At 35.5% G+C, this 72,089-nt stretch overlaps 2 protein-coding genes and 1 pseudogene across 2 annotated transcripts; 2 read left to right on the forward strand and 1 right to left on the reverse strand.

Annotated features, from left to right (window-relative positions):
* Positions 1–17,164: 17,164 nt before the first annotated feature.
* LOC131621954 (uncharacterized) lies at positions 17,165–18,917 on the reverse strand. The gene is made up of 2 exons (XM_058893019.1): positions 18,770–18,917; positions 17,165–18,666 (listed from the first exon to the last, which is right to left on the reverse strand). The coding sequence occupies exons 1-2, from the start codon at positions 18,824–18,826 to the stop codon at positions 18,058–18,060; spliced, it is 666 nt and encodes a 221-aa protein (XP_058749002.1). The 5' UTR covers positions 18,827–18,917; the 3' UTR covers positions 17,165–18,057.
* A 2,018-nt stretch (positions 18,918–20,935) lies between these two features.
* Positions 20,936–22,031, forward strand: LOC131621948 (uncharacterized). Its single transcript, XM_058893016.1, has 2 exons — positions 20,936–21,784; positions 21,867–22,031. The coding sequence occupies exons 1-2, from the start codon at positions 20,936–20,938 to the stop codon at positions 22,029–22,031; spliced, it is 1,014 nt and encodes a 337-aa protein (XP_058748999.1).
* A 24,921-nt stretch (positions 22,032–46,952) lies between these two features.
* On the forward strand, positions 46,953–47,664 carry LOC131621950 (uncharacterized; annotated as a pseudogene).
* Positions 47,665–72,089: the final 24,425 nt, after the last annotated feature.

A 72,089-nucleotide genomic window follows, 5' to 3' on the forward strand; every position in this document is an offset into this window, starting at 1 on the left:
GATTACTTTTTGATATAATAGTATGTAAATAAATAAATTTATGTTTATTTTCTAAATTAAGTTAGTTTATTAACTCTTGTTATGTTTTCTTTAGGTTTTAACAACTTTTGGGCAAGATGGAATGAGAAGAATGATCAAAGCAAGCTTGCAATGAGGATGGAATGCAAAAAAAAGAATTTTTGTGCAAGGAGGTCCGCTCAGCGGAGTCCAAGCGGACCCAGGCAGGGATGCAGCAGTTTTTTTCATCAGCAAGTCCGCTCAGCGGAGCTGAAGCGGACGTGGGCAGTGAAGAGCAGAAAATTTACCTCCGCTCAGCGGACCTTGAAGACAAAACAGATATTTTTACTGTTCCGCTCAGCGGACCCCCTCCGCTCAGCGGACCTACTTTTTCAACTTTTGTTCTTAGCCACATAAAATTGATGATTAGGCATGGTTAGCTTGCTTCTTATCATAACACACATTTGGAGAGAAAGTTAGGGCAAGAGAAGAAGAGAAAAACCATTTGTTCTTAAGAGAAAATCAAGATTTCCAAACATCTTTCTTTGATCTTCTTGAGTTTGATGTCACTAAATCTTGGTTTGTTGCTTGTTGTTGAAGCTTCCATGGATATGGAGGGCTAAGTTTCATCTTGTGTCAAGATTAGAGGTAGTTAGTTTGTAAATATGTACTTTCTTTGATCTATTATGTATGAACTTGGTTAATGATTAATACATGGTGAATATCTTGTTATTTATGTTTCATTTGTTGTTTTGGATCACTATTGAGAGATATGTTTCAAAGCTAGAACTAAAAGATATTCATCTATCAATAAACAAACTCTAGAGATAGATTTGTGAGTTGATATTCACAAGTATCAAGCTTTTAAGATTATCATGTTGATTGTCGGCATGAGAGATCATCTGACGGTGAATATGATAATAATCACGATATTGCTTTAGAGATAAACAGTATCGAGAGGATACGTGATTGTATTAATCATGAATAGGTTCATATATATAATCTTTAGAGTACATATGAAGCAAACTAATGAACACTAATCTTGACACAGTTTTACCAAATCGTTTTTAAACCCGAATTTATTGTCTTTAATTTCTTTTAATGCTATTTATCTTTCATGATACTAAACACATCCAGAGCCTTAACTCAAAATACACTAAGCTGTAGAACGGCGATAATATCGCATCAATCCCTGAGGAGACGATACTAAAAATACTTATCCTATACTTTCTAACAAAATGGCGCCGTTGCCGGGGATTGGCGTTAAGATATTATAAGCATAGCAATAGTTTTTGTGTGTTTTGAGTATAAATATTATTATTATTACCTAGTCTTTGCTCACTTTTTGGTTAGTGTTTCAGCTCTGGTTTATGCGTGGGAGTGTCCCAGCAGATCAGCTTCTTTTTGATCCAGAAATTGAAAGAACTGCAAGGAGATTGAACAGTAAAACCAGAAGAAGAAGGAAACTAGCCAAAGAACGAAGATTAGCCCAAGAAGCAACTACTTCATCAACACCGCAAGTTATAGAAGAAGAGATGGCAGGGAATGGAGATCATGATCCACCACCACCACCACCTCCAAGAGCACCATGTGCTAACAGTCCAAGAAGAGCAGCCCAGTTTGCACGAAATGACAACAATGCAAGAAATTCTGAAATGAAGACTGGCATTCTTCAACTACTCTATGCTAGTCCCTTTGCAGGACTTGATCATGAGGACCCATATACACACTTGACAAAGTTCTATGAAATTGCCGGAGCAGTCGGAGCACCTGAAAGAGAGGAAGAGCAAGTGTTTAAAAGATTATTTCCTCACTCATTGATTGGTAAAGCAAAGGATTGGTACCTTGATCAACCTACTCAAACCATGACAAATTGGAATGAGTTAGAAGAAAAGTTTCTGGATAGGTTCTTTCCTCAGTCAAGGTTGCTTGAAGCAAAAACAGCAATTTCAGTGTTTTCTCAAGGTGTGAATGAAACTCTTAATGAAGCATGGGAAAGGTATAAGTCAATGTTGAGAAAATGTCCGAGTCATGGCTTTGATGAACTCACCCAGATTCATATTTTTCGTAATGGCTTACAACCTCAACCGAAGCTTCTTTTGGATGCTACTGCTGGAGGTTCTTTGATGGCTAAGACAGCAGAGGAGGCAATAGAGATAATTGAGAAAATGGCCAGGAATGATCATCAGGTGCAACATAACCGAGGAGTTGTTCAAAAGAAACCGGGACTTATTGAATTAGGAACCAATGATGTTATTCTTGCTCAGAACAAGCTTCTTTCTCAACAAGTGGAGGAGCTTACAAAACAAATGGCAAGGTTACCTCAACAACTCAAGGAATTACATGATCCTAACAAGAACAAACAAGTTGCTTCGTGTGAGCTTTGTAGTGGAGACCACCCTACCGGATATTGTCCACCGGTGAATGAAGTGAATTACATGGCGAATCAAAATCAAGGAGGCTATCAACAAAGACAAGCTCCTTACCAAAACCAAGGTGGATACCAACAAAGGCCTAATGCACCGCAATATGGTCAAGGGTGGAGACAAGATAATTATCAACAAAGACAAAGTCCTTATCAACAACAACAACCTTCTCAAGACAAGCCTTCAAAGTTGGAGGAGACTCTAAATCAATTTATGCAAGCATCAATGGCGAATCAAAAGAGTAATGAAGCGGCAATAAAGAATTTAGAGACTCAAGTCGGCCAACTTGCAAAACAATTAGCCGAGAAGCAACCCGGACCATCATTCACGGCAAACACTCAAACCAATCCTAAGGAGCATTGCAAAGCGATTGTAACTAGGAGTGGGAGGGTGCTTGAAAGTGAAGTGGAGAAGGAGGTCGAGGAGGAGGAAGTTAGGATAGAAAAGGAGAAAGAGATGGAAAGTGAAGTAGAACCAAAGAAAAATGAGGGAGTCTTAGTTGAAAATGAGAGTGAAGAAAAAAGTGAGGAAGAAGAAGAAAAAAATAGAGAGAAAAAGAGAAAGATTAAAGAGGGAAAGAAGAAAGTTACGAGTCCTCCCGTTCGTAATTTACCGTACCCTCGTGCGCCTTCGAAGAAAGATAATGAGAAGCAATATGCTCGTTTTCTTGACATATTTAGGCAATTGCAAATTAATATTCCTTTTGGAGAAGCTTTAGAGCAAATGCCAAAATATGCCAAGTTTATGAAGGACATTCTCACAAAGAAAAGAAGTTACACTGAGCCCGAAACGGTTGTCCTAGATGCTAAATGTAGTGCCATCATTCAAAGTACTTTACCAAGGAAGGAAAGAGATCCAGGAAGAGTTACTTTGCCGGTTACTATTGGTGACATTCATATTGGAAGAGGTTTGGTTGACACGGGTTCAAGTATCAATTTGATTCCTTTATCCATGGTCAAGAGGTTAGGCATTGTGGATATGAAAAATACAAGAATGACACTTCAATTAGCCGACAAGTCTACAACTATGCCTTTTGGGATAGCGGAAGATTTACTTGTGAAAGTTGACAAGTTCTTCTTTCCGGTTGATTTTGTTGTCATTGATATGGAGGAAGATGTTGATACCCCGTTGATTCTAGGAAGACCTTTTATGAAGACGGCAAGGATGATGATAGACATTGATGATGGTTTGATGAAATTGAGGTTCCAAGATGAGGAAGTGTGTTTTGATCTCTCGGAAGCAATGAAACATCCAAATGATACAAGTGATTGTTTTAGAATTGATGCTATGGAGGAAGTTATCATGCAAGTTGAAAGTAGAGCTCATGTGTTCAATCCTCTTGAGAAAACATTAACCAAAGCTCTTGATGTTCTCAATGAAGAAGAAGAAAAAGAGATTGAAGAGTGTTTGCGAGATCTTGATGTTTTTGAAGAGATAAGTCCTTTTGAAGCAAAGATGGAGGAGTTGAAAGATGAGCCAAAGGTGGAAGAAACCAAATTAGAATTGAAGATGTTACCGCCCCATTTGAAATATGTTTTTCTTGAAGAAGGTGGTAAGAAGCCGGTGATAATTAGTGGTTCATTGTCTAAAGAGGAGGAAGAGAAATTAATTCATGTGTTGAAAGCTAACAAGGAGGCAATAGGATGGGTTCTTTCCGATTTAAAAGGAATTAGTCCGGCCTATTGTATGCATAAAATTATGATGGAAGAGGATTTTAAACCGGTAGCTCAACCTCAACGCCGGTTGAATCCTACAATGAAAGAAGTTGTAAGAAAGGAAGTGGTGAAACTATTGGAAGCCGGAATGATTTATCCTATTTCCGATAGTGCATGGGTGAGTCTCGTCCAAGTGGTACCAAAGAAAGGAGGAATGACCGTGATCACAAATGAAAAGAATGAGTTGATTCCGACAAGAACCGTGACGGGTTGGAGGATGTGTATTGATTACCGAAAGCTTAACCAAGCTACTAGGAAAGATCACTTCCCTTTACCTTTCATGGACCGAATGTTGGAAAGGTTATCGGGTCAAGAGTTCTATTGTTTCTTGGATGGCTACTCCGGGTACAACCAAATTTCGGTCAATCCGGAAGATCAAGAGAAAACGGCGTTCACTTGTCCCTTTGGAATTTTTGCTTATAGGCGAATGCCGTTTGGATTGTGTAATGCACCGGCCACTTTCCAAAGATGTATGCAAGCTATCTTCTCGGACTTCATAGAAAAGACAATGGAAGTTTTCATGGATGACTTCTCCGTTTTTGGAGCCTCATTTGATCTTTGTTTGAAGAATTTGGATGCCGTGTTGAAAAGATGTGTTGAAACCAACTTGGTCCTCAATTGGGAAAAATGCAATTTCATGGTTACTGAAGGCATAGTTCTTGGTCACAAAGTTTCTTCCAAAGGAATTGAAGTCGACCGAGAAAAAGTGGAGGTTATTGAGAAGCTACCACCGCCAACGAATGTCAAAGGAATTCGAAGCTTCTTAGGCCATGCGGGATTCTATAGGAGATTCATCAAAGACTTCTCAAAGATTGCAAAGCCTTTGAGCAACTTGCTCAACAAAGATAAGTCTTTTGTTTTTGATAATGCATGCCTTTTAGCTTTTAATGAATTAAAACAAAGATTGACCACCGCACCCATAATCATAGCACCCGATTGGAAACTTGATTTTGAACTAATGTGTGATGCTAGTGATTATGCGGTAGGAGCGGTGTTGGGTCAAAGAAAAGGAAAAATTTTTCATGCTATACATTATGCTAGTAAGGTTCTTAATGAAGCACAAATTAATTATGCAACAACTGAAAAAGAACTACTAGCTATTGTATATGCATTAGAAAAATTTAGGTCCTATCTAATTGGTTCGAAAGTTGTTGTTTACACTGACCATGCAGCGATAAAGTATTTGCTTACCAAGCCGGATTCAAAGCAAAGGCTCATTAGGTGGATATTGTTGCTACAAGAATTCCACTTAGAGATTAGAGACAAGAAAGGAGCGGAAAACTTGGTGGCGGATCATTTATCAAGGTTGGTGAATGAAGAGGTAACAAATAAAGAAGAAGAGGTTTTGGAATCATTCCCGGATGAGAAGTTATTCATGGTGGAAGAAAGGCCGTGGTTTGCTGACATGGCTAATCATAAGGCATCGGGTTGGATGCCGGAAGATTGGAGTAAAAGTGCAATAAAGAAGTTTCTCCATGATGCCAAATTCTATGTGTGGGATGATCCATACTTGTTCAAAATTGGTGTGGATGGTGTGCTAAGAAGATGTGTGACGAGAGAAGAAGCAATGAGAATCTTGTGGCATTGTCATAATTCACCTTATGGTGGGCATTATGGTGGGCAAAGAACGGCGGCAAAAGTTCTTCAATCCGGGTTCTATTGGCCGACGTTGTTCAAAGATGCTTACTTGCATGCACAAAGTTGTGATACTTGTCAAAGAAGTGGTGGAGTGAGTAAAAGGAATGAAATGCCATTGACAAATATGTTAGAAGTGGAAGTGTTTGATTGTTGGGGAATAGACTTTGTAGGACCATTTCCTTCATCTTTTGGTTGTGAGTATATATTGGTTGCGGTTGATTATGTTTCAAAATGGGTGGAAGCGTTAGCGTGTCCAAAAGCGGATGGAAAGACCGTAATCAAATTCTTGAAGAAAAACATTTTTACAAGGTTTGGAACACCAAGGATTCTCATTAGTGATGGTGGCTCACATTTTTGCAACACACAGCTTGAAAAAGTCTTACAACAATATGGTGTGAAGCACAAAGTAACCACGGCCTATCATCCGCAAGCTAATGGTCAAGCCGAAGTTTCCAACCGAGAAATCAAAAGAATCTTGGAAAAAACAGTTTCGTCGTCAAGAAAGGATTGGTCACAAAAGTTGGATGATGCTTTATGGGCTTACCGTACGGCATACAAGGCACCGATTGGTTTTACTCCATTTCAAATGGTCTACGGGAAGAGTTGTCATTTACCTGTGGAGTTGGAGCATAAGGCATTTTGGGCCTTGAAGTTGCTTAACTTTGATCCGAAGGCAAGTGGTGAAATGAGAAGATTGCAATTGCTTGAGATGGAAGAATTGCGATTACAAGCCTATGAATCCAACAAAATTTACAAGGAGAAAGTGAAAGGATATCATGATAGAAAGATTGTGGAGAAGGATTTCAAAGAAGGCCAAATGGTTCTATTGTTCAATTCAAGGTTGAAGTTGTTTCCGGGCAAATTGAAATCCAAGTGGTCGGGTCCGTTCCGAATCAAAGAAGTAAAAGACTATGGAGCGGTTGTGCTTGAAAACCCGACAACAAATGAAAGTTGGACCGTCAATGGTCAAAGACTCAAGCCGTATCTTGGTGGTGAAGTCGATCGAAATTCGGAATCCGTTCCGATTTTTGATCCGTAAAGCCGCCTCGGACCGTCGAGCTCACCGACGTTAAACAAAGCGCTAGTTGGGAGGCACCCCAACATTGTAAGTATTCTCTGTTTTATGTACTTTGGGATGTTTGAAAAGTTGGTGGAAAAAAAAATCGGGTGGAACAGACTGCTGAAAAACCAGGAAAACCAGAATTTTACTGCTCCGCTGAGCGGACCCCCCTCCGCTGAGCGGACCTGCTAAAAACCAGAAAAAAAAAAGAGAGGCCCAATGGACCAAACCGGTCCAAAGGCCCAATTAAGAAAGGAATTTGTGGCTGAGCGGGTTCAGAACCCTAACTCACCACACTTTTGAAACATCTCCATCTCCATCTTGATTCCACTTGATTCCATCTCCACCATTTTCAAAGCTTCAAAGTCTTTTTCTCTTCAAATTTCAGATAAGGTATGTGCTCTTTTCTGTTGCAATCTTGTGTTTAAATTTTAGGGTTGTAGATTTATGTTTCTCTTAGGATTTAGTGTGTTTTGGTAGTAGAACTAAGGTTAGATTGTGTTTTAGGTTTGACTTTAGTAGTAGATTTTGTTTATGTTTTAGATTTAGGTTAGATTAGATTTTAAGTTTTAGGGTTTTATCAATTGTATGTGAATATCCTTCCTCTCATAGTTTGTTGTAGTATGTTTACTTGTGATTGAGAGGGGTTTGAAACCCCATGGCTGTTCTGGTGCAGACCTGTTTCTGCAGGTGTTTTTGAATTTCTGCGCAGGTCCGCTGAGCGGACCCCCTCCGCTGAGCGGACCCTGCTGAGTGCAGAATTTTAGTTCTGTTTTCTGAATGTTATGTAATGGTGTAGGGCCTGGTTTCACACTACTAATGGACATGTAAATTGCTATAAATGTTGATTTTGACGATGTGTGTTCGATGTTGTGTTGTTTTTTTGTAGATGTCGTCAAGAAGTGATCGGGGAAAGCGAGCTAGGCAATTGACAGGCTCGAGTTCAGGAGCTGCTCCGCAACCACCCTTCGATTCCCATAGGTTTCTAGGACCAGAGCAGCAGGAGAGGTTTGAGAAATTGGTTGGTCGGAAGATTTGGCCAGAAAAGGTGTTTGACCTCTCGCACAGAGGTAACTTTCATCAGTTTCTGGAAAATATCGCGGAACGCCATTGGGAAGCTCTGATTTCTCCAGATACTCAAATCAATGCGGACCTTGTGCGTGAGTTCTATGCAAATGCGATTCCGGTTGAGGGAAGGGTGTACACTTACACGTCCTATGTGAGAGGTAGGGGCATTTCTTTTTCAAGGGATGCAATTAACAATTTTTTGGGAAGACCGTCTCCTCGTGCTGCAGGTGAGAAGTGTGAGTATGCAAGAAAAAAGGCTGCAAAGACTTGGAACATGCAGGAGATTGCTGATCTGCTATCCTTTGAGCACCGAGGGTTCACTCTTAACCCTTCGGGTTATATTCAGAAGATGGACAGGAAGAACATGACTCAAATGGCACAGCTGTACACAGTGTTCCTCCTGAACAATGTCATGCCGAGAAGCCACACATCTGACCTAACCATTGACATGTCTTGTCTTTTGTTTTGGATTATGACAGGTGGAGAGGTGGATGTGGCTCAAATCATTTCTGAGGAGATTAGGATTGTGGCTTCAAGTGGTACCAAAAGAGGGACAAAGCCGTCTGCTCAGCTTGGTTTTCCAAGTTTGATTATGGGATTATGTAGGAATGCAGGTGTGGAGTTCCCTAATGTTGCAAGCATGAAATCCACTAGTGTTGTGGACGCAGGTTATGTGCATAGGCACTGCTCTCCCAAGCTAGGTGTCCAGCAGCATCCTCAGCCACAGAACATGGCTCCTCCTGCTGGTGGTAGGTATAATGAAGAATTAGCTTGCAGGTACAATTGGGCGTATTTTGATGCTAACAGAAGATCGCAGGCGATGATTCATGATTCTCTGTGCAAGCTCTATCGCCACCAAGTCAACCCGGCGGATGTTCCCTCTTTTCCTACTAATGAGGATTATGAGGCTCATTGTGCATGGCCTGCGGAGAGGCCATTTTTCAGAGAGGGGGATGGTGAAGAGGAAGAAGAGGAAGGAGATGGCATGGAGCAGGATGATGAGGAGGATTGAGGATTTTCAGTGATTTTTTTTTATTATTGTTGTTTATGTAGTTTATGTTTAGTTTTATAATACTCTGTTATTTACTTTTATGTTGTTGAACTAGTAGCATAATTTCTAGTACCTTTGTTAGTATTAGTAACTACTTTTGTGCCATCCATATGGGGATGAGGTTTGTTGTACTTTGGTGGCCGTGGGTGCCACCCGAACATATTTTGTAGGCAACTTATGCCTTTGTTGTTTAAGTATTTGGTTTAAGTAATGTGTGCTTGTGTGGGCAAGTTATGCCCTTGTTGTTATAATATTGTGTTTTAGTAGTAGAATAGTGTACATATATTATATGTTAAGGTGTATATAATTTTTTTGTGTTTGTCTTGGAATAGAAGTGATGCTCTAAAGAAGAAAAAGTGATAAGGTGTGTCAACATCAAAAATTTGGATGGTGATGATGATATTCTTGATGATGTTCATACCAAGGTAAGTATTTTGTTGCTTTGTAGATTATAAGGTGACTATGAATTAAGGACTTTACACAAAGTTTTGATCACATTGCATTTTAGAAATTTTGTTTGTGTTTGAATCAAAAATAGGACAAAACTAGATAAGTGAGTGGACTTCCATTGTGTACAAAAATAAGAGTGTTCTAGTGATTGATGTTAACTCAAATGATTCATGTTTAATCTTACTTTGTATGAGACATTAGAGCTTAGAAGGGATCGAGGCAAATTTTTTTTGAGTAGTATGAGAAAAACCACCTTAAACAAGGCTACCCGTGAGTGTGTGATCTTTTGTAACCAATTTTGAGCCTAAAATTTTTGTTTTGTCAAGTGACTCAAAGAAAAACACAATGAATTTTGATAAAGAGAAGTGATTCACTTGACAATTTCTTTGGTAAACACTTAACCCAATAGTACTTGAACCTTAAATGGAAAGCATTGATGTCTTTATAGATAGAAATGTTTAAAGTTGGGGAGAGATGTTTCTTAAAGATAAAGAAAAGAAAGAATATGGTGGTGCAATGCATTCTTTGAAAAAAAAAAAAGAGGAAAGACAATGATAAAAGAAAAGAAAAAAAAAATGTGTTAATGGTCTAAAGAAAAGGAAAGGATGCATTGTATGGTGAAAAACAAAAGGGTAACATATTAGTAGTGTTGTACATAAATAATGCTTTCCATGATCATTCACCCTTTTTGTTTCAATGGCCGTGTACATATAATATCACTTGTTTGGAACCCAGGCCAAGTTACAACCAAATGAAGTCCTCAGTGATCTTTGTCTCTATTGTCTCGTGTGCATAGTATAGATGAATATATGAATTGTTTTGGATGTGCATCATTACTAGGGAGTGTGAATTATCCTTTATGCTATCATGGCAATTGTCCTTCAATTATTTTTGTGAAGTGAAACATAGGTGATTCATTCATGAACATTATCTCTTTAATGCAATTGTGTTGAAAGTTTGTGTTCAGAAAGTGGTTCATAGTCATGTTAGAATCTTGTACAAGCAAGGAAGACTTATCTTGTAGGTATGTAACTCAAGTTTGAACCATTCAATTGATGTTGCTAACCTCATGTGATTCGATGATGTATGTTTTTGAGCTAGCTTTGTTCGAGGACAAACAAAGATCAAAGTTGGGGAGAGTTGTTAGAATCCCATTTGTGCATAGTTTGTATATATGTTTTGTGGTATTTCTGAAACTCTTGTGCCAAATTTGATTACTTTTTGATATAATAGTATGTAAATAAATAAATTTATGTTTATTTTCTAAATTAAGTTAGTTTATTAACTCTTGTTATGTTTTCTTTAGGTTTTAACAACTTTTGGGCAAGATGGAATGAGAAGAATGATCAAAGCAAGCTTGCAATGAGGATGGAATGCAAAAAAAAGAATTTTTGTGCAAGGAGGTCCGCTCAGCGGAGTCCAAGCGGACCCAGGCAGGGATGCAGCAGTTTTTTTCATCAGCAAGTCCGCTCAGCGGAGCTGAAGCGGACGTGGGCAGTGAAGAGCAGAAAATTTACCTCCGCTCAGCGGACCTTGAAGACAAAACAGATATTTTTACTGTTCCGCTCAGCGGACCCCCTCCGCTCAGCGGACCTACTTTTTCAACTTTTGTTCTTAGCCACATAAAATTGATGATTAGGCATGGTTAGCTTGCTTCTTATCATAACACACATTTGGAGAGAAAGTTAGGGCAAGAGAAGAAGAGAAAAACCATTTGTTCTTAAGAGAAAATCAAGATTTCCAAACATCTTTCTTTGATCTTCTTGAGTTTGATGTCACTAAATCTTGGTTTGTTGCTTGTTGTTGAAGCTTCCATGGATATGGAGGGCTAAGTTTCATCTTGTGTCAAGATTAGAGGTAGTTAGTTTGTAAATATGTACTTTCTTTGATCTATTATGTATGAACTTGGTTAATGATTAATACATGGTGAATATCTTGTTATTTATGTTTCATTTGTTGTTTTGGATCACTATTGAGAGATATGTTTCAAAGCTAGAACTAAAAGATATTCATCTATCAATAAACAAACTCTAGAGATAGATTTGTGAGTTGATATTCACAAGTATCAAGCTTTTAAGATTATCATGTTGATTGTCGGCATGAGAGATCATCTGACGGTGAATATGATAATAATCACGATATTGCTTTAGAGATAAACAGTATCGAGAGGATACGTGATTGTATTAATCATGAATAGGTTCATATATATAATCTTTAGAGTACATATGAAGCAAACTAATGAACACTAATCTTGACACAGTTTTACCAAATCGTTTTTAAACCCGAATTTATTGTCTTTAATTTCTTTTAATGCTATTTATCTTTCATGATACTAAACACATCCAGAGCCTTAACTCAAAATACACTAAGCTGTAGAACGGCGATAATATCGCATCAATCCTTGAGGAGACGATACTAAAAATACTTATCCTATACTTTCTAACAGTTACCTATCTTCATTCCCCCACACACACAACTAAATTTGAGGCAGAGTCAGGAATGAAAGATCAATGTAAGCTTCTGTTTCCTCACTACTGGTGGGCGAAGCACTTCCTCTTGGGGAATGGCTCATACATTCATGGAAAAAAGGAATTGTACGTTGAAGACTTTTTTCATAAAAAAGAGGTTGCTGGATTTCCTCTACCGCTTAGACTATATCAAGGGCATTGTCCCCTTGGATGATGCCGATAAAAATGCTTAAAACGCTTCATTGATGTCTCCTTGCTCATGGGATCTTGTTCTCGTGTTTCCTTCAGTAAGCTTGATATTTTTATGTTTTTCATTATTGTCTTTCCCCTTCTTTGTGTTCACATCGAGATGTCAATTATACTTCTGTGCAGATGTAATTGGAGACAAAGCAAAAATCTAATTCTTAAACATGGAATACAGCCACCTAGAATTATCGCGGGTCTTATTCTTCCCTTAGGACCTCCTCAAAATGTTGTTATCTTGGTTTTTCCTCAGGGTTTGCATGTAGATTCTGGCCCTCACCGCAAGTTATTCTTTAAGGATAAATGGGCATATTTTCTAATCTTGTAGGGTATGCCTTACAGGAGGTGTTGAACATCGTGGCTCGCTTTTCTAAGAAGACTTCTGTCGCGTTACCCCTAGCTGGGTTTGGCCCTGGGAACCTCTTTGGACAGACCGGGCACGTGAAAAAAGGAATCATCTAGAGAGAAGTATGAATAACTTAAATTTCCAACGGGATACCTATTTGAGGGAGCTGCAAAAAAATTATCCTTCTCTACATGAGGTACATAAAGATTTGGATTTGTTCATACTTTCTGGCATAAAATATGGTTAGGTACTGCATTTGATGATAAAGTTGGAGAAGAGGACCCATACTCTTGATTCTTCTCATAATAAGTTAGAGTTCCTGCACAATCAAAATGTTTTCCTGGCCCGTCAATTGAAAGAATATGCTTCTATGAGTCTTGGGGGTGGTTGTAGAGTCATTGGAGAATGTGTTGCAACAAGTGGAGCATTTCTAATATCAACTGGTGGTTTCGAGCAAGCTAATTTGTCTGCGTCAGGTTCTTCTAGATGGTTGGATTGTCTCTATTATTGAATTGGACTTCTGCCTTTGTTCGCCCCCATTTTTTAATGTGTATTTGTAATTGTACTAATTTCATACCATTAGTAAAGCTCTTCCTTGTTTAAAGCATATTCGTTGTGTTTTAAATATAGTTTCCTTTCGTGGTGTTGTGGGTCATTTGTACACATTTAATTTATAAAGGTTTTCTGCCACGATCGTTATTAGATTAAGAATATTAAAATTTAAATAACCTTGAATCGTGCCACTATTTTACTTCTAGGAGAATTGGATTAAGGTGTGTAAGCTTCACCCGTTAGGTGTGAATCTATTCAATACGACAGTGTTTGGGATCAAATGTTGGAGTAGGCATAGGAATTTTGTCCCTTCCATCTCGTCATCGCTGAATAGTTCGATATTAACTAGATTTGTCGGGCTCTTTATCCTGTTCTCCTTTATTTTTATTTTGTTTCTTTCGCATGCTTATGCTTTTTGGTTTTGTATTGTTATCTATTCAACCTTTGTTATCAGCTGGCTAGAACCCAAGGATAGATATGGCTTCTTATTTAACCCTGCAATTTTCATAATTTGTTTCATATAGACAACAGTAAATAATATTTTCTTTAAGCATAAATGACATTAAGTCTTTAGGGAAGCCATGTATGGCTGCTTCATTTAAGAGTGTTATGCATTAAGATGCACGCGTTGTCTTGGTGGAATGTCGAGTTAATACCATGAAACTCTAATTTGAATGTGCTTGCGCGGGGGAACTATTGGTAAATTTTGATGTGTCTATATGTTGAATCAAAACTGGTGAAATATAGGCCCGCCTTTGGGCATTTTATGCTCTCGATTTCACTTGTAAGTATCTCATAATGAACAAGTTAGACGTGGCTATTCCTTAATCATGTTCATATGGATAAGGCATGAGTCTAGTTGATTGAGGTTATGTTTCGAGCCATACATACAGACGAGGGGGAATGAAACTGGATAGATGCGACCATGATTTGAATTGCACTTCATGGCACAGAGGATCATTCCCCATCGAAGCATAGAGGATCCCTGTTTGTTTCCTTGAGTTGCTAACGCGGATTGTGGTAGACGTCTCCATGCTTCACTACTCACATCCTTTGGATTGGTTAGATACAAAGTGGGTGCTCCAGCTACGCGTAAATGCATGTATTTATTTGATAGTGGGTATTTCAATGTTATATTCGGACGCGCAAAGCGTCTTTGATAGCACCCTTGGGGGATTGGATGTTGTAGTCTGATGTGCAAACTATCTCCAATAACTCCCCAAAATTTAGAAGGTGCAAAAGGCTTTATATGGAATCGATTGCTACAGTCGGCCGTACAAAGCCTATCCAACAACATCCCGGAAGCTCGACGGCCGTGAGGCACTATGAGAAATTGATTATTATAATCGGGCATACAAAATGTATTCGACAACACACTTGAATTATGAAGGCCGGGCTACCTCGGTTTTGTCATTACTGTGAGTAATCAAAATGGAACACACAATTCAAAATTCAAGTGACTTCATTTATAACAAAGAACTGAGGAGTTTATATATGTGAGTATATATATGAGCATGATAAATACAATTCTACTAAATATAACCAAGCGGGTATTCCGCCGCTTATTTCTAATGATGGTATTCTATTTGTTCAGTTACGTTAGGGAGTGTGAATGTCTAAACTTTGGAGCTTCCAAATGCGGGAGATCATGTTGATCTCCATAGTTATTCCTGCCCCCTTGGTCCCATTGGAGTGCGTTGTGTATTTTTTGCCCGCTTCAAGATCGACTCACAATACACTCAGCTTTCTAAGAAGGTTATGGTACTTATGTGTTAAGTGCACAGGTGAGGATACGCCGTCCAATGCTGCAGTGATGGGCCTACCTAAATGCAATTATAAAGAATCGTACCCTAGATGGCTAGGAATTTGGTAGTGATTAACGAGTTGTCTTTGTCTTCTCTCACGAATAACATTAACTCTATATAACCCTACAAACGAGTGGTTGTCCCACTATATGGTTGTAAATTTGAGCTTTCATATGATATCAGGTTTCCTAGGTCTAAGTCCCTCCTCTCGAATACTGACGAATAGAGGGAATCACATGAACTTCCTCCGTCTATCAAAATTCGTGAGATGTCGAACCATCCCACAGTTGTTGGGATTACCAAAGGAAACAATTTGTTGGAAATTCCCCCAACCTTTTCAGAGTCCCGAAATCCCAACACGGGTCAATCGGGAATGATGGATGACGAGCTACCTCCACCCTTGTACACGGTCATCATCCTAGTGATATTCCTCTTGATCATTCCTTTGGAAGGGAGATTAACTCGAGTGGCTCCACTTGTGATGGCAGTGATGTATAGTTGTTTGTCCTTGCTAGTTTCTCTCTTTTAACTATTACAGATAACATATTTAACAAAAGTTATGAAGGAGATATAACCACGGTTGAGGGTCCGTGGTAAAGTAGCGTGTGGTTGTAAATGGGATACTTATAACCACGGTTTACTACCTTTGGTAATAAGCTTGAAAGTACGCTACATATCACTATGGTTGTAATAAACAACCATAGTGAAATGATCCGAGGTCATGGGTTCAATACCCAGCAACGCCATTTTGGGCATTTTTTAATCTGAATAACGAGCTTTCATATAACCACGGTTGAAACACCAGACTGTGGGGAAATGATTTGTTTTTTTAATATAATTTTTGAATTTTACAGAATTTCCAAATTTCCAACCTGTATTTTTTTTAATCGTAGATAGAGAAGAAAAAAAACAACACAAACCATTTGTAAACCACACTAATAGTTGGCAACTAAAATGACCCAAAAATTGTATTACATCAAAATCAAAAACTGCATTAAGAACCAAAAATTATATGTTACATCAAAACCAAAATGATACAAAACAACATAAAATTTACATATCAGTACATCAAGTAATATCTACAACATGAGGAACGTGCCTTGTCATTTGGTGTCTTGACTTTAAACACTTATAATTTAAAATAATGATACTTTATAAATAATTTTAGAAATTATAACATACAATAAATGATAAATAAACGATAAAAAATATTTACATTTTAATTTTCTCATATGCTTTATTATCATTATGAATAATATGCACGTCATTTCTATCAAATTCTTCATATGAAGTAGGCACTAGTATTATGTAAGAAGGAGTACAAGGAATAGCAAATCTTAAATCATGATTTTCATCACCGCGAGAAATGTGTTTTCCTGGGAGAATAATTGTCCATCTTTTGTCAGAAGGGTCGTCACATAAAACACTTGTTTTGCTTGAGTAGCTAGCCATGATAATTGGTTTGATAATATAAGTTGTCTCGCCAAGGTCCATCCATGTGAATCCTAACTCATCAATTTGTACAACAATGTTATTGTCAACCCACTTGCATTTAATTATAGGCACCTTAAATAAAGCATAATCAATCTCTCAAATTTCGTCAACGAGCCTCACACAAGTATTTTAGGGGAGATTGATGAAATTTGAAAAATTGATTATGCTTTATTCAAGATGGGGTTATGGTTGAGGTCGATCATGTATAATTATGTGACAAACAAGTATTTTAGGGGAGATATATTATTGAAGTACAAATTTGAGTGGTAGAATCGAATTGACTATATGAATAATGTGTAAAGGTTTTCTTAAGGCTGTTTCCGAATTGGACTTTGGAGGATTTTAGATTTTAGATGGGAGGTTTTTGGAGGATCACATTTATAATTTGATATATTTTTAATATTTTAAAAAACTTAAAATAAAACATTGTGATATTATATACTAATGTATAATGTTTTTTTTTTTTTTAATTTTAAATAAATATCAAATACATTTCAAATTATAGATGTGACCTTCCAAAAGATTTATCTCTATAAAGTAAACTTCCAAACATATTCTAAAGTTTTGTTTGAGAGTTTGGATGGGAGGAGAAGATTTCGTAAAATGAATTTTTTAAAAAATATTTGACATTTTTTGAAAAAATAATTTTGTATACAATAATAAAAGAGTGTTTATTATTTATGTAATTTTAATTTTCATAATACTATAGTCTATAACAACTTAAAAGATATTTGGATAATTTATATAAGCACTCCAAAATCCTTCTTCAAATAAAATTTTGAGTTCCCCAAATTATTGAATTTTTGGCGTTATGAACAAAAATAAACTCTCCAAAATCCTCTCAATCAAAATCTTTCGATTTTTTCAACTTAATTCTTCTTTTTTTTCCAAGCTCTATCATCTCTTCCTCTTCAAAAGGCTTTTAAAGTTTTAATTCGAGATTTTATTTCAATGTTTTTTTGTGATCCAGTTCTTATACCAGTGTGGCTCCCAGTAATGTCTTTCCATCATGCCAACCAGGAAGTTGCAAAAAGCCAAAAACAAAATATCTGTAGACAACACTTTATAGTATCACATGTTAGTATTGGCAGTAATTCACTAAACAATCAAGAAACATCAATCAGCTGTTGTTGGATGCTAATTATAATTTCCTTGAATATATTCAATCTGCAATGATAGGAGATTAACATATTGTACACTAATAATTTATTCAACTAGCATCATATCAAGGTTGTTTCTGTAATTGATGTGACAAAACCACATAACCATTGTTGGAACAAGGTACCATATTTTTTATTGGGCCTATGAACTTTTCATACAAAGAAAACAAGAACAATATAGTTTGAGCAAGAATTTATAATAATTGCATTTTTATCTCTCTGAATTTAGAACTTATATTTCTATAGTTTGCTTTGTACATTTAAAATAAGACTAACTCTTTGGTGCCTTACAATATAACCAAAATTTATAATTCTCTTTCCTCAAAAAATTAGATGGAGTACTGGTTCACTAAAAGAATATGGCTGCAAGATTTTCTTGTAATGGCTGATACTTTCAAGATTTGATTTCTCTGCATTAACGCGATTATCGATTTGAAGTATCGAATCAATATTGAACCACTTCTGTTCCAAAAAATACTTTGAACACTCGATTTAAATCATCAAAGTCGAAGCACGAGATGTCATGTTTTTATCCAATAGTTCAGATCTTGTAACTATGGAAATTTCTGATTCCATCGAATTTTCTAAATCACTCCTTGGGAAAGTCTAACTCTAAAAACATGTTCTTCCCCAGTACAATTATCAACCTTCACAATCCAACGACTTCGAACACTCTTATTCATTCCAGATCCATATTTATGACTAATAGCTTTGTTTTCTCCAAATCTTGTCACCAACAACCCTTCACCAATAGGAAGCAATTGAGTTTTGGATCCACATGTTCTCCAAGACCCTTTACAACCAAAAGCATTGCAACCAACGATAACTACACCCTTTTGCTTATTACCATCACCAATTTGTACTAATTTGACAATCTCTTCATGGTTCACAAGATTACAATCAATTACCACAAAATCAGCTGTGCTTAATACATCTAATTCTTCTGCTCCTTTTCCAATCATGAACTTCACTTTATTAGAATCTGCTCCTAGGAAATTCTTGGATGCAATTAGATCTTGATTATTAGGTACAACGCATATTACATTTCCATTAGTTTGATTAGCAGCAGCAATTAGTGCAAGTGTTGTTGAATCAGCTGCACCAGCACAAGCAACAACCATTAATTGTGCATTGTTTCCAGCTGCTAGTGCTGATATAAATTCGGCAACAGATGGTTCTTTAGCCTTTTCATCCTATCGAAATATAACCAAAAATCAGATCAGAAATTTTTTAAAGAATATAAAAAAATATTAATTGAAGAATCATATCAAGAAATTATACATGAATGCTACTCACCATTTTCAAAGTGCTGAGATAGGCTTTGATGGCATTTTCTGCAGACCAAGAAGCCATTGTTTTGATTTATGTGAATGCTTTTAATTCCTCTGAAAAATTTCTTTAATGCAAACGTTGTATGTCTTGAATATGATGGTGTGGAGGTTATATATTTATAGGAGAAAGAAAAAATGGAAGGTAGAACATGATACAAAAAGTTAAATAATATAATATTATAAAGAAATTTGATATAAAATTTAGGTAGAACTTGGGAAGGTTTTATCTAAAAGTGTAATTTACCTGGCTAGCTAGAGTCCAAAATATTCTTCTTTTGAAAAATTTCAGTTTAGAATACTTAACACGGAAGAAAATATAATTTCTTTTCTGTTTTAGAAAATGGAAAATGCAATGTATGACTTTTGGAAAATATAGTCTTTTTAAAGTATAAAATTTTATGGAAATAAAACTTTATTTATTTTCTTAAAGTTTATTTTTGACAATGATTTTTATTTATTTTTTGATAAAGTTACTTTTTTGTTTTTTATTTATTTTGACAATGATATATCCTATTAATATATACTAGTATTTTGACCCGTACGATGCACGGAAAATAATTGATCTTAATATAAAATTTTAATAATTTATATAATAATTAATTATATGTTTAAATAATTTTTCATATATATATATATATATATATATATATATATATATATATTCATTAATTAAAGAAATTAAGTTTATTTATAATCATAAAATATTTTGAATTCTATATATAATTTGTCAAAATAATTATGACATAATTTTTAAGAGAATGTTACATTAATCTTGAAAATAATAATAATAATAATAATAATAATAATAATAATAATAATAATAATAGTAATAAAAAATTATACTTAAAAAGTAAATATAAAAGAGGAAAACTTAACAATATGTATAAAAAATGTAGAAATAGTTAATAGTGGGAGTAGGTGGGAGAATTGAAGGTTATTACACTAAAAAAATTGTGTTAAATTTATTAAAATATGTTCATTAAAAATGAATTAACAAAAATAATATTTAAAATTAGTAAAATATTTTTATTTTTGATGTCAAATTTAGTATTTTTGATGTCAAATTAGAAAAAAAAACATGACAACAAACACAATTTTTTAACCATCTAGACGTGGGACATGCATCCATTTTTGATTTTTTTTTAATTTAATTAATAACACTATTATTTGACATGACATGAATCTATTTTTTTTAAAAAATTTAATTAATTAACACTATTATTTGACATTTTTAAGAAAGTAATGAGAATGTGGGTACTTAACGGATATTTGACCTTTTTACGTACGTGAGTACCTAGCGACTGGATTATTTTGTATTAATTATTAATTGCTTACAGACATGGTAAGAAATAAAGGAAATAAAATAATTGGATGGTTAACTTGAAAGTGTGGGTTAAAGAAACTTAAATATCAATAAAATCAATAAAAAAAGAAAAAAAATATGGATTAAAAATAAAAGAAATTAATTGTTAACTTAAAAATTGGATTAAAGAAAATAAAAAAGTTGGTTGAGTTAAAACAATATTTAATACATATTAATAAAATGTTCATGTACAATAGAAAAAAATAATAATAAATAATTAAATGAATAGTTATCTTTAGAGAACATGAGTTAAAGAAAAATAAAAACAAAGCAAATAAATAAAACCAAATAAATAATGATTTGAAAATAAAATAAGAGTTAAAAGGTAGTGCACTGACAGCGTAAAATAATTTTCCATAGTTATCCAATAGAAAGCTATCAATTAGCCATGTCATTAAATTATTTTTTAAATTAAAGAGTGGTTTAATTGGATATAACAAATAATAATTATGCTATACATTAATTCTGTTTCATTTTTCTCCGCATAACTAGCACATTACCGTTACTGCTTTTACCACTATATAATGTGGTTTTCACCCTTGTATAGTTTTCAAGTTGAATAATGAAATATTATTTGATGACATTTTATTTGGAATTATGCACATCTGATATGGTATCAGCCTCACAATACTTTCTCTCTCTCTCTCCACGTGATCTTATCAAGATCCACGATCTCAAAATCCTTTCTCTCTCTCTCTCTCCTAGCCTTTCTCCTCATCGTCATCTTCTCCTCAAAATTCTTCCCTCACAGAATACTAACCTTCTCCAATGGCAGAAATCCCCTTTTCTGATTTCGCCACCAATCCCTCAAACCCTTATTACCTTCACCCCAATGAAAACCCTTCCCTCACCCTCGTCACACCCCCTCTTGATCATAGCAATTACATTTCTTGGTCAAGATCGATGAGAGTTGCCCTAATTTCAAAGAACAAACTTCGTTTTATCGACGGAACCTTTGTTCAACCTGCTCAAGGTCACCTCTTGCACGATCCATGGCTCCGCTGCAACAACATGGTCCTCTCATGGCTTCAACGTTCTATATCAGAAAACATTGCTCAATCAATTCTCTGGATCGATCAAGCTCATGCTGTTTGGAAAAATTTGGAAACAAGATTTGCTCAAGGTGACATTTTCAAAGTTTCAGATCTGCAAGATGACCTCTCCAACCTCCATCAAGGAACCCTAGACGTTTCAACATATTTCACTAAACTCACCTCAATTTGGGAACAAATCGATTCGCTTCGTCCAACACGTGATTGCACTTGCGCCATCCCCTGCACATGTGGAGCTGCTACTGATCTTCGGAAATACAAAGACCAAGATCGTGTTCTCAAATTCCTCAAAGGCCTCACTGATTCTTTCGCAACGGTTCGTTCTCAAATATTTCTTCTAGAACCCATTCCCTCTTTGGAGAAAACCTTCTCCATGGTCTTAGGTCAAGAACGCAGATCTCATGTGCCTCTCTCTGACTCCACTGATATCTCTTCGATGGCGATGGCTTTTCACCCTACTACTGCCTTTGGGGGAGCTTCATCTCGTGGTCGTGGCAGAACATCCCCAGGTCGTGGCAATTTTCCCCCACGCACTTGTACTCACTGCGGTCGTCACAATCACACTGTGGATACATGTTTCATGAAACATGGTTATCCCCCAGGTTACCACTACAAAAGTCCTAAGCCTTCTATCAATCATGCTGCAGAATCCAGCTCCAGCGATCACACTATCACCTCTCCTCCAGAACAATCTTTGGCTTCCATTCAACACCAATACAACCAAATACTTCAGCTCCTACAACAACATCAAATCTCTCCTGCTCCTATCCCTGATGGATGCCCTCAAGATGGTGCTACCCTCCCTAATGTGAACTCTATTACTACTTCAAAAGATGGTAAGCCACCTGTATACTGGGTAATCGATACAGGTGCTACTCATCACATCACACCTAATTTACACAATTTTCAATTTCACTCTGTAGTTCCTACTATTTATCTTAAACTTCCTAATGGAACCACTGTCTCAACTAACATTGCAGGCACTGTACACCTCTCAAATTCCTTAATTTTATATGATGTTTATTACATTCCCACGTTTCATGTCAACTTAATTTCTGCTACTAAACTTATAGATTCTTCTACTTGTACCTTGACTTTCACTAATAAAGACTGTTTCATTTTGCAGAAAAACTCAACGAGAACGATTGGTTTAGCTGAGCGATATGGAGACTTATATGTGCTTCAAGCTCAGGCCACTCCTACTCACCCTTTACCCTCCTTTAGTAGCAATAATGTTTCTGATTCTACTTCTATTCTATGGCATAGACGATTAGGACACCCTTCCCCTTCTGTTCATAAAATTCTTGCTAAACAATGTTCTGATATCTCTTACAATTTCAATAAAGAATTGCCTTGTCATTTTTGTCATCTATCTAAGCAAAAACGTTTACCGTATAATGATAGCACTAGTAATTCTTCTAGACCTTTTGATATTCTGCATGCTGACATTTGGGGGCCATACTCAACACCTTCCATCCACAACCATCGTTTTTTCTTAACCCTTGTGGATGACTATACGCGTTTTACTTGGGTTATCTTAATGACTCAAAAGAGCGAAACTAGAAAACATTTAACCAATTTTATTTCATTTATCAAAAATCAGTTTTCCACTACCCTTAAATGCTTACGTAGTGACAATGGCCAGGAATTTCTAATGCATGATTTTTATAAAACCAACGGAATCTTGCATCAAAGGACTTGTGTTGAATGCCCTCAACAAAATGGTATTGTTGAGAGGAAGCATCAACATATCCTAAACGTTGCAAGATCCCTTCTATTCCAAGCCAATCTACCTAAATCTTTTTGGCATTTCTCTGTCACTCATGCCACCCACTTAATTAACCGTTTACCGTCACCTCTTTTAAACAATACAACACCTTATTTTTTACTTTATAACAAACAACCGGATTACTCAACTTTCAAAAGTTTTGGTTGCCTCGCTTACACCTCAACCCTTTTACAGAATAGGACTAAATTTGACTATAGATCTCACAACTCTGTTTTTCTAGGGTATCGAGACGGCACCAAAGGTTACTTTTTATATGATCTCGTGACTAACAAATTTCTTGTTTCCAGGAATGTCACCTTCTATGAACTCATTTACCCTTTTTCCAAGACTCATGACCATCGACCCTTGCCCCCTATCTCCACCTTAAATCCTACTGATACTGACCTTGAACCTCTTCACAATCAACTACCCCAAACTCCTCCCAATACACCCCCTTCCCCTATTACTAATCCCAGCCCCAATCACCCTCCTCCAGCCCCTAATACCAGCCCCAATATCCCTCTTACAGACCCTAATCCCAACACAAATATCCCTCCTACAACCGCTAATCCCCCACCTGCACCACAAAGAAAATCCACAAGGATAACCAAGCAACCCTCTTACTTAAATGACTATCACTGCAACATCATAAACAACACTACTACCTTCCCTAAAATCAGTCCCAAGTTCCCTCTTTCCTCGGTCCTCAACTACAACAATTGCAACAAGAACTTCAAAAACTTTTGCCTTTCCATCTCTTCTGCCACCGAACCAACCACATACAACCAAGCTTGCAAACATGAATGTTGGCTGACAGCTATGCAATCAGAATTACAAGCTCTAGAACAAACAAAAACTTGGACAATTGTTGACCTCCCTCCAAACAAATCCCCAATTGGTTGTAAATGGGTCTACCGTATCAAATATCTCGCTGATGGTAGTATTGACAGGTACAAAGCACGTCTTGTGGCAAAGGGATACACCCAACAAGAAGGCATTGACTACTTCGATACTTTCTCCCCCGTAGCTAAGTTAACCACTGTAAGAACACTTCTATCCTTGGCCTCTATAAAGCATTGGCATCTCGAGCAACTCGATGTCAATAACGCCTTTCTCCATGGAGATTTAAATGAGGAAGTTTACATGACAATTCCTCAAGGTTACAAACTTACTCACTCATCTCCACATACCAAAGTCTGCAAACTTAACAAAAGTTTATATGGCCTCAAACAGGCCAGCAGACAATGGTACTCTAAATTATCTGATGTTTTACTATCTTTAGGCTATTCTCACTCTCATGCTGACTATTCACTTTTCATTAAACATGATTCTTCCACTTTAACTGCCTTACTTGTATACGTAGATGATATTGTGTTAGCAGGTGACAACTTCAATGAAATCACACATGTCAAAGCTATTCTCAATCACAAGTTTCGTATCAAGGACTTAGGTCCCTTACGATACTTTCTTGGTCTTGAAGTAGCTCGCTCCTCTTCAGGTATTTTATTAAATCAACGAAATTACACTCTCGATCTTCTAAACAACACAGGTATGTTAGCTTCAAAACCTTCCCCTACTCCATACAATCTTTCCATTAAACTGTCTGCTGCTGCTTCCGAAATTTATCATGACCCTACCCAATATCGACGAATAATAGGGCAATTAATTTATTTAACAACCACACGTCCTGACATTTCATTTGCAGTTCAACAATTGAGTCAGTTTGTGGCTAGCCCCACTGACACTCACTTCCAAGCTGCACGTCGTATTCTCCAATATTTAAAATCCAATCCTGCACAAGGATTGTTTTACCCGACATCTTCTAATTTTACACTTTCTGGTTTTGCAGATAGTGATTGGGCAACTTGTCCAACCACAAGACGTTCTACTACGGGTTTCGCAGTCTTTCTAGGCAAATCACTCATTTCCTGGAAATCCAAAAAGCAAACTACAGTGTCCAGATCCAGTTCTGAAGCTGAGTACCGCGCTCTCGCTGCTCTCACATGTGAAATCCAATGGCTACATTATCTGTTCAAAGACCTTGGCATTCAATTTGAGAAACCAACTTCAATCTATTGCGACAACCGTTCCGCTGTCTATCTCGCACACAATCCAACCTTCCATGAAAGATCAAAGCACATTGAAATTGACTGCCACCTCATCCGTGAAAAACTGGAAAATGGCATCATCAAACTCTTCCCTATTCCATCTTCTGCCCAGCTAGCTGATGTCCTAACTAAACCTCTTTCGGGCCCGACTTTTTCATCATTTCTTAGCAAGCTAGGACTTCTTTCCATCCATAGTCCTGCTTGTGGGGGAGTAACAAATAATAATTATGCTATACATTAATTCTGTTTCATTTTTCTCCGCATAACTAGCACATTACCGTTACTGCTTTTACCACTATATAATGTGGTTTTCACCCTTGTATAGTTTTCAAGTTGAATAATGAAATATTATTTGATGACATTTTATTTGGAATTATGCACATCTGATAGGATACATGGTGGTGATTGGTTGACAGTGTAAAAATATTTTACACCGTCAGTGCATCACCCCTTTTCTCATAAAATAAATGGAATAGTTAAATAATCGAAATAAATTGTAAAATAAAAAGTTTAATTACATAATTGAAAAATATCTTAATTTCATGTACAAATCCTTCATTGATTGATGACATGTTAATTCCTTTTAGTTTTATTTGTTTATTTTTCACTCTCTTGTTACCTAAAATAATCTTTATGCCTTAATAATTTAAAGTAACAACTAAAATTGAAAAATTAAAATGGAATGAAATGAAGAAGTGAGTATTTCTTCTTGCTACCTAATATGATCATTGACGGTAAAAGAAAAATTGCAATATAATTATTCATAATAGGAAGAGGAGAGGGTTGGTTTGTTTTTTATTTGATGAATGGATGTAAAATTTAATAAAAAATGTAGCTGAAACAATAAAGAAACAATTTATTTATAATATAAAATTAAAATATGAGAAAGAGAAGAAATCAACAATAACTTGTATATGTTAATTTGGATTAAGATAAACTTTAATCAAATGAAATAGAAAACATTTCTAAAGAAATGGTTCAAAAATTTAAACTTCTTTTTAATGTTTATAAATTTATAATAGAGAGAGAGAAGAGACTTGACAAATATTGGAGCATCAAATGCATTGAAAATGTAGAAAAAATAGTAGTATTGAAAATTTCTTCTTAATGCTTATAAATTTATAATAGCGAGAGAAGAAACTTATAGTTCAAAAATTTAAACTTCTTACGGATGCTTATAAATTTATACTAATATAGAGAGAAGAGACTTGAGAAAAGCAGTAAATGCACTGAAAATGTAAAAGTAGGAATGCTAGTGGTATTGAAAACTTCTTCTTAATGCTTATAAATTTATAATAAAGAGAGAAAGAAAAGACTTTGTGAAATAGTTGGATGGTTCTTTCAACATATAGACTAAACCTTATTTATTATAACTTCCCACTAAATCCATTCACTTAAACTTCCATTAAATCCACCACTTTATTATTTTAATTAATAATACTTTATATTAATAGTATTTTCGATAAATATTAGAATTAGTAAGCCTAAACCAAGTTTTTTATTTTATTTTGGAATGTAGTCGTGGGTTATGTTAATTAATTATATAAATATACAAATTATAAATATATAAATTACAAATATATAAATATAATGAATTATGAGGTTAAGAGATTATTCAAAATTTTAGAGGAAAAATTGTTAAGTGACTTAACAACTTTAATATATAAAATAGAAAATTTTATTAAATAATATAAATAATTAAAATTTGAGGTTCTTAAGTTTGTAGTTTGTAAAATTTAGTTTTTTAAATTTATTTAATTAATTATTAATTTTATTTGAATAGCCAAGATAAATAATAAATAAATAAATAAATATAAAAATAGTTAGTGGTTAAATTAAAAAATATAGTAGATGATTATCAAATAAATAATTTATTTATAATTATTAATGTTATTAGAATAGCCATGATAAATAATAAATAAATAAATAACTATAAAAACAGTTAGTGGTTAAATTAGAAAAGATAATAGATGTTTATCAAATAAATATAACTTTATTATTTAAAAAATTGAAAAATGAATAGAATATATAATAAATAAATATAAAAATAAAAAATGACAATGTTATCCTCAATTTTGGCTTCAAAAGTTACTAAGTGATTTAACAACTTTAATTAATAAGATAAGAACTAAGCCTAAATAAAAATATATTTTAAATATTGTTTTTAAATAAGTATTCTCATTTATAATTTAAATTTAAAGTATTTAAGATGGTATTTAAAAAATAATTTTATTTGACTTCTCATTCAATTTTTTCTTATAATAATACTTTTAACTAAATGTTTATGATTAGATTAACTCACATGATCATTCCTTAAATCAGTCTATATTTTATTTATATAATCGGATATTATAATTAATTCATTCAAATGATTTTGTTATTATAAAATTGGTTATAAAACTAGTTATATCTATAATCATTAATTGGGTTTTAAAGTTCATATTTGATTTTAAATTGGATTCTTATTAATATTTAGATTCTCATTCTTCTCCTTTTCAAGATCATCATCTTCTTCCTCCTCCTCCTCCTCATCCTCAGATTTTGTCGTTTTGGGTTGATCAGTTCCCTCTTCAGCGTTTTTGAGCATGTCTTATGAAGATACACATGCATCATGAAAAGAAACATTTTTCTCAACATTTCTCGGATAAGATCAATCAAATGTAACATGTACGAAATATTCAACAATAAGTAACCTCTGATTATAAAATCTAAAAGCTTTTCTTGATTGGGGGTATCTAAGGAAGACACCTTTATCATCTTTCGCATCAAACTTTCCAAAGTTGTTTTACCATTGTTTAAAACAAAACACTTGCACCCGAAGACATGAAGATGTGATAAATTTGATTTTCTACCTTTAAGAAGTTCATAAAGAATTTTGTTTAAATACGACGTATAAGTATTCCTATTTAAAACATAACAATTTGTGCCAATCACACCGGCCCAAAAATATTTTGGTAGACCACCTTCATGATCATAGTTCTTGCCAACTCTTCAAAAATATGGTTTTTCCGCTCCACAAAACCATTTTGTTGTGGAGTTCTAGGAGCGAAAAAATTATGTTCAATGCCATGTTTATCACAATAATCCTTAAAGAGGTGGTTTTCAAATTCATCTTATTTTGGGACAATTTTGCAAAACTAGAGAAAGCCAAAAAGGTTTCATCTTGCTACGCAAAAAGATGGTTCAAGAAAATGTAGGATTATCGTATACAATAACAAAACTATAGTAATTACCACCCAGGCTTTTAGTCCTTGAGGGGCCAAAAAGATCCATATGGAGAAGCTCAAGAGGCCTAGATGTTGAAATTATGGTTTTGGATTTAAAAGAGACCCTTGTATGCTTTCCCATTTGTCATCCATCAAATATGTGATCTTTTGAAAAATTAATTTTTGGTAGACTAATGACTAGATCCTTTGAGACCACTTTGTTTAGGATACTAAACACTTAGTGCTAGTCAAGGATACATCATCCAAGTTAAGCATATAAATATTGTTTACCCTCAAGCCCTTAAACGATTGACCTTTCTTTTCATTATGTTCAATTATTCAACATTAATTTGGGAAAGTTATTTTATATCCTTTGTCGCATAGTTGACTAATGCTCAGTAGATTAATTTTAAGGCCTTCAACAAGCATAACACCATTGATAGTAGTAGAAGAGTGATTACCTACACTATCTTTTCCAAGTATAACACCATTTTCTGTAAGTATCAGATATGCCTAAGAGGGGGGTGAATTAGGTTTTCAAAAATAATCGGTTTTATGAGAATGTCTTTACTAAATTTTTGGTTAAGTGTTTGAAGGCTTTTGATGATTTTTATCTTTTTCTTGGTAATGGTAATGAAAGCGGTAAAAGCGAAAAGATAAAGAACACAACGATATATACTGGTTCCCCTCACAATCCGAGAGTACTCCAGTCCCCTTTCAAACACGAAAGAGATTTCACTATAGTTAGAATTATTGTACAAGCCTATGCCTACTATCTAACCTATAGGGTGATCAAAGGTTCTTAACACCTTTAAGATCAAAAACAACACTAAGGTGAGTGAAGAACAATCATCTTCAAACACAACACTTACTTCCAACAATCCTGGATAGTAAGGAGAAATAATTTTTGAATGATACAAGAATTTATGAAGATGAATAATATATCAATCTTGGATTGATCTTCCCTTTCAAGCATACAATTCTTTTTAATGATAAACAAGTGTTGAATGAATGTATGATATGAAACTTTGGTATTTGAGTGAAAGTTGTATGAACAAAGTTTCAAATAAAAATGAAGTATGGACACTTGAATGATTTTTGTAAAAGATATGAACACTTGAATTGTTTGAATTATTTGAATGAAAGAGGTAAAAAATAAAATCTGAAAAATCTGAAATATATAGCCTCTAAGACACCTTTACAAATGGTTATTTTGTATGGAAGGATGCAAGAGTAAAAGATGAAGAGGTACCTTTTGAAGAATGAAAGGAAATCTGAATTTTTGAAAAAAAATCACGTGGGAACCGGTTCCCTTAAAACAGAACCCGGGTTCCCTATATGTAACGTTACTAAAATTTGAAAATTTGAACTGGGGAACCGGTTCCCAGAAAGTGGAACTCGGTTCCTGGACTTGATGAACTAAAATATGCTGGGCAGAGGGAACTGGGAACCGGTTCCTCCAAACTGGAACTCGGTTCCCACATGCAAAAAACACTAAAAACATATTTTTAAAAGCTTGAATGATTTTCTAATGTTTTGCAAGTATTATGGATCATGTATGAATGTTTGAGAACACTTGTTTATGCATCAAGAGAGTTGTATACCATATACCTTAATATTTTTGATCAATGAAGTTTAATCTCTCTTGAAATACTTGAATCTTTATGCTTTCATATGAATTGATCCATTCCTTTTGCAATTGAAATCTTGTCTTCATCAAAACCAAGTTGTAGAAAGATTGTCTTCACATTCTCCCCCTTTTTGATGATGACAAATTACTTGAAATTGGTAGGATGGTGATGTTTCTTTAAAATTTGAATCTCCTCCCCCTAAGACAAAGCTCCCCCTTAATATGATAATTGATGCTTTGCTTGAGTCCATTCTTTTATTGAAGATTTGCATATGATAATTGATGCTTTGCTTGAGTCCATTTTTTATTGAAGATTTGCTTGCTACAAATTGTTAGAGAAACATACAAACATACATGTGCATATATATATAAGCTATATATAATTCTTCTCCCACTTTGTCATTAGCAAAAAGGAATGGGAAAGAAGATGAAAGATAGAAGATATCATGTATGATAATATAAATAAAAGTTAACACATAGAAATAATGATAAAGATAACATACCATAAGTCTTACAATATAGGAAATGAAACTTAATGAAACATAACATAGAAATTAAACCATAGTACAAACTAGAAATGCATAAACGAAATAGTACATTAAACAGAAAGTTCATGTAAATTGAAAGGAAACAAATGAAACACATAATGCTCATTCATCATCCATGCCATCAATCCCTTCATCATCTTGGCCTTGGTCACCATTATCCTCTTTATTGGGTTGGTTATGGTATTGGAGGATTTGAGCAAATTGTTGGCGAAAGAAGGCATTTTCCGCTTGTTGTTCTTGATAGTGATTAGCAATGGTGGTTTCAATAGAGCACAATTTGTTGAAGACTATATCCAAAGTAGCTCCTCCTTCCGGAATGGATGGTGGAACATCATCATCCTTGTAAACAAAAGTTCCGTCCAAAGCTAAGACAATACCGGTATTCTTGAGAGCGGTTTTGTCATTGATTTCACATTCCCTTGGAGTCATAGGTAAAGAAGGTTGATTCTTAAGGTTCACACCGGCAACTTTCATGATATGTGTAATGGGTCTACTATAAGGTAAACCACCATTCAAGTGTTGAAGCCTATGCATGTGAAGCAACATTGTGACAGCCCAATTGATATGAATGTTATTCTTGACACCATAAAGCACTTGAAGTTCCAACTCATTAACACGAGAGTGATTAGAATGTTTTGGGAGCAAAACATAAGCAATGATGAAATGGAGCATTCTCTCATTAACCGGAAAGTTTGATCCAAACATGTTAAACTTTGTTGGGAGAGGGTTTTGTTGAGTTACGGTGGCGGTTTGGGATGGTCGGATCATATCTAAGAAGCTTTGTGTTTTGCTAAAGCCTTCCCACTCGGGTGTATATCCGGCAACCAAAACTTGGCCGGTAGTAGGGAGTCCTAAACAATTACCAAAAGAAGTAACATCCATCCTAATAGTTTTGTTACGAACCGAATAGGTGAGCTTAATTTCTTCTAGGTTAGATAGATCATTACCAAACACAATAGTCAAATTATCATAGAACTCCTTAACCAAATCCGGATATATTTTTCCATAATCACTAACAAAATCATAAACCCCTTGATATCTTAGTTTTTCCGGAAATATAAAACTATGAGAAGGAAAGGATTCAAGGTTACCATATTTTGAAATCAAGAGAGGCCTATTCCGAATGTTAAGCTTTGGATTCTTTGGAAGAGGTTGCTCATCAAAATCATTCCTAGCCTTTTTCTTTCCCTTTGATGCTCTTGATGAAGACGCCATGGATGAAGCTTTTTGAAAGTTAGGGTTTAAGAAGGGGATTTTCGGATTTGATGTTGTGGAGAGTTTTGTGATATGAGTTTTGGATGTGTGAGAGTATATATAAGGGTTTGGATGAGTGGGTTTTAATTTTGGTGGAACAAAAGCTTGATTTAGTGGAGTTTTAATGGTAGTGGATGAAGGTTTAAGAGGATGAATATTGTAGTCAAGAAAGAGTTGAATGAGTTGGTCAAAGTTGTTGGAGAGAGGTTGAATGAAATGAATGAGAATGAGTTATGAGATGGAGTGAATAAATTCAAATAAAAGACAAGTTATGACATATAGAGAAAAGAGAAGGGAACATAATAGTAGAGTTATGACATATAGAAAAGAGAGAAAATATCACATGTTTGAACAATGTAACATAAAAGAGGAAACAAAAAAATAATCACATGTTTGAATAAAACAAAAATAATAAATAAATAAAAAATAAAGGAAGTGAGGACGTTGCGCAGGAACCGGTTCCTCCTTTTGGGAACCCGGGTTCCATCCCTTTAGCAAGCGTAATAAACAGGGAGACTAGACTAGGAACCGGTTCCCTCTTTTGGGAACCCGGGTTCCTTAACCAAAAAATGAAAAAATACTTATAATGCAAGCATTTTTTACACATAGAAACATGATTATAACAAATATATTTCTAGAAATGTATGAGATATATGTGTACCTTTATTTTACCAAATGAAGAATCATATATCTTTTTCATCTAAAATTCCAAGTTCTCACCGAATTTTGTAAAAAGGTTCTTTTGCGAGTGGCTTGGTGAAGATATCCGCAAGTTGGTTATGAGTATCCACAAATGTTACTTCGACATCTCCTTGAAGAACATGGTCTCGGAGAAAATGATGTCGAATGTCTATGTGTTTGGTTCTAGAATGCATGACCGGATTTTTTGTAATATTAATTGCACTGGTGTTGTCGCATCGAAGAGGAATGCATCCGAGATCAAGTCCATAGTCACGAAGTTGTTGCTTAAGCCAAAGAATTTGTGCACAACAACTACCCGCTGCTATGTATTCCGCTTCGGCCGTGCTAAGAGCAACACATGCTTGCTTTTTACAAGCCCATGATACTAATGCATTTCCAAGAATGTGACAGGTACCACTTGTGCTTTTACGATCAGTTTTACAACCTGCATAATCCGCGTCAGAATAACCAATTAAATTGCAAATACTATCTTTAGGATACCATAGGCCAACGTTGGTCGTTCCTTTGAGATACTTCATGATCCTTTTAACCGTCATAAGATGTGATTCCTTTAGATTTGCTTGACAGCGAGCACAAAGACAAACACTAAACATTATGTCAGGACGGCTTGCCGTCAAATACAATAAAGAACCAATCATACCTCGATACTTAGTAATATCAATTGGAGTACCGGATTCATCTTGATCAACATATGTACCGGATCCCATTGGAGTATTCATTGCTTTACAATTGTCCATATCAAACTTCTTCAATAGTTCTTTACAATATTTGGATTGATTGATAAAGATTCCATCTTTGAGTTGCTTAATTTGTAGTCCAAGAAAGTAGTTCATCTTTCCCATCATAGACATCTCGAATTCTCCTTGCATCATCAATGAGAATTCCTCACACATTTCTTTGTTAGTCGATCCAAAAATGATATCATCAACATAGACTTGAACCAATAAAGTTACTCTTGATTTTCTTAATGAACAAAGTTTTATCAACCTTACCCTTTTCGAAACCCTTTTCACACAAAAAATTGCTAAGTCTATCATACCATGCTCTAGGTGCTTGCTTTAAGCCATAAAGAGCCTTTCTCAACTTAAAGACATGTGTAGGATTCTTGAAGTCTTCAAATCCCGGGGGTTGTTTGACATAGACTTCTTCATTGATGTAGCCATTCAAGAATGCGCTCTTGACGTCCATTTGATAAAGCTGAAAATTTAATGAACATGCATAAGCAAGTAAAAGACGAATAGCTTCTAACCTTGCAACCGGAGCAAATGTTTCTTCAAAGTCGATTCCTTCTTCTTGATTGTAACCTTGGGCCACCAATCTTGCTTTGTTTCGAACAATTATACCATTCTCATCAAGTTTGTTCTTAAACACCCATCGAGTACCTATGATGTGTTTATTATTTGGTCTAGGGACAAGTTCCCAAACTTGATTTCTCTCAAATTGATTTAATTCTTCTTGCATCGCATTTATCCATTGATCATCTCCTAAGGCTTCATCAACTTTGGAAGGTTCAATTTGAGAAACAAAAGCCATGTGTAAGCAAGCATCTTTGAGATTTAATCTTGTTGCAACTCCTTGGCTAATATCACCAATAACTTTATCAATAGGATGATCTCTATGAGTTCTCCATTATTTTGGTAGATCATTGGTGTTCGATTCTTGTTGTACACTTTCTTGTTGAACTTCCGGTACCTTCACAATTGTATCATTTGAAAGTTCTTCCGAGGGTAAATCTAAAGGATCATCATCATCACAAACAACTATTTCCTCTTTGGAGGTGTTAGTCTCATCAAAAGATACATGCATGGATTCTTCAATAGTTAAAGTTCTTTTATTATAAATTCTATATGCTTTACTAGAAAGAGAATAACCAAGAAATATACCTTCGTCGGATTTCTCATCAAACTTACCAAGGTTGTCTTTGTCATTGTTGAGAACAAAGCATTTGCATCCAAAAATGTGAAAGTGAGCAATGTTTGGCTTTCTTCCTTTGAAGAGTTCATATGGAGTCTTCTTTAAGATAGGTCTAATGATTACTCGATTTCCAACATAACATGCCGTACTAACCGCATCCGCCCAAAAGTATTTAGGAAGATTTGCATCACTAAGCATTGTTCTTGCAAGTTCTACTAGAAACCTATTTTTCCTTTCAACTACTCCATTTTGTTGTGGAGTTCTTGATGCTGAAAAATTATGAGAGATACCATGTTCTTCATAAAATTCTTCAAATGATGCATTTTGAAACTCTCCACCATGATCATTTCTTATGGATACAATCTTTAATGATTTTTCATTTTGGATTTGTTTTGCATACTTCTTAAAGGCTTTAAAAGCATCACTTTTCTGCACAAGAAACAAAGTCCAAGAATATCTAGAATAATCATCAACAATAACTAAGGCGTATACATTACCTCCGAAGCTTCTTGTCCTTGATGGACCAAATAAATCCATATGCAACAATTGAAGTGGTCTTGTTGTAGTCACCACATTCTTTGGTTTAAAAGATGATTTGGTTTGCTTTCCCTTTTGACATGCGTCACATAATTTATCTTTGACAAACTTTATCTTAGGTAAGCCAATAACAAGATCATGTTTGGTTAACTTATTAAATGATCCATATGAATATGGGCTGCTCTTTTATGCCATAACCATGAATCATTATTGTTATTTACCAAAAGACATTTTACTTTCAAAGATAAATCATTTAAAGAAATCATAAAAATGTTATTAATTCTTGTACCTTTGAGTTTTACCTCATTGGTGACTTCATCGATGATCAAGCATTCCTCCTTAGTGAATTTGATCTTGAAGCCTTTGTCACAAAGTTGGCTAATGCTTAGCAGATTATGCTTTAGTCCTTCAACATAAAGAACATCTTCAATGGATGTGAAAGGTGGTGCACCAACTTTGCCTTTGCCAAGAATTCTTCCCTTATTGTTGTCTCCATAAGTGACAAAACCCTTGGCCTTTAACCTTAGATCTGAAAATTGGTTTAGGTCTCCCGTCATATGCCTTGAACAACCACTATCTAGATACCATAGGTTTGAGGTGGTCTTCAAGCATGCCTACAAAACAAATTAAGTTTTGTTAGGTACCCAAATGGCTTTGGGTCCATCATAGTTAGTTCCTTTCTTCACCCATACATAATGTCCACTAGGAACACTAAAGTTCCTTACATAACAAGCATTGGGTGTGTGACCAATAATACCACAATAAAAACAAGTAGGTTCAAAGTTACTTCTATATCTAGGAGGATAAGATTTCTTCTTAACAAAGTTCTTCCTTTTAGGATAATGTTGCATTACTTTAGGCTTGATCACTTTCTCTTGAATTGGTTGGTTACTAGCCTTGACAAAGATAGTCTTGTTGGATCTTGGTTTATCAAATTTAGAGAAACCAAGCCCGCTCTTATCATTGGAGTATCTTTGTGTGCTAAGAACATTTTCCAATCCAATTTGCCCTTTTTCATATCTTTCTAAAACACGTTTTAATTGGACAATTTGGAAGGAAAGTGATTCACAATTCTTGCATGCAACATTATCTTCTTGAACACTAATCACTTTTTCTTTGTCATCTTTATGTTCTACTTCAATTATCTTAACCTTCTCTTCTAAAGATGATATTATTTTCTTTTGAGATGAGATAGTTTTATAGAGAATTTTGCATTCTTTTAATAATTCATCTATTGCACCTTGTGCACCATTATCAAAAAGAGAATCATCATAACTAACCTCGCCTTCTTCATCGTCGAAGTGGTGTGATGCCATTAGTGCTAGGTTTGCACTTTCGTCACTATCGGAGTCCGATGAGGAACTTACTTCATTATCTTCCCATGCTATGTAGGCCTTTTTATTTTTGAACTCCCTTTTTCCTTTGAATCCATTCTTCTTCGAAAGCTTTGGACATTCTGGCTTTATGTGTCCTTGTTTCCCACATTCATAGCATGTAACTTCTTGTGATGAAGTGGATGCTTCCTTATCTTTATGCTTTGAGAATTTCTTTCTTTTGACATAGTTAGTATTATCAATATTATTTTTATTAAAAAATTTGCCTAAACTTTTTACAAGAAGCAAGAAGTTTTCATCTTCATCCGACGCATCTTTCAATTTGCTTTCTTTTGAATCTACCTTTAATGCAATGCCTTTGGATTTCTTCTCTAAGTTCTCATGCTTTTCCAATCTTCCAAGTTCCGTCTCATATTCTTGAAGTTTTCCAAATAGTGTTGCGGAAGTAAATTTTGATAAATTTTTCTTTTCGGATATCGCCGTCACCTTTGGTTGCCACTCCCTTGTCAAAGATCTGAGCACTTTAAGATTAAGTTCTTCGGTAGTAAGAGTCTTACCAAGTGCCTTCAAGTGATTTGTCAAATGTACGAATCGTTTTTGCAAATCGAGAATTGTTTCACCGGGCTTCATTCTAAACAGTTCGTACTCTTGGCTTAAGGTATTCAATCTTGATCTTTTAACTTCAGTGGTACCTTCATGAGTTTCTACAAGAGTATCCCAAATTTCCTTTGATGTTGTACATGCCGATACTCGGAAAAATTCATCCATACTAAGAGCACCTTGAAGAAGATTGACCGCCTTTTTGTCAGCAAGAACCCTTTTTCTATCATTATCATCCCATGACGCTTTAGGTTTCTCCGATCCAACACCATTAACGACCGTTGTAGGGACATGAGGACCTTGTAGGACAGCCTCCCAAACTTCTTCTCCTTGTGCTTCTAGATGAGCCTTCATTCGGATTTTCCAAAAGTCAAAATATTCACCACAAAACAATGGAGGCTTGTTGTTAGAACCACCATCTTTGAAAACCAGATTTTGATTTGCGGAAGCCATTCTGGATCTTTAGGAACAAGTTACCTATAACTTGCTCTGATGCCAAATGTAAGTATCAGATATGCCTAAGAGGGGGGGTGAATTAGGTTTTCAAAAATAATCGGTTTTATGAGAATGTCTTTACTAAATTTTTGGTTAAGTGTTTGAAGGCTTTTGATGATTTTTATCTTTTTCTTGGTAATGGTAATGAAAGCGGTAAAAGCGAAAAGATAAAGAACACAACGATATATACTGGTTCCCCTCACAATCCGAGAGTACTCCAGTCCCCTTTCAAACACGAAAGAGATTTCACTATAGTTAGAATTATTGAACATGCCTATGCCTACTATCTAACCTATAGGGTGATCAAAGGTTCTTAACACCTTTAAGATAAAAAACAACACTAATGTGAGTGAAGAACAATCCTCTTCAAACACAACACTTACTTCCAACAATCCTGGATAGTAAGGAGAAATAATTTTTGAATGATACAAGAATTTATGAAGATGAATAATATATCAATCTTGGATTGATCTTCCCTTTCAAGCATACAATTCTTTTTAATGATAAACAAGTGTTGAATGGATGTATGATATGAAACTTTGGTATTTGAGTGAAAGTTGTATGAACAAAGCTTCAAATAAAAATGAAGTATGGACACTTGAATGATTTTTGTAAAAGATATGAACACTTGAATTGTTTGAATTATTTGAATGGAAGAGGTAAAAAATAAAATCTGAAAAATCTGAAATATATAGCCTCTAAGACACCTTTACAAATGGTTATTTTGTATGGAGGGATGCAAGAGTAAAAGATGAAGAGGTACCTTTTGAAGAATGAAAGGAAATCTGAATTTTTGAAAAAAAATCACGTGGGAACCGGTTCCCTTAAAACAGAACCCGGGTTCCCTATATGTAACGTTACTAAAATTTGAAAATTTGAACTGGGGAACCGGTTCCCAGAAAGTGGAACTCGGTTCCTGGACTTGATGAACTAAAATATGCTGGGCAGAGGGAACTGGGAACCGGTTCCTCCAAACTGGAACTCGGTTCCCACATGCAAAAAACACTAAAAACATATTTTTAAAAGCTTGAATGATTTTCTAATGTTTTGCAAGTATTATGGATCATGTATGAATGTTTGAGAACACTTGTTTATGCATCAAGAGAGTTGTATACCATATACCTTAATATTTTTGATCAATGAAGTTTAAGCTCTCTTGAAATACTTGAATCTTTATGCTTTCATATGAATTGATCCATTCCTTTTGCAATTGAAATCTTGTCTTCATCAAAACCAAGTTGTAGAAAGATTGTCTTCACATTTTCATTGTCTCCATAAGTTACATACCCCTTCTTCTTTGCCACAAAGTCAATGAATAAGGAGATGTCACCCGTCACGTGCCTTGATCATCTACTATCAACAAACAAAGTTTTCTCCATGGAGCCAAGACATTCAACCTACAATATTAAACAAGGGTGGTAGGTACAGAATTTTTATTGGATCCTTGAGAGTAGTAGAAATTATGTTTCACTTAGGAAACTATTGAAAAACACCTTTAGGAATAATAAATCTCCTAACTTTGTATTTTGCATTGTTATGACCTTTATTCACCATATAGATAATCATTTTGTAAATTAAAATAAGACATTTCATCAACAGGTTCAAGTTTAGAATGACTTACACTTTTCTTCTTCTTTTGATGTGCAATGAGGAAAAGGTTTGTTGTTTCATCATTATCACTTGATCTATCTTTATTTGAGGATTCACTATCACTTTCTCAAGCAATATATTTTATTCTAGGCTTGCTAAACTTCTTGTATTGACCATTTCCTTTGTCTTTCTTAAGCAATGGACAATGCGGTTTATACTGACCGAACTTTCCATAATTATAGCATGAACCTTTAAATATTTCTTTCTTATACTCATCTTATCTTAAGGAACTTGATTTGATTTTATAGTTGATGAAACATTTGTCAAAATAATTCATTACAATCTTCTTGAGATATCTATTGTATCTTCTAACAAACAGACTCATTTCTTCCTCATCCGAACAATCATCATCACTAGGTTCACTCTCATCTTGCTCGTTATCTAAGGACTTAGAACTAGAAGTCATAAGAGAAATGACTTCTTGTCTATCTCCTTATCCTTGTTCTTTTATTTCTTAATCTTCTTCTCATGGTTCTCTAAGAAAATGAGCTCTTTCTCATGCTCTTCAAGCTTGCCAAATAAAGTAGTGACTGAAGGTGTGAAAAATACTAGAAAGGGAGGAGGGGGGCTGAATAGGGATTTAAAAACAATGTTTCCCTAAGATTGATCATTGTGGCATTCAATTTTGATTGGTTGGGGAGGATTTCACGCAGATCACAATTGTTTCATGTGGATTATTGTTGGCAATGTCTTGACCATTGTTAAATTATAAATTAACGGAAAATATTCATTACTTAATTTTTTGCATCAAATTAGAAGAAAACAATTTCCTCTCGGTTGCTGGCTCAACCATGGTATTAAGTTTATTTTCTCTCGATTGCCAACTGAATCGAGTTAATAGGTCTTAGATAAGAATAAAATAAAATTAAAATTAAAAGGTGCTAAAATACAGTTATTGAAATTCAAATGTGTGTCTCCTAAATACTTTTCCTCTTAGTTGTTAGCTCAACCGAGGTAAAAGTCATAAACAAAAATAAAAATAAAATAAAAAAGATACTAAAATGTACTAGATCGGATTTAAAGACATGTCCTTCTGAATATATTTTCCCTCAATTGCAAATTCAACCAAGGTAATAGGTCATAAAAAATATAAAAATATTAAAAGTTGCTAAAATACAGTTGTTTATATAATGCATTTCCCTTGATTACTTTTTCCCTCGATCGCTAGCTCAATCGAGACAATATGTAGTATTTTTAAAGTATAAAATGTGGTGCGCCTATAGTTTAGGCCTCAGTTGTTTGTTAGTTGAGGTGAAAACTTTATTATAGAATATATTATTTGTAGTAGTGAGTTTTTCAATATTTTCATTTAAGACAAGCAACAAATCATTAGATTATTTTCTAGGATGACAATATTGAAAAATTAATCCTAAAAAAAACAACTAAATCAATACAACCACAACGAAATAAAATTTTATCTTAAGTAAAAACATAGATACTTAAATTAAAAATGAAATTTGGAAGAAGAAAGATGAGTTAGATTTAGAACAAGGGTGGAACAGCATGGTGCTTTATACATAAAACCGTGATACCTTTTTTTCATTGGTGTTATCAAATAAATGAGGGAAGAAATTATTTATTTTTAATTTTAAATAAAAAATAATGTGTTATTTTAAATTATAAATAAAAACATGAGAAAGGTGGAAAATTGTTGTTGGCTTTGAAGGACTTTGGTGTGGCTAAAAGTAGTGATGTAAGTAGGAGGGTGTTCAATCATAACGAGGAATTGGTGAAGGAGGATTCTTGCATAGGAGTAGTGGGGAAGGAGAAAGCTAATATTTCATGATGATTGTCGGTTCTCTAAACATAAGAGGGGAGGAAATGCGTTAAAAAGAAAAAGAATAAAGAATTTAATTAAAAAAGGAGGGGCATATGTCTTTATGATTCAAGAGACGAAGATGACTAATATGCAAGAATATTGGGCGAGGAGTTTGTGGAGGAATGCAGACTTTGGCTATTCGTTTTCTAATTCTAATGGAATGTCGGGTGGTCTTATAACATTATGGAAGGAAGGAGGTATGGAGGTGGTGTTTAGTTTTAAAGGGGATGGTTACTTGGGGATAAAAATATTGTCGAAGAGTTTCTTTTACTATATGGTGAATGTTTACTCGCCGTGTTGTTTGAGGAAGAAGAAACTTCTTTGGGAGAATTTGTTGGAGTTAAAGGAGAAGTTTCCAGATGGTGAATGGTTGTTAGGAGGTGATTTCAATGCGATTAAACATTGTAGTGAAAGAACAGGGAGGGGCACACAAGCGAATGATAGTGAGGTTTCTTTATTCGCAGACTTTATAGGGGAAAGTGGATTGGTGGATGTCCCTTATAAAGGAAAGAAATTTTCTTGGTATAGTGGCGATGGTAGATCGATGAGCCGGATTGACCGTTTTCTCTTGTCGGACGTGATTGTGAATAGATGGAATGTTATTGGTCAATTGATCAAAAATAGAGACATCTCAGATCATTGTCCTATATGGCTTGTGGTGGATAGTAACAATTGGGGTCCTGAACCATTTAAGTTCAACAATGAGTGGTTTTCTTTCAATTGTTTTATTCCGTTTGTGGAGAAGGAGTGGAGTGAGATGGCGGTGGAAGGGAGAGGAGATTTTGTCCTAAAAGAAAAGCTTAGAATCTTAAAAGAGAGGTTAAGATGGTGGAACAAAGAGGTGTTTGGTAGAGTAGATTTGGAAGTGGAGGATAAAGCGAGACAAATAAATGAAGCCGACGAGTGCTTGGAGCAAGATAATTTGTCTTTTGACCCTAATATTATTTTCAATCGTAAAGAGGCAACGAGGGGATTTTGGAGGTCTTTGAGAATTAAGGAGGGAATGTTTGCCCAAAAATCCAAAGTTAGGTGGCTTAATGAAGGGGATTGTAATAGTAGATATTTTCATAATGCCATGAAGGAAAATAGAAGAATGAATCACATCGGCCCCTTTTTTTCTCCCTCGGGTAGCTTACTTGATTCGGTGGATGGGGTTAAGGAGGAAGTGTGGAGACATTTTTCTAACAAGTTTGTTGGAGCCGAAAGGGAGAGGTGGGTGGTGGAGGGATTACACTTTGAAAGTCTTAGTACGGAGGAGAAGAATTTTCTTGAGGAACCTTTTCACGAGGAGGAGATCAAAGAAGCGGTTTGGGGTTGTGGGAGTTCTAAGAGTTTAGGTCCCGACGGCTTTTCTTTCTTATTTATTAAGAAATGTTGGTATTTCCTCAAAGAAGATTTTATTCGGTTCTTTGATAGTTTTCATGCTTGTGAAGGTTTATCAAAGGCGGTAACGTCTTCTTTCTTGTCCTTGGTTCCTAAAACTCTCAACCCGATGTCTCTTGATGATTATCGTCCTATTTGTCTAGTGGGGTGTCTTTACAAAGCTCTTGCTAAACTTTTGGCGGGTAGATTGAAAAGAGTCATCGCCGCTTTGGTCTCTCTGTGTCAAAGTGCCTTTGTACCGGGGAGACAATTTCTCGATGTTGTTTTGGTGGCTAATGAGGTGGTAGATTTTGCGAAGAAGGAGGGGAGTAATTGCTTACTTTTCAAAGTCGACTTTGAAAAAGCTTATAATAACGTCGATTGGAATTTTCTTAGATATCTTTTGGAGCGGATGGGTTTTGGCACGAAGTGGCGGAGATGGATGGAGCTTTTAATTTTCCAAAGTAAGATGTCCGTTTTGGTGAACGGGAGCCCTTCCAAAGAGTTTGTGGTGGGTAAAGGTTTGAGACAAGGGGATCCGCTATCTCCATTTCTTTTTGTTTTGGTGACGGAGGGGTTGGCAAGGTTAGTGAAGAAATCAATTAGTAATGGGGAGTACGGTGGTTTTGCGTTTAATGCAAGTTGCAAGGTGGATATTCTTCAATTTGTGGATGATACTCTATTGGTCGGTGAAGCATCTTGGAAGCAAGTTTGGGAAATAAATGCGGTGTTGAAAGCTTTTGAATTGATACCGGGCCTTGGTATAAATTGTCATAAGAGTAAGTTGATTGGTATTAATGCTAATACTCATTTTGTGGAAGTCGCGGCTTATGTTCTCTCTTGTAAGATTGAAGATAGTAAGTTCTATTTCCTTGGAATTTCGATGGGTTATAATCCGAGAAAATATTCTACTTGGACTCCTCTTTTGAACAAAGTAAAGAAACGTCTTTTGGGGTGGAAGAATCGTTTTCTCAATCTTGGTGGAGGAATCACCCTTTTGAAGTCTATCCTTGGTGCTTTAGCTATTTTTACCATGTCTTTTTATAAGATGCCTTCGAGGGTGGTCAAAGAGTTAACGAGCATGCAAGGAAAATTTTTATGGGCGGTTTGGAGGGTAAGAGGAAAATTCATTGGTTGAGTTGGAAGAAAGTTTGTCTCTCTCAGGAGAATGGAGGTTTGGGAATAAAAAATATCGAAGATTTTAATCTTGCCCTTCTTAATAAGTGGAGATGGAAAATTCTAAAAGGTTCGGATTGCTTATGGTATGGCGTGTTGAAAGCTCGGTATGGGGATGTTTCTATGAGAATTTTTCAAGAAAGTAAGGGGGTTAAATCTTCTTTTTCATCTTCTTATTCTTCTTGGTGGAAAGACATTCTCAAAGTTGGAACTCTTTCTTTAATAGATCCTATGGTGGTTCTTTGTAATTTTGTTGTTGGTAATGGGTTTAACACTCCTTTTTGGGAAGCGAAATGGGCGGATGAAGTTCCGTTGAGGGAGAAATATCCGGATTTATTTTCTTTGTCTAGTTTGAAACTTGTTTCGGTAGCCGGTATGGGAGGATGGAGGGCTGGTGTTTGGAAGTGGGGGGATTTAGGTGTGAATCTTCCATCTTTGTCTTTGGAACATAGGATGAATTTCAATGCTTTGGAGGAGTTATTAGGAGGGATGGTGGTGGGAGGGGAGGATCGCGATAAAGTTGAGTGGAAAGGTGATGCGGGTGGAGAATATACGGTAGCTTCTTGTTATGGCCATTATGCTTCTTTTCGTATTCCATATGGCCCTCCAAATAGGTGTGATGGTTCCTTGGAGAAAATTTGGAAGATGGAGGTTCCTTACAAGATAAGGACATTCGGATGGAGACTTTGTGTAAATAGGCTCCCAATGAAGGACTTATTGAAGGTTAGAGGTATAGAGTGTCCTTTGATTTCATTAAATTGTGCCTTTTGTGGTGTTGAGTTGGAGGATAGGAAACATTATTTTTTCATGTACAAAATAGTGAAGTATATTTGGAAAGAAATAGCGTTTTGGGTGGACAAACCGTACGTTTCGGAGGAGGAGTGCCTTTCATGTTTTTGGGATTGGTATTCTTTTTGTAAAGGGAAGAATTTAAGGGAGAAAAAGAGAGGAGTCATTTGGCTTGCAACAACTTGGACCATTTGGCTATATCGGAATGGGGTGTGCTTCCGAAACGACGAGTGGAATGTCAATGACATGGTTTGGAGTATTAAATTTTTGGTGTGGAAATGGAATTGTATAGGTGAAATTACTTATCCTAATTCTAGCTTTTACGACTTTAGTAAAGATCCTTTACTATTTATGTCGTAATATTAGGTTTGTAATTGGTATGTAATTTCCTCTTTTCTTTTTGGCGGGTCTTTGTCCCGTTTTATCGTGTAAAAGTTCGGGAACCCTTTATTCTCGCATTAATGGAATTCCTTGATTAAAATAAATAAATAAATAAAAACATGATATTGTTGGCGTCAGTGAGGGACTTTTTCCCCTCGGTTTCTTTGAGTAAATATGTGATATATTTTATAATTATAAAATTAAAATTAAAAAAAAAGAATCACAATAGATTTTACCTCCATTATTTAGTTAATCGATTTATCTTTTTGTCAAGAAATATACTATTAATTGAAGTATAAAGCATTGTTAATTGAACAAAGCCTCTAAGATGCCCAATTTAAAATTAAATCTGGAAGTAAAATAGTAAACCATACAAATTTATCTTTAGTTAAATATCTGGGAAAATATTTTGTTTCAAATATTCATGATTTGCCAATTTCATATTTTGCTATATCTTCCCATGTTTATTCAGCTGCCTTCCAACTAATTTTTTGAACTACTGGACTTTACATATTTAACTACAAATACGAACTTTATAGCTAGATTTCATTAGCTTTAGATACAATTATTAGAGAAACACACATGCAAATACTTACACTCTATCGAATTGGTAGACCCAACAAACATGCCAACACCAATTTAATTTAGACACTAGATTCAAATAATATTTGCATAATTATTATAATTCGAAAATGAAAATATTAGCTGGCCATGCTACATTAATTAAAAATTACTTTATGATTCTTTCTGCTCTACAAAAAACTGAAAATATGCCTAAATCACATTAAGTTGCTTTTCTATCAAACACATTGATAACAAAGAAACCCCATTATTTAATTTTTGGTCTAGTATGTCTCTGATAAATTAATTAATTAATTTGTGTTATAAGATAATACTCAGTTGTCTGATTTTTCTGGTGAAGCTGCAAGCAATTAATAGGTGGACCACGTTCTTTTTCATTATATTTTTTTTAAATACGTTATATAGAAAACTATATTCCATGATTTTTCCTTGTTAGCTTCAATATCAATTACAAGAATCTAATAATAAGCGGACAGGAAAAATAAAATAAAATGTGAACGTGCGGATCGTACAGATCTAAACTAGGCGATTTAACAAATAAAAAGTGTTCAACAGAATTCCATGATTATTATAGATTTTGGATCTTTAGAGATTCTTCGGTTGATGCTATTTGGTCACATCATGTTAGGAAACTATGCATAATTTCTCCCAGTCAAAACAATGAAATACGGCTATAAGGTGATATTTGTTTGACTTGTGAGATTTTTTACGGTTTTGTCATTTAGAAGAGGCTCTTCAATGAATTGAGATGTTTAAGTGTTATACATAAACTATTTTTAGTCTCAATTCTCAAACAATACGAGACTATTTTGTTCAGTAAAAAACAGATATAGTTCATAATGCATCATTTGAGTCTTGCTCTATAAGCCTTTTCAGATATCGTGATTGAGATATACTTATCTTTAAGGCAAGTCTTTGTGATATTACAAATTAGTATATTATAAGTATTTTGAAGATTGGGATGGAGATAAAGGATTTGTTCAAAGAAGAAGAGACAATCATAGAAGATTTCCATGTCAATGGTTGTCACTAGAGGAGCCCGTGCATATTAAATTTTCTTTCAATTTGTACCAGACCATCCCAAAAAAACAAGGTATCGTGTGAAAACGATTAAATCCTTAAATTTTATTTTGAGGACTAAAAGGTGAAAGTCTAACTATATCTCGTAAATATTATAATTTTAATGGAATAATTAATTATTTGATGATGTTTTCAAATTCAAGGACTAATAATTTGTTTTGTAAATTTTAATGATTAAATTATTATTTCATAATTTTATGGGTTTTTTTCTTAACAAACTTATAAAGAATTATATCACAATATTTGTCAAAAATATAAAATATTTAAAAGAATCCATTAAATTACAAACATCAAAATGTGTCCTTGTCTTTTTGTAATTATAAATATTTTAGTTGTTTTAACAATTTTGTATTTTTTTTTTAATTGTATTTTCCAAAATCAATATATTGTATTTTCTTTTTCTTTTATAAAATAAATGAAATTGTCATTTCTTCCAAGTTAAGTATTCTATGTTGAAAATTGGAAAATAAATATATTTTTGGACAGTAGCTAATTAATTAAAATAACACTTTTACCAATACCTTGAACCTAAAATTAACTTTTATGTTGTTTTACGTTAAATGTTAAACTTCCAATATAACATAATATAATACTATTTTATATCTTCTGCCAGTTGGAATAACACATTGGCAACATAAGTCAAGCATACTAAGTTCTTTGTCTGTACTCCTATATAAACTCAGCAATCATATTCAACATACAACGTTTGCATCAAAGTTTTAAGATCCTCATTCCAATTTCCAATTTCATATAAGAAAATTTTCTGGGGAGTCACAAACATCGATATAAATCAAAACAATGGCTTGTTGGTATGCAGAAAATGCCACAAAAGCTTATCTCAGCACTTTGAAAATGGTCAGTAGTATTCCTCAATATTTTCAAGCCATAATTCTTCAATTATTTTAATAGTATTTTACAATTTTTTCTGATCTAATTTTTTGTTATTTTTAATAGGATTCAAAGGTTAAAGAACCACCAATTTCTGAATTTATATCAGCATAACATTAGCAGCCGGAAACAATGCACAACTAATGGTAGTAGCTTGTGCTCAGGGCCGGCCCAAGGGTCAAGGCACTAAGGCTAGGACTTTTGGTTTCAAAAGTTTGGGCTTTAAAAAGACCACAAAAATTTTTTTATTTAATTTTAAAAATATATAATGACACATTAGCCACATATAATTTTAGGCCTGTAAACGGGTAGGGCCGACCTTGGTGCTGCTGCAACTGATTTAACAACATTTGCACTAATTGCTGCAGCGAATCAAACTAATCGCAATGTAATATGCATTGTACCAAACAATAAAGATCTACTTGCTTCAAAATATTTCTTAGGAGCGCATATTCTATTAAAGTGAAGTTTATTATTGGAAAAGTACAAGAATTAGATGTATTAAACCAACCTGATTTTGTGGTAATTGATGCTTTTAGTTGTTATCGGTTACAATGCTTTTAGTTGTAAAGGGTCATGGGGATCAAGTATATCAAAAACACAATTGTTTCCTATTAGTTAGGGGTGGGAATAGGCCAGACCGACCTACAGAGGCCTATAGCCTAGCCTACTTAAGGTCAGGGCAGGCCAGACCTATTTGATAAAAAGGTCAGACTTGGACTTTTTTAAAAATCTATTTAATAAAATAGGTCAGGCCTAGGCTATTAAAAAAAGCCTATAAAGCCTTGTAGGTCAGCCTATAATTTTATATATATTAAATTTAGTCTAAATAGATTGGATTATATATGCATATATATTAGAAAAAGTTGAAGGGTAGAAAAACACTTAGAAAGGGGGGGTTTGAATAAGTGTAGTTTCAAAACTTGTAAGATAAAAACAACTTGCACAATTATTTTTATCCTGGTTCGTTGTTAACTAAACTACTCCAATCCACCCTTGACAAGGTGATTTACCTCAACTGAGGATTTAATCCACTAATCACACGAGATTACAATGGTTTTTCACTTAGATAACTTCTAAGTCTTCTAGAGTATTCTGATCACAACCTGATCACTCTAGGAACAACCTGCTTAGATACCCTCTAAGACTTTCTAGAGTATCCTGATCACAACTTGATCACTCTAGTGAATGTAAACAATTTCTAAGAGTATTACAATGCTTCTTAAAAGCTATAATCACAACTGTGATATTTCTCTTAAAGTTTAAGCTTAATCTCACTAAAATATTACAACCGCAATAAGTGAGGTTGAAGATGAAGTTATGAGAGCTTTAGATTTGAACAGCGTTTCTGTAAGTTTGCGCAAGAGTTGTGTTGAGCTTCTCATCGGAACTTCTATATATAGGCGTTTGAGAAGATGACCGTTGGGAGCATTTAATGCTTTGCGTATTCCGTACAGCATTGCATTTAATGTTTCACTCTTTTGTCAACTACCTCGAGCCTTGCTTTTGTTGTGACTACTAACGTTGCCGTTAATAGCTTCTAACGTTCCTTTTGTCAGTCAGCGTAACCTGCCATCTTGTACTTGATTCTGATTTGATCTTTTGTAGATACAACGTTTGAATCTTCAGAGTCAATACAGCTTGGTGCAGAGCATCTTCTTGTCTTCTGACCTAGAAGTGCTTCTTAGCGTGATACCATGAAACTTCAGTGCTTCTGCTTCTGAACTCATGTTCTTATGATGCTTCAAATGACCATGTTCTGATTCTGCTTGACCATCTTCTGATGTCTTGCGAGAGCATGTTCTTATGTTGCATTCTGAACTTCTTGAGTCAAAGCTTTTGAGCGCTGATTTGTGCATACTCTATATATATTTCCTGAAAAAGGAAATTGCATAGGATTAGAGTACCACATTATCTTAAGCAAAATTCATATACATTGTTATCATCAAAATTAAGAATATTGATCAGAACAAATCTTGTTCTAACAATCTCCCCCTTTTTGATGATGACAAAAATATATATAATTGATATGAATTTGCAATCAGAATATCAGACGGCTAAAGACAATTACACAATTATAGCATAAGCATATAATCATTCAGTGTGAATGTGTCTCCCCCTGAGATTAACAATCTCCCCCTGAAATAAATACTGGAAGAAATTTAGAGATTAAGAACTTCCCTGAGTATTTTCCATTTCAGTTGAGACATTCACATAAGCTTAACTTTAGAATATTCAGAGCTTCTGCTTCTTGCTTCCATAGGACAGCTTCAGAGCTTTGAATTTCTTCTTGAGTCATTGCATGCTTGATTGTATCAGAACATTCTTGAATGTACCAGAGCTTCATCAGAGCATCTTTACATCCTGAAATGTTTCAAAAAAACAAACTAGACAACAAGAATCAAAGCATGATTGAATCAGGACATATAATATGTATCAAAGCATACAGAATGCATCAGAATATAAGATATGTATCAGACCACATAAAAAAATTAATCAGAGCATATAAAACATAAGAATGTGTTAGAGCATATTCTATCACAAGAATATTAGAACATTCTTGAATCTTGCTTCTGATCTTTGAAGCTTCACAGCACTCAGCTTGCTTCAGATTCCATGAGCATGTTCTTTACAGAATTGCTTTTCCCATGGTTTTGCTTCTAATGTTGAGCTTTTTTTCAGAATGACTTCAATCTTGCAAAAATCTCAAAAACATAGATCTTGCAAATTTTGTTAGATATGTGGGGACTTTCTTCCCAGCAACTGATATAAATAATCAAATCAATTATCACATCTTCTCCCCCTTTTTGTCATAACATCAAAAAGCATAAAAGATTCAGATGAACATAACAATCAATATGAGAAGAAGAAACAGATTTCATTGTTTGAAAGAAGCAAAAGATACACAAGATGCAGAAGAAAACAGATGCAAACAAAAAGAGACAACTAAGACCAAAAGACTACGACTAGCCTAGTTTAGACACTATGTTGGCTAGAAGGTTTTGGATCACAGAATTGCTCTCATCTTGATGCACCATGAATGAGCGAAACTCATTGTTTATATCTTCTTGCCTGTCCATACGAGAAGCAAGTTCAGCTTGATTTTTCGGCAAAGCCTCCAAGGTCTTCACAAGAAGGGAGGATTGATCAGTGGTTTTCACACATATATTTACCATTGTTTTTAAGTATCTTTAATTTATATTATCTAGTGTTTTACTTCATTCTTTTACATTTTATGCTTTGGTTGTGTATTTTACTGTTTGTAGGCTCAAAGGAATAAATCGAGACAAATCAATGCGGAAAAGTACAAAAAGGGGAGTTTCGAAGGAAGTGAAAAATCAAGCTACATAAGGTCTGACACGATCACCTGTGTCACCTGAAACTGGCCGTGTTAGGATGAAGCGTGGCCAAGAAAATGCAAAAGAGATGAAAGTCACGGGGCTGACACGGCTCGTGTTAGCAAGTGTGAGATTTGGAAATTTTCAGCATGTTTCTCATCGTGACAGGTGTGTAGTATTTTGATCATAACTAGAGCTTCGTAACTCGGAATGACGCGGTTCCGGTGGCAAAATTTCGCTAACGAAAAGGGCTACAACTTTGATGAAGAACACAAAGCCAAATTCTGAAGTTAAAGACTTACATGGCCCGTGTTAATCAACACGGCCCGTGTTAATGGGACTGGGCAGAATTTCAACTTTACGTCAGTCAGTTAATCAACACGGGCACCCGTGTTAATCAACACGGCCCGTGTAGATGGATGCGGGCAAAAACTCCACTTTTTGATCTGTTTCAATATGTCCTGTCATTAAGAGTACTTTGGACTTTTTGTGGACACTAAGACTGATGCTAATACTACTTAAACAAGGTTTGTGTAAGGAGGAGGGGACTTTTTGGCTAGGAGAAGACACGGTTGAAGATTGGAGAAAACAATGGTTTGGGAGAGTAGAAGGTCTTCATGAACGGAAGCGATTGAAGATCAACTTTCATCTCAATTCTTGTAATGTATCTATTTTATAATTTGTTTTCTTTGAACAATATGAGTAACTAAACCCTAATGCTAGGGGGTGTCCCTGATTTGACTCTGTAATGATTTTGAATTCCTGAGTTCATCAATAGATTTGTTTTCTTATTTAATTTAATTGTACAAGGTTTTTATGCTTTCTTTGTCGGACCAACAAGATTGATTTACGGTTAACAACCAGCTGGACAGCGGTTGTTAAGGTTTTTGTACGATTATACTATAGTAGATATCACCTAGGACTAGGGATCCCTATAGTTACCGGTTAACTCTTGATAACATAAAGGCTTGATTTCATCATAATTCTCTAAGGACTTAGGAGTTAGGATGAATGTTCAAAGGTTTTCCCACTAAAGACTTAGGGGAAAATAATCTAAAGGGCGGTAGTTAAAGGTTATGAACTTGTTGAAGAAATCTAAATCCAAGGTTATTACAGGAACAATCACACACTATACCCCTAGCATAATACTCATATTTGTCAAAAAGCCAATTTACTTTTCTGCTTATTTTAATTATTGTTTAGTGACAATTTGCAAACAAAACCCCAATATTAGTTTTTGTTTAGTTGATCTATAATTTGAACTCGATATTACTACGCAGTCCTTGAGATCGACATTCGGAGAATTTCCCTATTATTACTACAGAGGCAAAATAGTACACTTGCTATTTTACCAATCAAGTTTTTGGCGCCGTTGCCAGGGACTGCCAAAATATAGAGTTTTAATTTTAGTTCAATTGAAATTTTGTTGCTCGTCAGCTAAATTTTTTTTTAAGTTTTTGTTTATTTGAATTCGATTTTATTATAAAAAAAAGAAAAAAAAGGTTGATTATTTTTGCTTCATGAATTCTTCTATACTTTGCTACTAACAAATTGTCTGAGTTTTGTAGCTATGTATTGTTTTGATACATTGCCACCCGTATCTCCTGCATGTTGGTCGCCTGATTCAGGAGTCACCTTGGAAGAGGCGACTAAAATTTTCAAAGCATATAAGAGGGAGGTAAGAATCCTTAGGAATGAATGTAAGGAAGCTAACTTTTATCCAGATAGATTTATGTGGAGAAAGTTACAGTTGGAAGAAGAGTATGTGGAACCAGAAGAAAAATGCATAACATCAGATGAAGAGGATGCAGTAAGAATAGAAGAATTTGAGGTAAAAAAGAAATATGGGGAAGAAGAAATAAGGAAACTTGAAGATGATCGAGTTTTGGATAAAACCACAAATTTAACAATTTGTGAAGATGTGGACATCCAACAAGAAAATTTTCAACAAAAGAGTATCCCCAAAAACTATTTTTACAACAAGGCAGATGAAAGACAAGAAATTGACAAAGTATTGGAAGACATTTATGCCTTGTTCAATAAAATCAAGCTGAAATGGATTTGGGAGCAACATCATCGGTACTTTAAGTTCATGGGATTGCTACCAAACAAAAGAAAGAAAAAAGATGATGTGTTCTTTGTGTCATATATGCCACCCTAACAAGGGGAATGGATCGTCGAGCCATGCGACGTTAAACGAAGCGCTTCGTGGGAGGCAACCCATGCTTTTAACAACTTATTTTTCTTTTTGTGTTTGCTTGTTTTTTGTTTCAGGAAATAAAAAGGGGTACTTTCTGGTGAATGCTAGGAAGCTACAGTTAGAGTTGCACTACCCTCTGTGAGTCACCCCTCTCGGGCTTGTTCTGAAACATTGGGGCCAATGTTTAGTTCAAGTTTGGGGGAGGATTTACTCTTGCATTTTTCTTTTTATGTTTTTGTTATAATGTGTAAAACCATGAAGTGAATTCTGCCCAAATTTTGACCGAAATTTTAATTTTTGTTGAAGAGTTTTTATCTTAAAAAGCGATCGGGAATAGTATATAGAGATGAAGGGAGGAGTGTTTAAGGACAGTAAGTTCGGAATAATGTGACATGAAGAGGTTTGTTTAAACACCATTGGTTCCCTAAAAGAAATACGAGTCTAACGTGTAGATTTGCACCATAGTACTTGTCTCCTGAGAAGTACTCCTCAAGTAGTTTATTGATACTGTCTGGCATAATTCAGATTCACTTGCATGATGACTGATTGAGAAAAAAAAAGAGATATAAAGCTGGCACCAAATGATGGAAAGGCGGTAAAAGGCAATCGGCTCGCTAAGTTGGGTAACCCTCACCCGGTTATTCAGCCCAAAGGAGATTGATCCCCAAACGTCGTCCAAAAGGACAATATATAACTACAGAGTTTGAAAATTTCATCGGTAATTAAAAGTAGCAAATGCTGCTAGTTTGGTGCCAGGAAAAGAAAATAAGAAGCCTTGATTCGTCTCATGCAGGTGATGATTATTCTTAAAAATGCAGTGCCTTAATATGATTGTCTGAATGAAAAAGGAGGAAAATCGGAAAGAGACTTAAGTGCAAAGCATAGTTGGAGAGGTATCCGAAAGGGGAGCTTGAGGTTTAATGTTGTAACAAAAACTCGTCGCGTCATGTGAATGCCGAACCAACTGTCTCTTGAGTAATACAAACGGATATCTCACGTATGAACACCGGTGTGCTTTGAAGGTCATTAACTTGTGTAATTGTCGCTTGAGGTCAAGCAACGGTTTAAGTTTGGGGGAGTTTGATCAGTGGTTTTCACACATATATTTAACATTGTTTTTAAGTATCTTTAAGTTATATTATCTAGTGTTTTACTTCATTCTTTTACATTTTATGCTTTGGTTGTGTATTTTACTGTTTGTAGGCTCAAAGGAATAAATCGAGACAAATCAATGCGGAAAAGTACAAAAAGGGGAGTTTCGAAGGAAGTGAAAAATCAAGCTACATAAGGTCTGACACGATCACCTGTGTCACCTGAAACTGACCGTGTTAGGACAAAGCGTGGCCAAGAAAATGCAAAAGAGATGAAAGTCACGGGGCTGACACGGCTCGTGTTAGCAAGTGTGAGATTTGGAAATTTTCAGCATGTTTCTCATCGTGACAGGTGTGTAGTATTTTGATCATAACTAGAGCTTCGTAACTCGGAATGACGCGGTTCCAGTGGCAAAATTTCGCTAACGAAAAGGGCTACAACTTTGATGAAGAACACAAAGCCAAATTCTGAAGTTAAGGACTTACACGGCCCGTGTTAATCAACACGGCCCGTGTTGATAGGCCTGGGCAGAATTTCAACTTTACGTCAGTCAGTTAATCAACATGGGCACCCGTGTTAATCAACACGGCCCGTGTAGATGGATGCGGGCAAAAACTCCACTTTTTGATCTGTTTCAATATGTCCTGTCATTAAGGGTACTTTGGACTTTTTGTGGACACTAAGACTGATGCTAATACTACTTAAACAAGGTTTGTGTAAGGAGGAGGGGACTTTTTGGCTAGGAGAAGACACGATTGAAGATTGGAGAAAACAAGGGTTTGGGAGAGAAGAAGGTCTTCATGAACGGAAGCGATTGATGATCAACTTTCATCTCAATTCTTGTAATGTATCTATTTTATAATTTGTTTTCTTTGAACAATATGAGTAACTAAACCCTAATGCTAGGGGGTGTCCCTGATTTGACTCTGTAATGATTTTGAATTCCTGAGTTCATCAATAGATTTGTTTTCTTATTTAATTTAATTGTACAAGGTTTTTATGCTTTCTTTGTCAGACCAACAAGATTGATTTACGGTTAACAACCAGCTGGACAGCGGTTGTTAAGGTTTTTGTACGATTAGACTATAGTAGATATCACCTAGGACTAGGGATACCCTATAGTTACCAGTTAACTCTTGATAACATAAAGGCTTGATTTCATCATAATTATCTAAGGACTTAGGAGTTAGGATGAATGATTAAAGGTTTTCCCACTAAGGACTTAGGGGAAAATAATCTAAAGGGCGGTAATTAAAGGTTATGAACTTGTTGAAGAGATCTAAATCCAAGGTTATTACAGGAACAATCACACACTATACCCCTAGCATAATACTCATATTTGTCAAAAAGCCAATTTACTTTTCTACTTATTTTAATTATTGTTTAGTGACAATTTGCAAACAAAACCCCAATATTAGTTTTTGTTTAATTGATCTATAATTTGATCTCGATATTACTACGCAGTCCTTGAGATCGACATTTGGAGAATTTCCCTATTATTACTACAGAGACAAAATAGTACACTTGCTATTTTACCGATCAAGGGTTCGCTAGAAGAAGAAGCTTCAATGCTTCTGCTCAAAGGGACATCATTCTCCACAGCATGATCCATAGTGAGATCATGAGAATGATTTTCCTCAGCAGGAATATCTTCAGCAGGATGAATCTCAGCAGCATCTTCCATTTCAACATCTGAGTCTTGCTCAGAAGCAGCTTCAGCAAGTTCTGGTTCAGGAATCTCAGGATCTCCATTCTCCAATGCTTGAAGAATAGCAGCCAGATTTGTTGGAGGAGTTAGACCAGCAACTTCTTCAGGGTAGACTACTTCTGAAAAGATCATGTTTGGAGCTCTTTCAGAAGGGTTCTCCCTTAGCCAATTAAATACCCACTGGAAATCTCCAGTCAGAACTGAGAAGTGGGGTTTGTAAACCACAATGGCTCTGTAAGGATTGCTAACCAGCTCATCTATAGGCATCCTTTCTTCAATAACTCTCCTGTTTCTGATAGGATGATGATATTGGCCATCATCAACTTCTAAGAAGCATCCAGGAGCACCAGGTGCTTCAGCCATAATCTTCTCTGAACTTCCATAGCTTCAACTTGAAAATTCGGTCGAAAGGCCCTCCAGAGGTTTCGAGTAGAATTCTCATCAAGATTATTCCAAAAAGCATCTCTCAGAATCTCCATCCAACTGGTGAAATCACACTTGAACAGCTCAAAGAGAATATGAGGAGAGGGTTCAAGACGAAGGAATGTGAATTTGTAGTCAGGATAGAGAAGGCAATATGGATTGGATGTTCTGGAAGGTAATGGATGGGATAGAGAAGGTTCAGAAACATGGGGGTAGAGGATGATGAGGGGATATCAGAATGAGGAGGCATAGAAGATGAGGAGGGAATATCAGAAGGTGCTGGAAGAATGGTAGTTATGGGGGTAGGGTTAAGAATTTGAGACGAAGATGGTGTTTGAAAGTTGTTTGGTGGAGGTGATATGGGGGTAGGATTTGATGTAGAAGGAGGTGATTTAGGGACATTTCCAATGGAAAGGGTGGTTTGAGGGTCAGAGGATGGAGGAGAGAATACTTGCCTGGAGAAATTACCCGTTCTTATCGCACGAAAAGAATCTACTTTAAGAGGGTCAAAAGTAACCTTCTGCTTCTTAGCTTCCTTAGCAGCTTCTTCTGCAGCTTTTCTTTTCAGCTTCTTTTCTTCTTTCCTTCGAGCTTTCCTTCTTAACTCAGCTAAAGAAGGAAGAGTTCTTCCTCTGATCCATGCAGAATCAACAGCAGCTTTCTCAAGAACACATTTCTTTAAGAAACTCTTAACAGATTTGTTAAGTTCTTCTTGGAACAGCTGTGAGAAATTTTCAACCGAATCCTTCTTGTCAGGATATCTGGAAATATTCTGGGAATAGTAATTAATTCTTCAATGATGCACATCCTATGGAGATCAAAACCATTCTTGACATGTCCTTGAACGACACCAAAATACTTGGAAGTTCTAATAGATCTCAAAGAACCTATCAAATTACTTTCTATCAGAATGTCTGAGATCATTCTAGCGAAAGGAATAGAATTTTTCTTTAAGTGTGGAAAATTCGCTCGTTCATCATCTCGTGATTCTTCAATACCAGTTTTCAGGTTCTGAAATAGAATGTTGGAGATGTTAACTTCAATCTTTCTTCCAATACAGAAAAGAATGTACTTATGATCTGCACTGATGAAGGTTGAGGTGAAGGATTTCTTCCTATGATAGAGAGATCCTAGAATGATCTCAGCCCAAACTTTGTAGAAAGGTTTCAGAAATTCAGACATATGAGAATCCACACCACAAACATCCGATATTTGTCGCTCAACAGTTGTCCAACAAACTCTACCAGGTTCAGCTCTTGTGACTCCCTCAGAATCATCAAGAATGTACAACTTCCTGATCAACTTTTCAGTAACTACAACTTCATGCCCTAGCACGAAGGAGATGATAGCATTGGGGGTTACCGTTGCATGCACCCAGAAATCTTTTACAAGAGCAGGATAGATAGGTCCAACCATTCTATCAAGGTAGTTTGACCATCCTTGAGCCATTGTTTCAGGATCAGTGACAAAACCATGTAAACTTAGATGTTCAAAATCCACTGACGATTCATAGAGAACTTCCAGTTCATTTTCAGGAATAGAGCAAGTCTTCAACAGAGAGAAACCAAGCTTTTGAAAAACCAGTTGTGCAGAAGACATGTCTGCTTGACTTGAGGACCTTGAAGAGGGATTCATGGTGAAAAACTGGGATTCAGTTTTAGAACTAGGGTTTATGCAGTATGAAGATACTCAAACGAGAGAAAGATATGAAAAAGAGATGACAATGAATGCAGAGAGAGAGAGAGAGAGAGAGAGAGAGAGAGAGAGAAAAGAGGGAAAGGAAACGTTTGAAAGAAATAAGAAAAAAAAAGGAATATTAAACGAAATATTAAAGGAAATGATGAAGAGCATTTAATGTAACGTGACGTGAGGAGAGAGAATTATGACAAAAGAAGTGATTAGCACAGTTACCTAGGTCGGCGTCTCCTTAGCTGAGAGCATGCTTGTCCAAATAGAGTAAACACGTGTTTATCATCTGGAAAGCTAGTGACAGCTGTTTTGTTTTACAAGAATTTCTGAGTCAACTTAGATAATGAAACGTTAGTAGTAACAGAATCAGAACTTCTAATTGACCATCATCAGAACTTCTTATAGCACATAAAAACATTTAGAGCTAATGCATATGTCAGAACTACTCATCTTCTCATTCTGGGCATAAGTCCATGCTGATGATTTTCAGAATGAACTTAAACCTATCTTCAGCAAGGGGTTTTGTAAAGATATCATCCCATTGATGGTCTGTATCCACAAAGTTTAAAGAAAGAACACCCTTCTGAACATAGTCCCTTATGAAATGATGTTTAATTTCAATATGTTTAGCTTTGGAATGTAATATAAGATTTTTAGATAAACAAATAGCAAAAGTATTATCACAGAAGATAGGAATGTTACTCTCATATATCTGATAATCTTCTAACTGACTCTTCATCCATAGCATCTGTGTACTACATCCAGCAACAGCAACATATTCTGCTTCTGTAGTAGATAGGGCAATGGTAGCTTGCTTCTTGCTGTACCAGGAGATCAGATGACTTCCAAGAAATTGACAACTTCCAGAAGTACTCTTTCTTTCAATTCTATCTCCAGCGTAGTCAGCATCACAATATCCTACTAAGTTGTATTCTTCAGATCTTCTGTAGACTAATCCAACATTAGTAGTACCTTTCAGATACCTCAGAATTCTCTTAACAGCAGTTAAGTGAGATTCTCTAGGATCTGATTGGAATCTAGCACACAGACAAACATTGAATAGAATATCAGGTCTAGAAGCAGTAAGATATAAGAGAGATCCAATCATACCTCTGTACAACTTCTGATCTACCTTCTTACTTACCTCATCCTTACCTAAGATACACGTTGGATGCATAGGAGTTTTTGCTTCTTTGCTTTCAGAAAGATTAAACTTCTTCAGAAGTTCCTTCACATACTTGGTTTGATGAACATACGTTCCTTCTGATGTTTGATTGATTTGAATCCCAAGAAAATACTTGAGCTCTCCCATCATGCTCATCTCAAACTCAGCCTGCATAGACTTAGCAAACTCCTTTCCAAGTGTAGCATTAGATGTTCCAAAGATAATATCATCAACATATATTTGACAAATTAAAATATCCTTTTTAAAGGTTTTACAAAAGAGAGTAGTGTCCACTTTTCCTCTAGTGAAACCATTATCCAGAAGGAAAGAGCTTAATCTCTCATACCAGGCTCTAGGAGTTTGCTTCAATCCATATAATGATTTCTTTAATTTAAAAACATGATTTGGAGACTTAGAGTCTTCAAAACCAGGAGGTTGGTGGACATAAACTTCTTCATCTATATAACCATTTAAAAAGGCACTCTTAACATCCATCTGATATAGAGTGATGTTATGTTGCTTGGAAAAAGAAATTAATAGACGAATAGATTCTAACATGGCCACTGGTGCAAATGTCTCTATATAGTCAATTCCTTCTTGCTGACTATAACCCTGAGCAACCAGTCTGGCTTTGTTTCTTACCACTTCTCCCTTCTTGCTTAGTTTGTTTTTGAAGACCCACTTTGTACCTATGATGTTGAAACCTTTGGGTCTAGGAACAAGATCCCAAACATCATTCCTTGTAAACTGATTTAACTCTTCTTGCATGGCAATTATCCAGTCTGCTACTTCTAGAGCTTGATCAACAGAAGTTGGCTCGATCAAAGAAACAAGACCTAATTGACAATCAGCGTTGTTCTTAAGGAATGCTCTTGTGCTGATAGGATCATCCTTCTTTCCAAGAATGACATCTTCTAAGTGAGAAGACGTGAGTCTAGACGATCTTCTGACAGTTGGTTCTTCAGAAATGCTTAGATTCTCTAAAGATGCAGCAACTTGATCTTATGATTCTTTACTTCTGAGATGCTCAGCTTCTGATGCTTTGCTTCTTGGTTCTACAGCTTCTGATATATCAATATCTATATCTGCAAAATTTTCAAACTGCTTTGGCTTTTCAAGACCAAGCTTATCATCAAACCTGATATTGATTGATTCTTCTACAACCAATGTTTCAGTATTGTATACTCTGTAGCCTTTAGAGCGTTCAGAATATCCAAGAAGGAAACATTTTTGTGCCTTAGAATCAAACTTACCAAGATGATCTTTAGTATTCAAAATAAAACAAACGCATCCAAAAGGGTGAAAATATGAAATGTTGCGCTTTTTGTTCTTCCACAATTCATAAGGAGTTTTATTTAGAATAGGTCTTATAGAGATTCTATTCTGAATATAACATGCAGTATTTATTGCTTCTGCCCAGAAATGCTTAGCCATATTGGTTTCATTGATCATGGTTCTGGCCATTTCTTGTAGAGTCCTATTCTTTCGTTCTACAACTCCATTTTGTTGTGGAGTTCTAGGACAAGAGAAATCATGGGCAATACCATTTTCTTTGAAGAACTCCTCAAAGAATCTGTTCTCAAATTTACCACCATGATCACTTCTGACCTTTATGATTTTGCACTCCTTCTCAGATTGAATCTGAGTGCAGAATTCAAAGAATACTGAATGAGACTCATCCTTGTGTTTTAAGAACTTTACCCATGTCCAGCGGCTATAATCATCAACAATGACTAATCCATATTTCTTCCCTCTGACAGATGTTGTTTTGACTGGGCCAAACAGATCAATGTGCAGAAGTTCTAATGGCCTTGAGGAAGAAACAACATTTTTAGACTTGAATGCAGGTTTGGAGAACTTGCCCTTCTAACATGCTTCACAAAGAGCATCTGATTTGTATTTCAGATTAGGGAGTCCTCTGACAAGATTTAGTTTGTTAATCTGAGAAATCTTTCTCAAACTAGCATGTCCTAATCTTCTGTGCCAGACCCATTGCTCTTCAGAAACAGACATAAGACAGGTTACCTTCTAATTCTTAAGATCTTGAAGATCCGTCTTATAAATGTTATTCTTTCTCTTGCCTGTAAATAGGATTGAGCCATCCTTCTAACTTACAGCCTTGCAAGACTTTTGATTAAAGATTATGTCATAACCATTGTCACTTAATTGACTTATAGACAATAAGTTATGAGTTAATCCATCTACCAGAAGAACATTAGATATAGAAGGAGAGTTACCAGACTTTATGGTTCCAGAGCCAATTATCTTGCCCTTCTGATCTCCTCCGAACTTAACTTCTCCGGCAGATTTAAGCACCAGGTCTTGGAACATAGACCTTCTTCCTGTCATGTGTCGCGAGCATCTAGAGTCCAGGTACCATGACCTGTTGTGCTTTGTCTTCTTTGCAGCCAAGGATATCTGCAATAGGAATAATCTTTTCCTTAGGTACCCACATTTTCTTGGGTCCTTTCTTGTTAGTTTTCCTCAAGTTCTGATTGAACTTGGGTTTAGCATTATAAGAAGTAGGAGGAACAACATGATATTCTTTATTCTGAGTTACATGATATTTCCTAGGTTGTGTCACATGCTTCTTAGTGTGTGTTATGTGAAAGCTTTTGGCATGTGATGTGTGCCTAATATCATGGGAGTGGCCATACTTGAACTGATCATACAATGGCTTGTATGTGATTTTCATATCATCTACAGGTTCAAGTTTGTATGGAGTTTCACCCTCATAACCAATGCCAACTCTCTTGTTTCCAGAGACAGCATATATCATAGAAGCTAGTTGACTTCTGCCAATACTTCTAGATAAGAACTTCCTGAAACTTAAATCATATTCTTTCAGAATATGGTCCAGACTTGGAATGGACTTTTCTGAATCAGAAGAAGATCCAACGTTATTGGATAATTTTAAAACTTTTTCTTTTAATTCAGAATTTTCCAGTTCCAGCTTCTTAGTTTCAAATTCAAATTGCTTTTTCAGCTTTTTGTATTTGATACTAAGATGAGCTTTTAATTCCAGAAGTTCTGTTAGACTGGAAACTAACTCATCTCTAGTTAGTTCAGAAAATACCTCTTCAGAATCTGATTCTGATGTAGATTCTGATCCGTCATCAACAGTGGCCATCAGTGCAATGTTTGCCTGCTCGCCTTCAGAGTCTGATTCTGATTCTGATTCTGATTCTGAATCATCCCATGTTGCCATAAGACCTTTCTTCTTATGAAACTTCTTCTTGGGGTTCTCCTTCTGAAGTTTTGGGCACTCATTCTTGTAATGTCCTGGCTCATTGCACTCGTAGCAAGTGACCTTCTTTTTGTCATGTCTTCTGCTTCCAGAAGATTCTCCTCTTTCAGGCTTCTTTGAACTTCTGAAGTTCTTGAACATCCTTTGCTTCCTTTTCCAGAGTTGATTTACCCTTCTGGAGATCATGGACAGTTCATCTTCTTCTGATTCTAATTCTTCAGAATCTACTTCTTCAGCCTGAAAAGCGTTAGCGCATTTTTTATAATTAGATTTTAATGCAATAGACTTACCTTTCTTCTGAGGTTCATTAGCATCCAACTCAATCTCATGACTCCTCAGAGCACTGATCAATTCTTCAAGAGAGACTTCATTCAGGTTCTTGGCAATTTTGAATGCAGTCACCATAGGACCCCATCTTCTTGGCAAGCTTCTGATGATCTTCTTGACGTGATCAGCCTTGGTGTATCCCTTGTCAAGAACTCTCAATCCAGCAGTAAGAGTTTGAAATCTTGAGAACATTGTTTCAATGTTTTCATTATCCTCCAACTTGAAGGCTTCATACTTTTGGATCAAGGCAAGAGCTTTGGTCTCCTTGACTTGGGCGTTTCCTTCATGGGTCATTTTTAATGACTCATATATGTCTTAGGCAGTTTGCCTGTTAGATATCTTCTCATATTCAGCATGAGAGATAGCATTCAGCAAAACAGTCCTACACTTGTGATGATTTTTAAATTGCTTCTTTTGATTATAATTCATTTCTTGTCTAGTGAGCTTTACACCACTAACCTTTACTGGATGTTTGTAACCATCCATCAGAAGATCCCATAAGTCACCATCTAGACCAAGAAAGTAACTTTCAAGTTTATCCTTCCAATATTCAAAGTTTTCACCATCAAATATTGGCGATCTAGTGTAACCATAGTTACCATTTCCACTGTTTTGCTCAGTGGAAGCAGATGTAGTCGGTGTTGTTGGATCTTCACCAGCCATCTAGATTTTGTGTTTTTCTCTTCATGAATCTTTTCTAACACGGTTAAGTGCTTGCACCTAGAACCGGCGCTCTGATGCCAATTGAAGGGTAGAAAAACACTTAAAAAGGGGGGGGGGGGGGTTGAATAAGTGTAGTTTCAAAACTTGTAAGATAAAAACAACTTGCACAATTATTTTTATCCTGGTTTGTTGTTAACTAAGCTACTCCAGTCCACCCTTGACAAGGTGATTTACCTCAACTGAGGATTTAATCCACTAATCACACGAGATTACAATGGTTTTCCACTTAGATAACTTCTAAGTCTTCTAGAGTATCCTGATCACAACCTGATCACTCTAGGAACAACCTGCTTAGATACCCTCTAAGACTTTCTAGAGTATTCTGATCACAACTTGATCACTCTAGTCCTTTACAAATGAATGTAAACAATTTCTAAGAGTATTACAATGCTTCTTAAAAGGTATAATCACAACTGTGATATTTCTCTTAAAGTTTAAGCTTAATCTCACTAAAATATTACAACAACAATAAGTGAGGTTGAAGATGAAGTTATGAGAGCTTTAGATTTGAACAGTGTTTCTGTAAGTTTGCGCAAGAGTTGTGTTGAGCTTCTCATCAGAACTTCTATATATAGGCGTTTGAGAAGATGACCGTTGGGAGCATTTAATGCTTTGCGTATTACGTACAGCATTGCATTTAACGTTTCACTCTTTTGTCAACTACCTCGAGCCTTGCTTTTGCTGTGACTACTGACGTTGCCGTTAATAGCTTCTAACGTTCCTTTTGTCAGTCAGCGTAGCCTGCCGTCTTGTACTTGATTCTGATTTGATCTTTTGTAGATACAACGTTTGAATCTTCAAAGTCAATACAGCTTGGTGCAGAGCATCTTTTTGTCTTCTGACCTAGAAGTGCTTCTTAGCGTGATACCATGAAACCTCAGTGCTTCTGCTTCTGAACTCATGTTCTTCTGATGCTTCAAATGGCCATGTTCTGATTCTGCTTGACCATCTTCTGATGTCTTGCGAGAGCATGTTCTTATGTTGCATTCTGAACTTCTTGAGTCAAAGCTTCTGAGCGCTGATTTGTGCATACTCTATATATATTTCCTGAAAAGGAAAATGCATAGGATTAGAGTACCACATTATCTTAAGCAAAATTCATATACATTGTTATCATCAAAACTAAGAATATTGATCAGAACAAATCTTGTTATAACAAAAGTGTTAAACAAATTGGTCTATATATGCATATATATTAGAAAGAAATGCTAAATAGGTCGGTCTAAATATTCATATATATGAAACCTATAAGGCTTCTTAAGTAATATGAATTAATTGAAAACATTAATAAGAAAGAGGCTTTTAAATAGGCTTTCAGGCTAGGTCAGTCCAGACTGAGAAAACAAGCCTATAATAGGTCATAGGTCAGGCTCAAGCCTTGTAAGTTTATCGTAGGTCAGGCACAGACCTTATAAAACCTAGCCTAGCCTAGCATATGTTTGTCTTGAATTAATAATTTCGCTATCACTCATTTAAACTGTGTCTTTACCTTGTTTTTTTTTGGGTGATATTCGACTCCTGCTAAGCAGTAAGCCTTTTGAGGGAGGATGACAAAAACGATACTGCAACCTCATAAAATATTCTTTTGAACGGACTATGCTAACGATGTACATGCATTGTTTCAATTCCTAAATAGTGGAGATATAAGGATGTTAATCCCTCGTCAACCCCTTCCAGCCTAAGAAGTGGAATTTTTCTTTCTCGTACAGATTAAAACCCTTAATCATAACCTGGGGCAGGACAGTTACTCAGTTAACTCAATTATACAAGTCATTGTTTACACAAGTAGTTATGGTTTCCCGTAACCATTAAAGTCAGGCATTCAATATCTATCAAACGGAAAAAATGTTAAGTAAAAACCTATGAAGGAGACTTATCAAAAACAGAAACATCTCACTGACTGTAATCTCAAAATAAACAGTACATGCAAAAGTTAGGGATAACAAAGTCAAACAAGAGGTTGCTACAAATCCCCGACAAAAGAAGATATTTCAGAAAAAAGATGACTTCCTGTCCAAATAAACTGCCGGTGCTTTAACCATCACCAAATGTCAATGTTACGACTTCAAGCTCTGCTAGGACTTAAACGAAAAGTTAACTGAGCATAGGATCAAAGAACATCACGAAGATGGGGATGCGTACAAATAAACTTTGAGCCATTATCCTGTGTTTCTTAAACCGTGAACTAAGCCATGTTACAACACTTAAAAGTCCTAACTGAAGTATGGTTAGTTCGAAAAGCGTATTGTCACCAAAAAGTATCCCGACTCCTTAAGGTTTTCCATAAATGCTGAGTCGATATCGCATTTTTACAAATATCACGCTTTTACATCTTCTGTTTTAATGTATTTCAAAAAAAAAAATTCAAGACAGACATATGCATTGCATCTCATGAACTCATCATTAAACATATTCTGCTACATAATTTTAAATGTTAGCATCAGGAAGAATCTGCACAGGGTACGACTAATGACTAAAAGTCATCCCGACAGACAAAACCACTTCAACAGCTACATCTCTTACACCTGACTCAGTTTGATTAGAGGTTAATAAATACAAGGGGCATGACGTGTTTTGTTCAATCGATCTGGGGCAATCAGGTCAAGATTCCAAGAATCTCTTAAAAAGGCCAAACAATCCGGGGCATGCACCCAAGTGGGTATGAAGCTACTTCCCGACCATTTATGGAAATCATACTAAGTTTATAGGTATCAGGGGGCGTGTCACCCATAGTACACATCTCATAAGGTCCTCATGAGGCAAATCTCTTCAAATTCTCTACTAGTTGGGGCAAAGCTATGCAAGGTCTGTTTGATACTTCGATAAATACTCATTGGTATGTCCCAATCGACAGTCCAGGAGTGAAAGTTACTATAACCACTAGGGGTAATGTTCAAGGCATACATGCCTTCCCATACATCCGATTTCATAAAATCTTATCCCCACAAAGGTTTATTCATCTCTCTTATCCCTATTCAGGGTACATCAGGATCAATCATTCAACTTGCTTCCATCCCCAAGCAGAAATTATAAATCCCCAGCTGTATATCTTCAAGACAAGATCAGGCATCAGAATCACAATGTTATGGAGATTTATTTTCTCAATCAAGAAGAAACTACTAACATACTCGAGGAAGCACAAATCAAATTCATGCATCATATATCATATACATCTCCATACATTGAAAATAACTTCTCATGATAAACAAGTTTCTCATTTATTTTGAGAAACTCATCACATAATACATGCATCATCATATTGCATAAAGACTAACCTTACCTTTTTCAGGATACAGGTACAAGCAGATAAACAATATCTCTAATTTTCAAAGATCTAATTCAGTTACTATGAACGGTGCTGACACGATCAACTTTCAAAGATCAAATTCGGTCATTACGAATGGTGCCGACATGACCAAGATTCAAAGATCTAATTCTATCATCATGAACAGTGTAGACACAGTCATTCTTTCTAAGATCTAATTCAGTTACTACGAAAGGTGCTGACACAATCAACATTCAAAGATCTAATTCTATCATCACGAATGGTGTAGACACGATCGTCCTTCAAAGATCTAATTCAATTACTACGAAGGGTGCTAACATGACCAGCATTCAAAGATCTAATTCTATCCTCACGAACGGTGTAGACACGAACTTCCTTCAAAGATCTAATTTGGTTACTACAAATGGTGTAGACACGATGAACATTCAAAGATCTAACTGTAACATCACGAACGGTGTAGACATGATCATATTTCCAAGATCTAATTCAGTTACTACGAACGGTGCCGACACGATCAACCTTCAGGGTCTAATTCTTCCACCTCGAATGATGTAGACACGATCATCTTTCCAAGATCTTATTCAGTTACTACGAATGGTGGTGACATGATCAACATTCAAAGATCTAATTCAGTTACTACGAATGATGCTGACATGATCAACCTTCAGGATCTAATTCTGCCACCTCGAACGGTGCTGACACGATCAATATTCCAAGATCTAATTCTATCATCACGAACGGTGTAGACATGATCATCCTTGCAAGATCTAATTCAGTTACTACGAACGGTGCTGACACGATCAATATTCCAAGGTCTAATTATATCATCACGAACGGTGTAGACACGACCATCCTTCCAAGATCTAATTTAGTTACTACGAACGGTGCTGACACCATCAATATTCCAAGATCTAATTCTATCATCATAAACGGTGTAGACACAATCATCCTTCCAAGATCTAATTCAGTTTCTACGAACATCGCTGACACGATCAATATTCCAAGATCTAATTCTATCATCACGAATGGTGTAGACACGATCATCCTTCCAAGATATAATTAAGTTACTATGAATGGTGCTGACACGATCAATATTCCAAGATCTAATTCAGTTACTACGAACGGTGCTGACACGATCAATATTCCAAGACCTAATTCTATCATCACGAACGGTGTAGACACGATCATCCTTCCAAGATCTAATTTAGTTACTACGAACGATGCTGACACGATCAATATTCCAAGATCTAATTCTATCATCACGAACAGTGTAGACACGATCATCCTTCCAACATCTAATTCAGTTACTACAAACTGTGCTGAAACGATCAATATTCCAAGATCTAATTCTATCATCACGAACGGTGTTGACACAATATCTTTCCAAGATCTAATTTGGTTACTACGAATGGTACTGACACGATCAACATTCAAAGATCTAATTCAGTCGCCACGAACGGTGCTGACACTATCAATATCTAAAAATAGATGGCATCTACAAGCCCATTTCCAACAAACACTTCTCAACACATTGAGCTTAGATACAGTCTAATGTACGACTTATTCTTACTTTCATATTATCAAATCCATATGGCATCGTTATGCCCATCTCTGACAATAATTCGCTTGGAGGACATCTTCAAGCCCATCTCCGACAAAGGTCCCTCCCTCAGCAAGGGTAAATTTTTTAGGTATTCTAGTGTTCAATCCTCTTCCAGCTTCAGATTCCGACAGACATATAAGCCAATCTACATCCTCAGGTTTAAGAATATTGAACAGGGGTAGCTGTCGTATAACAAAATTTTTCTATCATATTTCAATATACTTTGACTCATATAACTCAAGACTATGTAAGAATTTGGCTCACTTACTTGTCTCCTAAGCAACAAGCCTCCAACTAGGGTTTTCTCTCTCTTCAGGTAAAATAAATTTTTGCTACCTCAAGTGGACCTCATAGAATATCATATGCATTAAAGGATCCTCGTGATAATCTCCAAGCTCTGAGTCCCAAGATTGCTCAGTCAACTGCTCAAATGATCAATAGTCGGCTAGTTTGACCTAAAAGTCAACTATGGTCAAATTACAATCAAAACTCCTGATTTTTGGTCAACATCAACATTTTGAAGTAAAATTCATCATTTTATCAAGGGTTGATCATGATTCGTCAAGGAAAGCTAAGAGATTATCAAAACTTGAAGTTTCTAAATTAGGGTTTTTAGGAGAAAGTCAACCAAACTTTGACTGATCATATCCATCTCATATTTCATCCGAAATTTCCAACCAAATCTCATTTGGAAGAAAATTGAATTCTCCACAACTTTGATGTTAGGCCCGAGACCAAGAAATGCACCATTTGAGAAATATGAGTCAAAACGTTACAGGTTCTTCTAGAAGCTCACAAAAAGCTGTTTTGTGTCAGGAGCCATATATTCAAGATAAAATCCTCAGATGCAAAAAAGGTCCCAAAGTGGCTTGTAGAGGACATCTTGGGATTTCCAAAAAATACTGGAACATCTTCATATGATAAATAATGAATGAGTTATGACTTGCACAAGTTGGTTTATTTTTTAGAATTGCATAAAACCCTAATTGGTGAATTTCATATTTTTGAGTAATGGGCCTATGATATTGCACTTCCCACGTGATTTTAAGATTGGGAAAGGCAAGTTGGTCATATATTATTTATTTCATGATTTTATTTTATTTATCTTTGATTTTATTCATTAAAATTCAAAATAAATCAAATAAAATCACAAATAAATGAAATAAAAGTATATGATTCATTCATAAAATATTCAACCACTCCGAATTGATTCTTAAGTCAGAAATATATGCAAAATGGTTGGAAAATAGATTGAATAAAAAATAGAAACTTTTGGCTCAAAAAAATCAAATCATATTTTCTTATTCAAAACTTGATATTTTCTCCAATATTTTAACCTAATTCTAGCCTCTATATAACCATAACTCCTTCAGCATTAGGGCTCACGAAATCCTTGCTCACAAACCCTAACCACACTCACTAAAATATCAAAGAAAAGTGAAACTCGAATTCTTGGTTTCAACTCCATTCAGAGCCAAACAATCTTTCCAATCATCCCTCAAGGTGACATAAGGTAAGTTGGATTGTGGTAGAGCCCCCCGTAACGTGCAACACGACCATACTATGTTTCTCTTTTTCATATATTCGTGAATTTTTTAATATCATGTTTCGATACATATCAATTGAATCTAATGCTTTACATGAGTTTCTGGTAGCTTTTAAGATGTGACAGGACCCTTGAAACGAAGCTTGGACGTAAGGCCATGGAACCACCATTGTTAGGGCTTCACCATACATAGGTTTGGTGTCTAGTCTACATGTAGTGTAGGTCACGAAACAAGGCTCATTTGATTCGTAAGGATGGAATTAGGTGATCTGAGCAGTCTCTTTCCTTTCTATTACGTTGATTTTGCAGGTTTTTGATTGTGGCAATGGAGAGAATGAACTCGCGTAAAAATCTGCAGGAAATTTTGTAGCAAATTGCATAATAAAATCTGCAGGTGCCAAGAGAGAAGATGATGAACAGTGACTTTGAAAGGGAGACCATGATGCAGCGCTATGCTATTTGCTGGTCAACAAGGAGCGTTCCTCTCTCCAAATCTCATTGCACAGTCAACCTTGACTGAATCATCTCTCATCACGCTATTGGCTACGCTGCACATGGGGCCCAGTCTTAGTGGTTTTGTTGACTTTCTTCATTTAATCATTGTTTTGAATATTATTTTTCTTGGATGTTTAAATTGCAACTAACCAAATGCAGCATGCTTGGCCACGCCTGTCCTCTAATGACTACCATGGCATGAGTTCGAACCCAGTATATGGCATGGGTGAAATTTTTACAATTTGTTTGCTTCAAGCTGATAACAAATCTGGTGCGCCCAGTCCCCGCAGGTTCATCTAAAGGGCCAGAGAATTCTTCCCCACGGTGCACCATCAGAAAAGCGTCACAAAAAATCCCAGGCGCTGGTATTTTAATATTTCCTTTTTTTCTTTTCCTTTCTTCTTTAACAATTGTTTTTTTTATTTAGTTTCTTTTACACTTTTCTTTTTATTTTCAAACAACCTAATTAGTTAGGTTAATTAAGTTTATTTAGGTTAATTAAGTTTCAATAAATTAATTAGGATATGTAATTAATTAATTAGTTTAGTTAGGTTGAATAATTTAATATTTAGGTTAATTTTAATTAATTTGTTTAATTAGGTTAAATTAATTAGGTAACTAGGATTTTAATGAATTTTTATTTAATTAATAAATTAGGTTTTAATTAATTTCAAATTTCAAATTTCTTCGTTAAGTTCAAATTCCTCCCGATTCTCTTCTCATCTCAAACTATGTTGATTGATGCATGCTTGCTTATTTATCATTTTTATTTTTTATTTATTTAAATTCTAGAAATCGATGTATAGGTCGCATGGGTATTTTTGTAATAGCTTAGATTTAATTTCCGCTTTTACTTTCCCGCACTTTACTTTCTCGCACTTCCCGTGGTTTTTATTATGTAACCCCTAATCCCGAAGCCGTGTAATAGCGTAGGACCTTTACTTTCCGCACTTTATTTTCCTGTAAATATATTAAATGTGTGGTTAGTAAAATAGGGAGTGACAAAACAATTAACTGGACAGAGATCACTAAACTGTAAGATAAAATATTCAAACTGAATCACATGATTGTCGCACCCACACACCTTTAGGGTAATCTCTATTATGTTGCCTTTAGATACAAATAGTCAAGTCCCTTCGAGCGTAGGGATACCTTAGCTTGTTGCCTACAAAAATCATCATAAAAAGATCATAGTCCCTTCGAGTTGTCTGCAAAAGATGATCTCGTCCCTCGATGTTGCCTCGATAAATGATGATCGTCCCTTCGAATGCTAAGGTGTCCTTACTAATTGCCTATAAATGACTATTCCATTGTTTCCTAAAGACTTCCTGCCCTTCTTATGGTATGGATAGACTTGTGGCAAACGATGACCCTCGATTACCCGATACATCCAATGAAAGGACTACCTGCCTAACAATTGGTATGGATAGTCCCTTTAAACGAAAAACTTAAAGAATAAGAAAGATCGTAACCTTAGGGTAGGTAGCTTTTAACTGCTTGCTCACAATCAATTCAAAATTCAAAATGATTTTAACACCTCATTTTCAAACAATTTCCAAAAGGCTACACTTATTTACAAGTCAAAGTCCTTATTCAAAAATCTTTTTTCTAAACACACACGACACTTTTCAAACAATTGAAACAAACAAAAGTGAGCTAAGCAATTAAGAGCCCATGGATATCCATGGATACAAAGGGTGATCACATATTCTCTTTATATAACCTACCCCCGAACTTAATCTCTTTTAAAAGGTCTTTCTAGTTCTTTTTGCCTTTCCAATTGGATAAAATAAAAGTCGGTGGCTACTCTTGCTATCCACAAAATTTTAAAAAGTCAGTTCTCCCACCGTGTTAGACTGTCACTTATTGATAAACTACCAAAGCGCGCTTGATCGCACTGAATCGCACTATGTTTCTGGCTCGAATATCACATGTTTTCCTTAGTTTTTATTATCATTTTCTCGTATTATGCTTGTATTTCCTTTGTTTTCAGGATTCTTGACCTTTTTAAGCCCTTAGTGAAGAAACGAGCCAAAACGCCAGGAAAATAGGGTTTTTCAAGGAAATTTGCACTTATGACGTCCTGCACCGCGCCGACCATAGAGAACGCCGTGACATGGCCCACTCCTTGATGGAGCCAACTACCATGATCACACGATCCCATCAGTTACTCATCACCGCGCCCGCGGCCTTCACAAAATGGTT

This window comes from Vicia villosa, unplaced genomic scaffold (assembly GCF_029867415.1).
Source record: "Vicia villosa cultivar HV-30 ecotype Madison, WI unplaced genomic scaffold, Vvil1.0 ctg.000015F_1_1_5, whole genome shotgun sequence".
NCBI lineage: Eukaryota > Viridiplantae > Streptophyta > Magnoliopsida > Fabales > Fabaceae > Vicia > Vicia villosa.

Coding starts and splice junctions, on each gene's coding strand:
- LOC131621948 (XM_058893016.1), top strand. CDS start 20,936: ATGGCAGAAATCCCCTTTTCTGATTTCGCCACCAATCCCTCAAACCCT. Junction 21,785..21,866: donor GCGGTCGTCACAATCACACT/GTGGATACATGT, acceptor ATCATGCTGCAG/AATCCAGCTCCAGCGATCAC.
- LOC131621954 (XM_058893019.1), bottom strand. CDS start 18,826: ATGGCTTCTTGGTCTGCAGAAAATGCCATCAAAGCCTATCTCAGCACT. Junction 18,667..18,769: donor ATCTCAGCACTTTGAAAATG/GTGAGTAGCATT, acceptor ATATTTCGATAG/GATGAAAAGGCTAAAGAACC.